Source organism: Schistocerca gregaria, chromosome 7 (genome assembly GCF_023897955.1).
Source record: "Schistocerca gregaria isolate iqSchGreg1 chromosome 7, iqSchGreg1.2, whole genome shotgun sequence".
In the NCBI taxonomy this organism is placed as follows: domain Eukaryota; kingdom Metazoa; phylum Arthropoda; class Insecta; order Orthoptera; family Acrididae; genus Schistocerca; species Schistocerca gregaria.
The window spans coordinates 136436067-136508155 of record NC_064926.1 but is presented as its reverse complement, the minus strand read 5'-3'; the positions used below and the strand labels follow the sequence as shown (position 1 = coordinate 136508155).

The following is a 72089-nucleotide window of genomic DNA, read 5'->3' as shown; positions in this document are numbered from 1 at the left end:
TAGATCAACGACCGAGCAGATGGGCAATGCTTCCAGGGAGAACAACGACGAGCGCATTTCACACATCAGTGGTCAGTGCCCCAGGAGCTGTCATCATACTGAACTCATTTGCGTGATGCATCTGGCGATGCAGAAGAGGACGACAGTGCAGTTCCCGACCACGCCAGCACAGAGGAAAAACTAGGAAAGGCGGTACGTGTGTCGATACTGTTCACGTTTCTGCCCAAAGTGAGAAGCTCTGTCCAACGTGAGAAACATAGATCAACGAGCGAAGAGGCAGTCGTCGCCCTAGAAACTTCGCAACATTTGCGGAAACCCTGAAGAAATTCCTCCGAGAAACGGGCATGATGGGAGTCCTTTGAGGGGAGAAAGAAGCGTCTCCTGGACGGACGGACCAATGGTTAGTTAACGGACGCCGTAGTTCGCTGTACCGACTTAGCCGCTACGCTGCTAGACAGAAAGAGATATCGGTATCACGCCAATAGGTCAACGCAGAAGATGCCATCCCATATTTAACCAGAAAAGTTCGTGTGGAACTTAGCCAGGTGGCTGTTGAAGTCGAAAGGAGTGGTAATGGAACCACCACTGTTTCGTTCACACCTCACCCACTGAGCCAGGGAAACAATCCTTTCCACCGCCAAGAAAGTGTCGCTTTCCCTCCCACAATCCCTGAAAAAATAACATTTGCTCCCCTCTGTCACTGACGCTCAATTTCTTGTGTCACTAAGCCTCGACCAGCTGCAGAAACCAAATTATCTGTTTTTCGTTTTTTTTTCCGTCGGTACATTTAGACCAAATGATACTGTATGAGCTTCCATTCACATTATGCCATGAGTGCATCTTGCAGAAGAGCGTCACCTGCACGTTTCTGATATACAGGTACTATGTTGACTACTTTGGCAGATTTCTGTGTGCCATGGCCCCTCATGCAGTCCTTATTACAAATATTTCTTCGACGTATATGTGATTCGAATGCAGCAACTCTTTTTGAAATTTAAGAGTAAACGCTACAACGATGTTAAATAGCCCTTATAATTATTTTGAAAAAAGCTGAAGTTTTAGAGTCGAGTTTCGCTTTAACTGCCTACACTCTCTACTGGAGTTATTGTTTACCAATTTTACATTTTACGCCAAAATCACGGTTCCTTAATGCTGGTCGTTGAAGACAAGTAATTGAAAATATTATGCTAGAGTTATTTGTGTGTTAACAGAATTAGGTATTTTCCCATCCAATACACCCCGAAACAGCATCAAGCCGCTACTAGCATAGCGGAGTGTGATGTACAGCATGGCTCTAGCGTGCTATTCTGAACAAACAGCACTCAGCGAAGAATAAAATGGGGTCATTTTAGCACTTTGGCAGGCTGTCCACGTCGACAGTCAGTGGTATTGCTTGTAAGTTCCACGTATTAGCAATAAAAATCATGATTTCCTAATGTTGGCAAGTTTTTTAGAAGTAAGTTTTAACATGATGATGTAAACATATTAGTAACTGACCAACCTAGATATTATCTGTCCCTGTATAGAATTTCGATGTGTGGTATCTCACTTTAATCGAAATCATTTGGGTGTTTGTGTAATTATACAACACTTTTCGCTAACTCTACCACAGGACCTCTAAGGTAGCGTGAACTGCATCAGTTATCCAAAACACATACTTATTTTCTGCGTCCGAAGTTTAAAATAAACTAATGTGCATGTAGGTGACATCTTTGAAACCATCCATTTTTCTGGAAGTACATCAACATATGATCACTCTCCTTTAGTAAACCCACACATCCTGTACCTATATTTGGTGTCTACATGTTTTGTATATTTTTTCAGTATCTCACAGATTTTCAGATATTCAGATGTTGACAGACTAGTAACAGTGCACGTAACTTGATGGTAGAAAGAGACTGAAACTGCTAAGTCTACGGAATAGTAGCAACACATACCATTTACCTGCAGAAGTTTCATAAGATGCTGCAACGGCCCACACGTGACTACTGCGTCTGTTTAGCATTCCGCCTCTGGTGAAACAGCCTTCATCTGTAAAAAGTATATACCCAAGGAAACAAGGATCAAGTGCAAAGAGCTGTGAGAAACATTGGATGAACGAAACACGACGTCAACAGTGAGCAGGAGTGAAATTAAACACTTCCTCTGGATGGTAGGGCTATAGCCGCATTTCCCGCTATACTCACCTCACAGTACTCTGTGAGACCCTCTTTTCACATGCAACGGATCAAGTGTTGCTGGCAGACGCCTCATACACTTGAGCAAGCACTGCATCTTCTACATAGGGAGTATATGTAGTTCATCATCCACCTCGGTCGTTATACTGCGGTACCAACTGTCCTACTTCTCTTAATTGTTGTAGCATTGTTGGAACCAAGGGTGAGCAGATGTCTTCTACATGATATGGTGTCCTGTATAACGCTTTTCGTTTCTTTGTTGCACCCATCTTGCCCATAAACGAAAATCACGCCTGCAAGTTCGACAATGGGCAGAACTCCATTTGGTTAAGGCTGATCGGCGTTATTACTTAAACTTGTAGACACAGACTGCAGTCCACTACAGCACACACATTGTAAACAAGTACTGCTTATGTCAGTACACAGTGCGCCATCTCCATTGATTTAGTTGAATTATGATCCCATCCCCTACACCTAAGTGCTTGTTGGGATTGCCTACCCAGCTTCTACTTTCGATGCTATCTTTCAGGACCAGCGTTCCTTACCTCAAGCGGATACAGTTACCCTTCTCCGTCACACCTGGAAGGTTTTATATTCTACATGGAGACAGATAAAATCTAGATAGGTCAGTTCTTAACACAATAATATCGTAGTCTTAATACATCCATCAGTGGAACAGGTCATCATTAAGGTATCGTAGCTTTACTGTTAGACCGTAGAACTGATAGATGATACCACCGTTTTCCATGAGGATAGTTTTCTGCTGGGTTAAGAAGACACCATTTCATTCATTGCAATGTGGTGTTGGTAAAACATTCAGGTCTGTATAGTCTATGCATAGGTAAAACGTGAGTTGAGAGGAGGTAAGATCTGTGGATGGAATGGTGGTGTGGAGAGCTACAATTTCGAAATTCCTGGATGTAGAGCCTGTTGTGAAAAATACTAGGACAAAAATTATCCTAAGGCCAAACACACACACCCATGCCCGAGGGAGGACTCCAACCTCCGCCGGGACCAGCCACACAGTCCATGACTGCAGCGCCTTAGGCCGCTCCGCTAATCCCGCGCGGCTACTAGGACATATATGTCCATTGGTGTGTAGTTCTGATATTCTTTGGTTGGCCTTCACACTCTGTACTGTAATCCAGCAACGCTATCAGCGTTGGAGAGTAACGCATTACAGCTATAGATATTGATATTAGCCTGTTTTGAAACGTCTCCTCTTAAACCTATACAACCGTTTTGTGTACTCTGAGATATACTCAATGTGAGACACTGCACGTCGACTCGTGGACTAATACCAAGATTCAAATGTCAACTCGAAATATATATCGCTTATTATCATTACACTTCCCTCCAGAAAGCGACTTTATTATGCACATCTGTGTCACCTTGTAACAAGTATACCTTTCGATTTTAGGGATAGTAATCCAGCGACAATATGGTACATTCAAATAAGCTAGTAGCGACTCGACATTGTATTGGAATGCTCTGTATGGAAAATATCTCATTCTTCTACCATCTCTAACATAACAACAATAATTCGTTACATACATCCATATGTTAGTTTACAGTGATTTATAGATACACTTAGAGAGAAGCTATCTACACAGAGAGTAATCGCGAATTATAACAGAAATTAGGGAGCTTAAATGTAACTACTACATGTAAGAGGGAATTTTTACCCCGTGTGTTTACTTTAATGATGAAGCATACTAAGCATTACATCAAATAACGTGTTACATAGGTCGAATAATCCATGTAAGCACATTCTCTCACGTAATGTTATCCAGCAATATTAGAGGGAGGGGACAGCACATAAGGGAGTGCAAGCATGGATTAGGGAGGGGCATATATGTCTAAGGATTCATGAGAAAACTTCACCAGTAAGTCGAGGATTCTTGTGTGGGATCAGAATCATCGACAAAGTTGATCGTCGATTGCAGCTTTTGCAGTGTGTATCATTTTATCGTAGAAGATTGTGTATTATGTGGCTTCGTATAAGAAGAAGGTTGCAGCACCCGAATGTTGTAATGAATTGCAGAGAATGGATGTTGGCCACTGGAACCTGGCTGCTGGTAAATATGAGTGCTGCACATAACTGGGAGAAGAGACTTACTACCATTATATTCCACTATTGGTGATAAACACTTGTGTCTCTAAAATACCTAGGAGTAAGCAGCTTTACAGATTAGTGTGTAATGACCACATAGGACAAATGTATTGCCATGCATCGGTGGGAATTGAGGTATTGTATTAGACCCCGGTTTATAACTAAAATTTCTGACTCTCGACACAAAGAAACAGTAATAAATTTGAAGAAAGAAACAGACACAAATCCTACGAACTTTTGTAAACTAAGATCTGATCAATAATCTAGCACACAAGTCAGCAACGCTTTGGCTGGGAATCATTAATAAGCACATATCAGTTTGATGTGTGTGCCAAGGTTGCATAATTAATATATGATGGTTCTACATCTTATATGGAACTGTAGTCACTGCAAGGTAATGTAGGTATAGTGCAGCAATATCAGTTGATCCCCATGGGTTGCTGAGTGTGTCAGTGATCAGTCTCAATGAACGCTGATGAAGCGGAAGGTTGGTGGAGGAAGGTTGGTTATCTTAATAAACATGCATGAAAGGCTTAGGAGATGTAAATAATCTCTCTTAACTATCTACCATGTATTGGAATCAGATTTTTGGTGTAGTCCACGTAAGTATTGTCTGTGGCCACTTCTTAGCATCCTGTAAAGTGCTGAACATCCGTCAACTCTGAGGGAGGAAGACGAGATGATCCGATGTGCGTTTTGGTTAATCTCGGCAATCTGCGTAATGATGCTGGTGGCATAAACTACACCGAAAGTCTTATGTTCCCAAGCCAGAATAATTTAATTGCGTCTACAGTTATGGCAGCGCTGTTATGTGACGACATTACAGTGATCAAACCGACTTGTTCAGAACAGTGTTACCTACTGAAAAACATCTGGGACTAACTGTCCTAATATGGATCCAAAATAACAAAGACTATGCAGATGTGCAGTACCCATATAGTAGAAGATACGCTAGAGTTGATAATTCAACAGGAATTTGATTCCCTTCTCGAATAGTGGATAGGAGAAAATTAATAATGAATGTGTTTCCACCTCAGTAGATGTATGGCTGGCTAAAGGATTAGATGATCTAGATGTGGACTTTAACAATAAGCTGAAAATTATGCAGAACGTTATCAAACCTACAATGAACAAATTGAAATATACAGCAGTTATCTGTATGTAAATGTAAATACAAAAATTAATTATGTTTTACTGTGAGAATATTTGTTTTCTGATTCGCTATCTTTCTAAAATTCCTGTTGATGATGACTTAAATGCTTTTTGTGTAAGGTGCTGTTGCAAAGTAGCTACAATTCTATAGTTGGAATGCCAGTTCATAGAGTCAAGCCTTCTAGGTATTCAGCACACTACGTTTCCCTGATTTTGAAATTAAGTTTGCTAATTGCCGTTAGTACTTTTATTTCTTCAGCTTTTAAGTAACAGTTGTGCAACTATTCAACATTGTACCCATGACACAGGTACTGATACCTCAAACCACCACACAGCCATAATATCTGGGTAACTACCACCAAGCATTCGTTAAGGGGAGCTGGAACGATCCATCTCTTCCATGTTAATTTTACAAATAGAAGGAACACTTTTTCTAAATCAATTAAACAAGTTGCTCTGAAATTTGGACTACATGTTCTGTGAATATTTCTCTACAAAGTTATAATGCCATGTTAAGAAAAATTTATTGGTTTTTGTTTTACAATTTTTTAAACAGATACTTATTTTTTCCCTAAAACTTAGCACGGTTTCTTCTATGTCTCTTGAATTATACAATTTTTTTACAATTTGTTATAAAAATGAAGGAAAAGAAGTAAATAATATCGTCTATAAATTTCATTGATATACTGTTAACAGTTTTTGAGAAAAGTTTCCTCAAAGATGAAAATTTTTAAGTTATGGGAAATGGCTTCCAAAGTTTTTCAATATATTCATGCCCCATATGATGGATTATCAGCATCCTCTTCTTTTTCCATTGTTAGTTTCCTTTTCACTGGACTTTTCTTCCCTTTTGCTGAATATTGTAGGCTTTTGTCTCTTCTTCCTGCACCTCTTAGCCTTTCTTCGTCAATTGGGTGCATTGTGGAAATGGTGTTGTGTCCTGGTTGGAAACCTAAACGTTTCAGCACATCACATTTGATAATGTTTCCTTTATTGTATGTTGCCACTGCATCATACACTCCAAAATGCAATGCTTTTATCTGTACAAACACTCTTTTGCGAATCCTAATCCAAATTAAATTATTTTGTTTGGATTTTGTGTTTTCCCATTTAAACACTTTTTCAATAATGTTAGCTGTGATAAATCTCTGAATATGGGCTTAATTACATCAATTACAGCATTTGGCAAACTGTTTTATGGACACATTACTTTTCCGATTGGTACTTACACCATGAGTCATCACCTTGTGGCACAGTGCATGTTGTGGGTACTCATTTATTGATGCAGTATGAAAAATAATGCCCATACTGCTCTCCTCAAATGCTCAATTCTTCTTGTATTTTGCCTAATTGCACACCCATAATACCTCTGCAATCTATCAATTGCTTCATCTGTCAATCTTCCTCTTCCTCCAAGGGTCTTACCATCACTAAGCTTCTGATATCCTAATGTCTGCTTTAGTTTGTCCAAGTGAGCCCCCATGTCTTTCTGCACATGTCCTGTTTTTTAATATGAATTTCATTGCCATAAGGTTTGAGTTCCTCTACAGCTTTATATCCCTTAGAATCACAGTCTCCTAGATAGTTATCTATCGTACATTATACCACTCCTGTGATCTGGAAAAAATGGCTTTTACTCCCTCTACTTCTATCGCTCCACTTTTGCCGTGAAAATTTGCTTCACAGGTTTCAGTGTGTTAGTCCTTGGTATTGCCCTTACATCTACAATGTTTTGAGAGAATAGCAACATCAATTCCTTTGCAGCTGTCTCTAATGGTAGCTGCCACAATTCCATTTAGAGATTTATGACCTCTACATTGCCATGATCTATCTAAAACAACAGTTAAATCTCTACAGTTCCCATTATCTGTCACAACTTCAACTGTTTTCTTCATTGTTGCTTGAGCAATGTCTTCAGCAGAATATTCCACCAATTCATTACAAAATCCAAACTTTGTTGGTGGTTTTGGCAAGTTCATAATTCCACATAACATTGTTCCTGCAGCACTACCCTTGCCAATGCAACGCAAGCCATACACTAGCCTAACATTTATATAATACACCTTCTTTTTCACTATTACCATTATGAGGAATACTGGTACAATTAGAAAACGAAGCTTCTCCAGCACATTCGTTACACTTCAATAACATTTTACATGCCAAACCAATCTGTGAAGTTATTGTGCATTCCAGTCCTATTTCTTTCCAAACTTGGCATAATACGTTATGTTTGAAAATATTAAAGAGCAAGGATATATTATATCATTCACATCATTACTGTCACTTTCATAGTTTTCAAATTTTTCTTTGCTGTCACAAAGTTTCTTGCTGGAAGACGTTCTATCACATTCATTTGGAGTAGTCGGTGAAGCAGTCTGAGCACCATCTACCTTCGAAACAACAAAAGATTTCTTCTTCCACTCATTGTGCTTTTTCTTAAACACTCGATAGCTGAAATGGGGCATATTGATATCCACAAACCAAATATGTAAAACAGGTACGAGCAAAATTCGTCAAATACGCAAAATTGAACAGCTAAACAACACAATGCAAACTCCACAGTTCATCACACACGGTATGGCGTTTATGTTTAACGATATGAACCGTCACTTGTCACAGAAATAAAGCCATACAACGTTTAAAAACAAAACTCTAATTCCGCAACGATACCCTGTTTACGCGGAGCGTCAACTTTGAAGAGATAAAAAACACACAATTCAAATAGAAGGGGGAAACTTGATTTGCTTATTCAGATAACTCTGATTTTATAATGAAGAATAAACAAAAAACGTTAATTTTGTCATTTTCATAGCTCCTGCTCCCCTTAAAGTAGTAGAGGGGCGCTGTACAATGAAGATCATATTGGTGTTCTGGAGCATTGGATACTCCTCCTCGTAACACATTATGAATAAAAGAATATTGAATAATCACATAAAATAATTGTATTCACAACACTAAATTACGAAATAAACTGAGCTTTCTGTTGCATCCAAGACATTACGAATCATGTTTGATTGTGCTGAGCGCTACTGGACATTGCAGGTAGCTGTCGAAAGGCCTGCTAAAATGCATATGATGGCTTTTACCGGCCGGAGTGGCCGAGCGGTTCTAGGCCCTCCAGTCTGGAACCTCGCGACCACTACGGTCGCAGGTTCGAATCCTGCGTTGGGCATGGATGTGTGTGATGTCCTTAGGTTAGTTAGGTTTAAGTAGTTCTAAGTTATAGGGGCTGATGTTCTCAGATGTTAAGTCCCATAGTGCTCAGAGCCATTTGAACCATATTGATATACTAGTGGTAGCGTTAATATTAGTTATCCGAATACTTTTGATCAGACTGCAGGTTTCACATCATTAAAAGTTAGACGAATTCGCTACAGTAATGAGTTTCGTGGTTTCAAGAGAATCTACTGCTGTCGTCTCCCTCTGCAGTCAGCTGTATATGGTTGGAAGCGTAAGCTGGAATGCATGACCTCTCATTATGTTGGTGCGTATCATGGCTTGTAATCGAGGACCACAAGACCACTTTCCCAACCCAGTGGTAACTATGATGTGTGTGCATGTGGCATGGCTGTAGAAAAATTCCTTAATCTCCCGATTATTTACTAGTGCACAACATCATCATGGTGTTGGATTTGTCTTAGGAGAGCAGATAATGTTTCTTTCAAGACACACCAATGCACCATGTTAGTTCATATCTAGTTGATGATAAGTTTTAATTTCAAAGGACTCAGTAGGTCGTTGAAATCTGGTTTCGCAGGATAGAATCAATCAGGTTATGGTTGTAGAGGGGAGCATAATCAGTTACTATTAGTTGAACAAAACACTTAACTTTATTTTCCTGAGAACCACTTAATTACACATTGCCTTAAGAGGACCAAATTAAAAGAATGCAACTGAAGCCATAGTTAATAAAACTTGCAATATCTCCTTGGCTGAAAGCCCAAAACCACACCAAAAACAAGAATGGCTGCAGTCCTGACCACTAGTTATAAAAATTACCTCAAAGAATACACGTGACTGAAGGTCTTACTAAAAAAAAAAATTTTACGTAAATACTCGGCTGAAGGTCATACAAGACACTGAAGAACTCAGGGCTTTTGGCCTGGATAACCAGAATTTCAGATAGAGCAATTTAAAAAAAATTAGTTTTAAACAAATCAGTTTTCAAAATTTTAATTTAAGACAGCTGAAGGCCTTATATTAAAAATATTTCATATAAGAGCTCGGCTGAAGGCCACACACTAGACATTGAACAACTCAGGATTTAGGGCCTGGATAATCAGAATTTCAGATAGAACAGACTTTCAAAATGTAGTTTCTAAGCAAATCAATCTTCAACTTTTAAGTCAGCTGAAGCCCTTATTTTAAATTAAAACAAACTTCATTAATAGGGGGCTGAAGGCCTCGCACAGTACATCAAACTAAACTGAAAATCACAATCTAAAACCAAGAGAACAGTGGTTCTCAGAAGTGTTCCAAGGGTCAGCCTGAGGAGGTAACTGTAACCTAAGGTGTAGTGAGACAGGCAGCCAAGGGTAAGATTAAATAATGGGATGGCAACCCGACCCACGGACGGCTGAAGGGCCGACCATCAACCTAATCAATTCCCTTCTGCCTGACCAACGGTACGACAACGGAAAATATCAGCTGAGGACGAAGATATCAGCCGTACTACGTCTTCAAAATTGGCATCTAAAAACAGCACAGGCACAGTAACCACTCTTAAGAAAAAAATACTAACAATCAACTAAAAGGCTGTCGAATTACACGCCATGCCAGACAGCATCAACACGGCGAGGAAAACACACTGCCGGGAAACTATGCTAATGAGCAGGGCAGGTAACTGGGGCGTTAACGGACACAAGGCAGAAAATATCGCTAGTGCACTTCGCAGATGAGTAACAAGTTAAAGACCGTACAGGAAGACTCCAACACACCAGACGTTGCTGCTAGCCGGAATGGCCCAGGAAGCAACAACTGACAATGATCAAAGAGATGTCCCAGAAGTTGAGGTTTCATAACAAGTTAACTGATTACTCAACTTCAGTGTACAGGTTCAGGGGGCAACGAACTTTGTAGCTCTTGCAGCTAGCTCCTCGCAATCCAACTGCGCGTGCACACCGCCAGAGGTCCCAGCCTCAACTCACGCTGCGGAGGCTTCCTCGCTGCTCTGTCCGAACTGACAGACACCATGAAGCATGCAGACAGAATTAACATAGCTGCTCAGTCAAAACCCCACAAGCTGCACACGGCTCCACCAATACACTTCCACAAACAACTCAAACAATACTGAAACCAGTGACTGTGGAACAACAAGGACGAATCACAAGTCGACACACAATGAGAACGCAGAAGCGGATGGCGACCAAATACGCGTCTTCCAGTAAGAGACCAACCGAACGACCCACCAAGGTCGTCCTCACTCAAGCCATGTGCGGCGGGAACGGTCGGGCGAGTCATGTCTGTCCGGACCTCACTGCTGCTCTGTTCGAAAATCAGCTCCCGACACATGACGACCCGGAAATACTAGAGGTCACTCCAAAGATAGTACGACAGTGCTCTTATCGATAAGCGCTGATGCTGCCACTCATGGACAAGCAAGCCAGCAACTTAAAGACGCCAGTAAATCGAATAAGAAACGGGACAGCAGTTCTGCCAAGCCAAGATGTCAAGCAATGACGGCACAAACACGAGCCGCACATGACTCAGTCGTCAGCTGTTTAAATGTGTAAATTGTTTAAATTATATTCGGTGGTAACTGTTAACACTTTAAAGTTACGTATTGATTTTATTTTTCAAAATGGCTCTAAGCACTATGGGACTCAATATCTCATGTCATCAGACACCTAGACTTAGAACAACTTAAGCCTAACTAACCTTAGAACATCACACATCCAAGCCAGAGGCAGGATTCGAAGCTGCGAGCGTAGCAGCAGCGCGGTTCCGGACTGAAGCGCCTGGAACCGCTCGCCACAACGGCCGGCATTGGTGTTCTGAAAAAGTGGATTGTTCTTCAATATAAAATCAGCAAAACTGTAATATAACTGTTGATAGTTATGGAAGAAGATGGTGACACAATGGAGTGCTTGCACAAATGGTATCGTGTTGTATCGCACATGTCGTCTGTGTGTGTTTGGAAATCGCGCCATCAAACATTTTACACGTCAGCTATCAGAGGCGCTGCAGTCGCGCCGTCAAATATTTCGTGCGCCAGCCACCAGAGGCGCTATGTTTTATATATGTGTGTTTTGTTTTTGTATCTTCCATGCCAGCAGTTCAGTTTGTACATAGTTACGAAAGAACGCTAATGTTTTTTGTTCCACGCCTGTGAAGTTGTTTTCAACTGTAAGTTTCTAATGAGTGAAGAAGCTATGTATTCTTTGATGTCTCTAGTGGCTGTGACCAATAAAGCTAACATTAATATTGTTTGAAAGGGTTTTTCTGTAATGTGGTTCTGTCAGTGAAGTGCTCGCCAGTTCTAAAAGTTGAACGACAGTGTGCCCAGGGGTTCGTACAAACAACCTTCAGATTCAAGACTCTATCATCTAATTACAAGGGGAACAAGACAATGGACATTTTAATTAATGAAATGGCGATAACTGTTTCTATGGATAGAGTTAAATTGGCTTACATCTTCCAAGAAGTAGCAATGCCAGAAATTCCAAGATTATTGCGTCACCCAACAGATGGCGCATCACCTTCTTCACAGTCGCCAGCGCAGATTACAACAGCAGCGGACCTAACAACATGTACAGTCGTGGACAAATTAGCGAGTTTCAGCGCCTTTTCGTTATGCTGATCTGCTCAGCTTTAAAGTCTGTTACACAGCGTAACAGGCACGAAATACTACCAACATACTACGCACACGCGTGAAATTGAAAGCTATCGGAACTTTGTCAGACTTTTCAATCATGTGTAAGACTATATTAGCGCTGATTAGTGTGTTAAGAACTGATAGTTTACCGTCAAACCTCGTTGCCTAGGGGCGCCCCATGAAAGTTAATGTCGTCAAGCCCTGAATGAAAATTGCGCAATGGATAAGGGGAGGGGGAGCTTGAGAGCGCTACCTAGAGAGCGTGCCTTTTCTGTATGATACTAGGCAAGAGGCTGGAGGGCTCACATGCTGATGTGTGGTTTCCTGCATTCTATATCTTTGATCTTAAACGAATTTCTTTAACGTGACTTCTTTGTGATTTTTCAAGGTATGTTAAAGATTGATGACAATTGATTACCTATTTATTCTAAACAATATCACTCGATTTTACAGCAATTGTTCCAGTTTACAGATATTACAGTTTTACAACTTACAGCTCTGGTATATTGTATACTAATCTGCACTCACATTTCTACGGGAAAGACGGAGTTACTTTGGCCAAATGTATACCGCCAAAGTCTCCCAATATTTTACATAGGAGTTCCACTCTATGAGGAGGATAACGGGCAAACTGGGGACCACATACATTAACACAGGGGGTCAAATTTCCGAAATTCAACGAGAACATTCATTTCCTTACCCAATCTGAAGCTGGAAATAAAAGAATTAGTACAAATGTTCAAATAGCCCTCTTCCATGCGTAAACATTGAGACAAACGCCCTGAGGGCACGTCTGCCCACTTACCCGTCTTCTATAACACCTCCACAGAATATGGCGGGCACCCAGAGGTCTTCTTGGGCCCTGGTGGAGGGGATGGTCGAACCACTTGGCCGTGACCAACTTCTCTACCCCAAATCTTGTGATAATGGAACGTCTTTGACTTTTACCTGCCTGTGATGTCTCTCTGATCCCCTACTCAGGAGTGAGGTTGGCACTACTATACTACAGAACTAACTCCCAACTAAGATTTGGCCACGCTTTACGGGAGGTGTGAGGAGGATTAGGAAAGTTCATTTGCAGATTCACAAGCACGTACAAGAAATGCATAATACACATCACATATAGATAGGGATTATGAAGCCTGACACATTCCTTTCCACCCGTCCACATGGGTTCTGTTGCACCCGCGGCTGGCCGAGTCGTGCAATAAAATTGGCGTCAGAGCCGCCTCTGTTTGTATTTCTCGGTGCGAGTGAGCAGCGGACCCTGCTGCTTAAAGAGCGGAAACTACTGTATCGTTTCAAAACAACACGTAAATATAAGATATAAATGAAAGAAGGAACACTTATTAGTATGAACTGTACTAATAAAAATAAATTTCAGCTTATCGAGATAACTGTTTTAGTAAGACAAAGTACCCCAGATCGTTACGAATTAACAAAATATTATGCTCATTCTGCCACGAAACGGTCTGTGTCAACGTTCAGACCCGTCATTCTGGATTACCGATGCTGACCTACCATGAACGTGTGCAGATTTAGCAATGTTCCATGCATGTGAAGTTATTTTCAACTGTAAGTTTCGAATGAGTGAAGAAGCCATGTATTCTTTGCTGTCTCCTGTGGCTGTGAAGATTCATAACGGATATCAGTTAAAAATCATTCAGTGCCACACTAAAGTCCATTCAATTATTGACAGAAGCGGAAGAAGTACACAGTAACAAGTACGAAATTCTACAAGAATTTCACACTGACATACACAAGGCGTCGGTACAGAATAAATAAAACGTACTGGGGGCGCGAGAATTTCTTAAAATTGCTTTACTGATAGTCTATCTACCTCCATCGAGATTAGAACCGAAAACAAACCGGACTTCCCTTGCAGTTACCGAGCGAGGTGGCGCAGTGGTTAGCACACTGGACTCGCATTCGGGAGGACGACGGTTCAATCCCGTCTCCGGCAATCCTGATTTAGATTTTCCGTGATTTCTCTAAAATCGCTTCAGGCAAATGCCGGGATGGTTCCTTTGAAAGGGCACGGCCGATTTCCTTCCCCATCCTTCTTTCACCCGAGCTTGCGCTCCGTCTCTGAAGACCTCGTTGTCGACGGGACGTTAAACAGTAATCTCCAACTCCTCCTTGCAGTAGCAAACACATTTCAAAAAAATTGCTCAAATGGCTCTGAGCACTATGGGACTTAACATCTATTATCATCAGTCCCCTAGAACTTAGAACTACTTAAACCTAACTAATTTAAGGACATCACACAACACCCAGCCACCACGAGGCAGAGAAAATCCCTGACGCCGCCGGGAATTAAACCCGGGAACCCGGGCGTGAGAAGCGGGAACGCTACCGCACGACCACTTGCTTGCAGGCATCCTAAGCAAACTGCCCTCTGTTATTACCCCAGACATGAATAAGCCGGCAATTTCGCAATGAAAATGGCAAACAGATATGCAGTTTCTGTTGCATAGAGCTTTCTCGACTCAAAAACATGAATTTTGTACCTTTATGTCACCGCTTATGTGACAATCATTCGGGATGCTTACCTAAATAACAAAACACTGTTATTAGCGAGTAAATTTAGTAGGACAACTCTGCACCACCCCAGGAAATAAATGGCCACATAGCTGCCAAACGTATTCTACAATGTTTCGAATTCTCCATTAGACTCGCCACAGCCAGAAAATGTTCATTAGCCGAAGTGTTTCTTGAGCTAAATAGGACTGGGAATGTTTGTACTTCTATAACGCCTAGGCATTAATACTGTGCTATGAATTACCACGTGTGTAGGGAAATGGATTTTATTTGCGTTCTTGTAAACGTGATTTGGATCGAAAGTGAAGCTATGATTAGTATGCTGATGTATCGACTGCAATAGAACATTTCGAATGAAGAGTAGGGGGAATTATTTATACGGCCCTCATCTTCAGGAACTATCTTAGCTATTTTCGTTGTTAGGATTTCATCACCTAAATCGGTAAAAATGGAACCCTACTAGTTTCACTTTCTTGACCGTCTGTCTGTGTACCCAGTCCATAAAACCCGTTTACCTCGAGCATAGGTAGACATAATGTATCGCACTTCCTGCGGTATACGGTCCCTTAGTGGTGTAAAAATGTGAGTTTTTATATCAACTGAATCTAAAGATTTGACCGTTTATGTAAAGAAAATTTACGCGAAAGGTCAAAAAAATGGCTGTAAGAACTCTGCAACCAAACTGCTTAGGTCATCAGTCCCCTGGACCTAGAACTACTTAAACCTACCTAACCTAAGGAAATTACACACATCCTGCCCGAGGTAGGATTCCAAACCGCGACTGAAGCAGCCGCGAGATTCGTGACTGAAGCGCGTGGAACCGCTCGGCCACTGCACTGTATAATGATAATATACACTGTCTAGTGAGGATAAACTGTATTCGCCAGCAACTCAGATCGTTTTATCAGAGAACTTTTACGAAGCTACATTCAGATTTTGCTCGTAGTCGTCTGCAATATCCTCTTATAAACACCCTAGGAACGACGAATGCCATATCCACTTCTGAAGACACTGGCAGCTACTGCAGTACCATAAAAAGTAGTTAAGAATTAATTTTTATTGGTCCATACTGTATCAATTTAACGCACCTAGGTGTTGGTCTATGGCTGAAAATAATGAACAAAAAATAAATAAACAGCAAACAACTCTGATGTTCAAATCAAATGTAACGCACATGTCGCAGTTACAACATAATTTAGTTGTTACATCTTCATGACTACATATAAAAGATTTCTTTGCAAACTAGACTTACGTGTCCGGCAGGATTCATCGAACCATCTTCGTACTATCTCTCTACCGTCCCATTCTAACAGCGTGTGTGAAAAGGACCACCTAAATCTTTTCTTACGAGCCCTGAATTACATTATTACTATGGTCATTTCTTCCTGTAAAAGTTCCCGAGGAAATAATGTTTTGGCATTCAGAACAGATGTTGGTGATTGAAATGTCGTGAAAAGATCTCGCGGCAACGAAAAACGGTTTTGTTTTCATGAATGTCACATCTCGCTTATCAAATCTGGGACTCTCTCTCCCCTTTTTCGTGACATTACAAATAGTGCTACCGTTCCTTGGACGTGTTTGGCGTGCACCGTCAATCACGTCTGTCAAGTATCCCATACCGCGCAGGAATACTACAGCAGTACACGGACAAACGTAGTGTAGTCATTGTTTTCAGTAGTTCTCTTGCGTATTCTTAGTGTGCGGCCAATAGAACGAGGTCTTTCGTTTGCTTCCTCCACAAAAGTTTGTTTGCAATCTTCCCAGTTTCAGTGAATTGACAGTATTTCGACTCGTGTTTTGTCATGTAACCGTAAGTTAATTATTGTTACTGGTCACAGCTTTCGTGTTTAATGTATTCCTCATTCAGCAGAGTACACTCCTCGACACCACGCCTAACTGTTTCAAAGTATTAAATTGTTACTGATGTTACCAAGTTGCAGTGGTCATCTAAACTTGCCGTTTTGAAACAAATGAAAATGTTATAGCGAAATATTGCAACTAAGAAGTGGACTATCCAAATAAACAAACATTTCCGGTTCAAGTCGTTGCAGTAGGTTTACTACACAGTAACGTAAATTAGGAGCAAAGTCCATTAGTAGATCGTTACCAGGAAAACCACCCGTCATAATGCAAACTGCCACTACAAGAACTAAAGTTTCCAAACATGGAAAGTGGGCGCATTCTGTCTACTGAATCGCAACGCACGCCACTTACGAGGGGACCCGCCAAGTATCATACCCCGATCTTGCTGAAACTACGCTTAGTGAAAGAAGTGACAAAATAAGCAAACACGTGTCTCGGCTTGTCTGCATACGCTCGATCGCTTCTGAGGAAACGATGGTCAAAGTTTTCAATGCGCTGTTGCTATAGTGTAGATATCTTTTAGCCTATAAGGATTCTATTGAAGCGGTGGCTCAGTGGCTACCGTCGCGACTTCAGAACTTTGCGCTGCGAGTGCGAAAGCCGGTTGTTCCTCCCCCCGCCCCCCCCCCAATCACTCTCTGAATTACCTACGAATATTTATTCTAATTTATGTTGAGAAAATGTTGTCGTTATTCGTCAATTAATTTACTGTGTAATGAAAAAAGTTTAAAAAATTAAACGAATGAGAAAATGTTGTGAAATATTTGTGAATGTCCTTGCAAGCTTACAGTTTGTAAGGAGTTTCAAAAATATTTCACATTATTTTCTCATTCGTTTATTATTTTTTGTAATTCATTAATTGCACAGAAAGTTAATTGACGAATAACGACAACATTATTTCAACATAAATTGAAAAAAAAGTTCGTAGATAATTCTGAAAAAGAGGGAAAAAAATAAAAAAAACAATATGTCTCAAACTCGTAAATCAAAGCTAAGAAGGAACGACGGTAGCCACTGAGCCACCGCTTCAGTTGCATTTCGGGCGCAAAATATATCTACACTATAGCAACAGCGCGTTGATAACTTCGACCATAGTTTTCTCGGAAACGGTCGAGTGTCTGCAGATATGCCGAAACACATGTTCGCTTAGCAAAGTTCACTGAGCAAAGTTTCCGAACAATCAGCATACGGCAACTGGCGAGTTCCCCATGTTGGTCGGGTCGCTTCTTACGACCGTCAAGAACTATGTATGCCTGAGAGAAAACTACGCTCGGCGAGCGAGGATAAACACGTTTTCCTTCTTATAAGGCAACCTTCTACAGCTAAAATTCACGGAGTGTGCTTCGGGTTGCCTCAGATATTTCAGAAATGTTTCTTCCGTTAGGCCTGCCGTATATGCAAACCATAAACATTTCATTTATTCTAATATTTATCAGGATAAGACATGACAAGAGCGGACCAGTGCGTTCTGAGAAAAATTATAGATTCAAAGTTGCTCAACTATGTAATGACACGGGTACGGGCTTGCGATTTCTCGTTTTTGCCATCGATTTCGGTGTTATAAATACTTGTCCACTGCGTTGTGGCTGGCGTCTTGGAGGAGGCAGTCTGTTTCCTACTAGCGCTGTTTTCGCAGCAGATATTAACCGCTACTAGTCATTCAGTCAACGCTAAATGGCCCATCTGGCTGAGGCAGACAAGTGCGTTATAATTGCACTCCATGCAGAGCGATTTTCAAATGCCTATATAGCAAGAACTATTGGTCTTCGGAAGTCCAATGTAACCAGGTGAATTAGACGAAAGGAAGAGGGTGGTAACGTGAATGGAAGGCCTCATGGCCGTCGCCGCAAAACAGCAGCAGCTCAGGATCGGCAGATACACCGTTTCAGTGAGAACCATCCATTTGTCAACAAAGGACAAATTCAGCAGACTTTGCGTCTCAATGTTATCAGCAAGGCCGGCACTCGTCGTGTAAGGGAAGGTGGACTGAGAGCAAGAAGCGCTGCTGTGAAAGAGACATTGACTGATTCCCACAGAGAAGCCTGCCGTGCTTTTGCTGCTGAAAATGTCGACAAACGTCTCCAGTTTTGGAGGCGGGTGATTTTCACGGCATCAACCGGAAAAGTCCTTATTTACTGGCCAAACGTTGCCAGGCATAATCCGAAATATATTTACAGTTGCCGAAGGTGTGGCAGGGAGTCGGTGACAGTATGGGCATGGATATCAGCCGAAGGGTGTGGGCTCCTGTGGGAAGTGGAAGGGAGACTCGATGCGCGCAATTACGTATCAGTTCTGGAGAACGTGATGTTGCCTTCTGTGACAGCAAGATTTAGCGATGATCAGATCATGGTCCAACAAGATCGCCAGCCTATTCACATGGCACGTGTGGTTAAGAGGTGATTCGACGACCATAGTAATATTACTGTAATGGAATGGGCACCTAAAGGAGCTGACATGAATCCAATTGAGAATATTTGGGCAGAAATATTCAGAGTAATAGGGGGAAAGTGACAGTCGACTCGCCGACAGCTTTCTGATTTGATTCATGATGCTTGGAATGAGTAACTTGAATCTCTTAGTTATGTGGCTAGAGTTGTGGCCTCAATGTCCAAAACACTTCGAGCCGCTGTGGAGGCTATACGCGACACTAAGCAGCATCAGCAGAGGTGTGCTTTTTTTTCAACTGCAGCAGAAGTTTCAGGTTATTTGTTTTACAGACGTATATTCCAGTAAGTGGAATTTCGAAGAACAAATTAATTCACAACAAGATATGTAATATTTAATTTGCTTAGGGATTTTCCTGACTAGCCACTTTAACTTCAAATTTCCCTCCTCATCACTAAATTGTCATCTGAGGCTATATCTGCTCCTGGACACGCCTTACGATCCAATCCCTGGCTAACCATGGTGTAATTTAGTTGTAACCTTTCCATATCTCACGACCTTTTAACGATATACCTCCTCCTCTTGTGATTGTTGGACAGAGTTTCCGCTAATTCTAGCTGAAACTATTTGCAGAAGTCGATTAGTTCAGATTTACAGTTCACTACAATTTTTTTCATGAAATTACTTTTAATCTCTGCGCCACACAAGTTTTTATACACTTTTGATTATTCGGTAGATAATATTTAGCCTGGCCATACACCTAACTGACGGAGCCCAAGAGAATACTGTTATTCATTGTTGTTGCTCTTGTCTTCGTAGGATTAGGTTTCAGTTAGTTGTAGTTTCAGTGTAAGGACATCGACAATTTTTAACAAGCATACTTCTTAATGGATTTCTTATGCCGGCCGGAGTAGCCGAGCGGTTCTAGGCGCTACAGTCTGGAACCGCGCGAACGCTACGGTCGCAAGTTCGAATCCTGCCTCGGGCATGGATGTGTGTGTTGTCCTTAGGTTAGTTAGGTATAAGTAGTTCCAAGTTCTAGGAGACTGATGACCTCAGCAGTTAAGTCCCATAGTTCTCAGAGCCATTTCAACGATTTTTATTGCTTATGTGCCCTTCAACTCCACAGACACCCTATGTGCTTTCTGGTTTTAGTAATAGCGCAGTATAGCATTCAATGAATTCATGTTATTAGGTAGGCCTTTCAGGGTTGTATTACCTTGTATTTAAAACGTTTTAATGATATTTAACTGCGAATGTCTTAAAAGAAAGCTCCTGATGACCACATAACACGTAGCAAGAAGCAATGTAAAGCCGACCCCCACATTTCTTATGATAGCGTCAGTTCGGCTCGAGACTCGCGCTAGCCCCACCTCGCACACGTGGCTCATAATACCAACTCAGCAGTACAATTTACACTGGCGCCGTGCACTCTTACACGCTGTCTACGGCGTGGTAAGACATTCTGGCTCTATTGTTTCAATGAAACTGAATCTGGTTTAGCCGGATTTCTATCACTCATAGGTGCTTCGTGGTCCCAATCAGTTTAATCATGGACCACTGCCTTTAGCCAGCTGCCTGTTTCCATCTTGATAATGAATGATGGGACTTGACTCTAACGTCTCTTGTCACGCCTTGACTGTTTAAAAACCCTTTGAATACACAGCTCTCACTAAAATATGGCGCTTTATTTTAGTACAAATCCATTCTCAACCACTGTAATTCGGTAATGAACTAATTTCTTGTACAGATACCCTCGAAATGCATGTCTATTGATGTGAAACTTGTAAAGCCTTTTCAATCCCTTCAACGTCTCTTCCAAGTCTTTAGCCGTCACGTGCATCGTTATTATGTGCTCTTGCCCTCATCGTCACTACTGTGAAACACAATCCTATTATGAAAAAGTACTCACAGCCCCAAAAAATCCTCCAGCTCTAATTATAGACATACTCGTGCCAGTCACGAGTTCCGTAATGTGGCGACGTTTACCATCTTTCTATGTGTTAATTCGACAGCAATTTCTATTTTGTTAATTCTCTTTGTTTGTGGTGTAAAATTATTAATTATTCACTTACAATTTTTGATAACAGAAACAAGCGAATAACGTAACCGAATGTGTGTTGGGAGTTAAGCTATCAGACCGTGCTCCGAAGTCCAATACAAAACCATTACGACAGCAAACTAATGTCGTCAGTATTCGAGAACCAACACTAACCTAAAATCGGCGCTGGACTTTACAAGTGCTCACTCGATGATTCTTTAAGAGGTCTCAAAGACATGCACCATAATTGTGATCTAGCTGTCAATTTTAAATATTAATCAGTAAATACATTGCATGTGAATATGTGTGTGCTGTATGTATGCCTTGTGGTAGTAATTATAGTTACTATTAATAATGTAAAGCCGGCCTCGGTGGCCGAGCGGTTCTAGGCGCTCAGTCCGGAACCGCACGACTGCTACGGTCGCAGGTTCGAATCCTGCCTCGGGCATGGATTTGTGAGTTGTCCTTAGGTTAGTTAGGTTTAAGTAGTTCTAAGTTCTAGGAGACTGATGACCACAGATGTTAAGTCCCATAGTACTCAGAGCCATTTGAACCATTTTTGAATAATGTAATATAATTATAACATCCTTAGTCATAATCCGAGACCTGAGCTTTTCCTCCTTTGTTTTTCCATTCACAGGCTAAACTTCCTAGCAGAATGACTGCATTTTGCCTTAAATCTGTTTTAATCCGACCACTTATCTCCTTTCTTCCTATTCGTAATGCTCATTCTTTGGTCTGTTACATATTGAATATTATTTCTCTTTTGCTGTGGCATTTACCAATGTTTGTGAGGATTTCAGACATCTTACATCAAATTACGTATACTCTGCTTTTGATAAATGATAAATTCTGTGAAAGCATCATCTCGATTTTTTTAAAGTGTTGATTACATTATGAAGCCAACGTAGGACTACCTGTCAGGCACCTTTAGCTTCTCAAAAGCCAAACGTATCGCCAAGTAACAGCTCATAAATTGTCTTCTCATTATTATTTGTCTCTTTGATACCATAGCAAAAGGACATATCGAGATACCAGCTGCTAAACTTCCACTATGGAAGATAAACGTATTTATTTCAATTCCTAATTTTTTGTGTATAAATTACTGCATTTATTGTAGAAGTGTTTGTCGTCAAAGAAACAGTGCGGAAGTGAGTGAGATGTGGTTGTGCCCATTGATTTATAGTTTCTAACCCATGATCACATGTTAGACTTTGTGATGTGTAATACATCTGTTCCTGCATTAACTGCCTGAAAACGACACATTGTGGCTTTGAGATGAATTACATTTACTGACACGTGGAACACACAGACGCATCGATATAAAAATACTGAAAGAATAATAAATGATTTTTACCTTTCACTGCGCATTTTTCTGGGTGCTTGGATGTTGACTAATGTGTCATTTGTTGCTTTTCTTGGATGCTGACGCGGCCAGTGTGTGTTGTGTTACAGCGCATTCTGCTAGAGCAGCCATGTGGCGGGGGCGAGTCGGTGACGGTGATCCTGCACGACGTCAGCCATGAGGATATGCGCCGCCTGCTGGACCTCATGTACACCGGAAGCACCGAAGTTCCGGGCGACGACCTGTCGCGCTTTCTGTGTACCGCTAAGGCGCTCGATGTCAGTCTACTACGATCGGCTGCACTGCAGATTTGTGAAGTCGCCACCTCAACTGCAGAACCCCACAGAGAACCGACTCCCGCCACCACACCCTCAGTTCCGCCACCGCTACCGAAAACGACGTCTGTAGTGCCGTCTCCAAAGGAGCCCTCCCTGGCACACACCCAGTGGCCACTAATGGCCCCACAACTTCGTGGCACTGACCGTGCGGTCCACTGGCAGCAGGCACCACATACAGGTCCGCCGATGCTGCCGCTGGCGTGTCGGAGCCCTCTGATGCCACCGTCTCCGCCGCCCACAATGGCCCAAAGCTCCAACCAGGCTGCAGGTGAGCTCTCGTTGCAGGAGCAGCTGTTGCGAGAGCGCCATGTCTGCACCCCGCCGCCCAATGTTACCTTCGTGAGCAAGTCGCCGGGGACCGCGAGCATGAGCCGACATGTCCAACCAAAACAGGTGTGCTCCTTCATCCCAATTCCACACTTTGACTATCAATGGTAATCTCATGGGTACAAAAAAGTGTTGGGATCATTGCAACTACTGAAAACAGCTCGCTAATGCACAATACTCGTTTATTCTTTTATCATGATGCCAATTTAACAGCTCCAGTTTCCAGAATGCTGTCTACAATTAGCTTCCATGTTTCCCTATTAACGCTATTTTGTCGAAAGTAGACATGTTGAGAAACGTGGCTGTTGTACTATAAGGTTTATAATTTATAAAAAAAAACAGCTACCAGCCACATGTATGGATTAAAAAGGATGAGCCGTACTTTTCATGACATCATCTCGTGATCCTGCTCTCATTTCGGTGTCCATCTTTATCTACATGTATATCTACTATTTCAAAACACTGCGAAAGTGATGACAGTGAGTAGTTCAAACTACACCAGTTATTATGGGTTCTTCCCAATCCATTCATGTATGGAGTGTGATAACAATGAATATTTATAAACATTTGTCCATGGGGTTGCAGAAAAATATTCGCTACCAGTCACAATAAAAGGTTGTTTATTCGTCACACGACCGGTTTCGGGCTTGTGCCCATCTTCAGGTGTTTATACATTCATTTACAAGTTTGTACCTTTGGAGATCACTGTATAAATACAAAAAAATTACTTGCTGGTGACTACACAAATACAAGTGGGGCAATTGTAAGTGGTAATGCAGCATTTGATGAAAATATATCTGTACTTACAAAAAGATGAAGAGCCATTATTAGAGTGCACATCATAATAGTGTATTATGGAGCTGTACCTGATATATGGACGTGAAAATGGCCATAAATGTGTAACTAAGTGGCAAAACTATCATCACATCATAACTGAAATAATGGTGCTTCATCTTTTTGTAAGTACAGATATATTTTCGTCAAATGCTGCCTCACCACTTACAAATGTCCTACTTGTATTTGTGTAGTCACCAGCAAATTTTTTTTTTTTTTTGAATTTATACAGTGATCTCCAAAAGTACAAACATGTAAATGAATGTATAAACACCTGAAGATGGGCGCAAGCCCGAAACCGATCGTGTGACGAATAAACAACTTTTTATTGTGACTGGTAGCGAATATTTTTCTACAACCCCATAAAGGAACAGTCACGGAGTTCGACAACATCCACTATGGATAAAATTCATTCAACTTTTGTGCATATACTACTCTTGTCCTCACGATGCCTATGGTAGCAATACATGTGTGACTAGTGTATTTCCACCTTCTTCACTTAAGACTGCATCTTGACACTCTGTAAGTAGGCTTTGTCAGAATAGTTTGCATCAGTCTTGAAGCTTCTGTCAGTCCACTTTCTTCAGCATCTCTGTGACGCTGTCCCGTAAGTCAAGCTAACCTGAGATCATTCTTGCTGCCCTTCTCAGCGTGCATTCAAAATCCCCTGCTCGTTCTATTTAGCATGCGTCTGACATGGAGTTTTTGTAGGCAGCTGCATGTGACCCTGATTACTGTCTAGCAACGTAAAGGAACTGTACTCTCTTGGACGAAATGAAACCTTTGACAGACGAAGCAAAGAGGTCATAGAAAGCGGACTATCATAGGCAAAGGGGTATTTCTGTCAAATGTAAGTCCGCTATTATCAAACATTGATCTTCATGTGAGGAAGATATTTCTGAAAATTTTGGTCAGGACCACAGCATTGTATGGAAGTAAATTATGGAATGTAGGAACACCGAAAAGAAGCGACTCAAGGCGTTTGATATGTGGTGCTACAGATAGATGCTGAGAATTAGACTGACGAAAGAAATCCTGCATCACCAGCAATGAATGAAATGTGTGGAAAATACTGAAAAGAAGAATAAGTGATAGGATTACAGGGACAGTGTAATTATGTGTACAATAAATTATATTTTGTGATGAAGAGTCTGGCACAGGAGGGGAAGTTATGGCTCGTCACATCAAACCATTCGGAGGACAGATGACCCAAAGGAACTATCAGGTGAATTCGAAGCTGCTACAAATGGTCGTTTTGGAGGGCTCCCCAGAGTCCTGTACCAGGGATTCCAAAGGTAATTCAAGTACTATCGTATATTATGGACAGTGTCTCTCCTACAGGAAGCATGGGTTCTGTTACTGCTCATCCACTTAACTGTGTGTGACGTATTAATGATAGGGTTAGGCACACTATGCAGAATAAACAGAACTCCGAGTATTGTTCTTATCCCCCAAAGCAAAAATTTAAAGTGTAGTCTACCAATGATATCGAAACTAAACCAATGAAATTTACCTCACCTGTCAGGAACTGTGCTGTGTCCTGTGCCAAGGGGAGGAAAATACAGAACAGTCAGCGTCTATTAATTGTCAACAGTACAATTGTGCATCGAATGCTGATATGCCTGTGGAGAAATGCCCACAGTGGATAGGAAAGGACATCAGATGCACTTGGTGTGGACGCCCCATCCAACATGTTGAAAACGCTATTCTGGCAATCACTGAGGGAACAGTTTACAGTCTACTGCGCATTTTGGCGGATGTTGGAAGAAACAATACCTATCCAAAGTCATACCCAGATTACTCCAGTGACTGGCTGGGGAGGCTGGGATGGGTGATAGTGTGGATTCCTTACTGGAGCAGGGAAAAATTAGATATGCATGATGACACCATTGGTGACACCATGCAACATTGCCAGATTTCTCACGACACTCCTCACGCCACACCATGACATAATAGGCCAACTGCTTCAAGTAAAATATGGGAAGAAATTGGAAAATTCAAGATGGCAAACTTACTCAGTTCCCCTAAGTATAAAATGAAATGGCGAACACAGTTAGTTAATCCTACTGGGTTTTCCCTATCAGTATGATATCAGAATTCAAGGGGCGATCCAAGATTGAAGACTCAACAGTGCAGCTGGCGTGGTTTTCCTGTCATTTGTGCTAAGATTAGATTCCACCATGGTTATCCGAGATGGTCACTTGTCCTAGTGGGTTTTCCCAGGCCCTATTACAGAATCTAACGTGCTGACCTGTTGATAAGAATGCAGCATGTGTGGTTGTCAGGTCACATGTGCTAAATATAGAATCCCAGATGGCTGACAAAGATTGCCACGTGTTCTTTTGAGTTTTCCCTAGACCTATGATGTCAGAATCAAAGATTGCCAATCTGGAGAAAATGGGTGACTCTGCATGGTTGCCACATCAATTGTACTAAGTATACAGTCAAGGACGGTGTACCTGTAGAATTTTGTGCAGCCTATATTGTTGGTAGATTTCATGTCTCCTTAGCAATAAAATTAAGGGCTTGTGTAAAAGTGACAGGAATTAAAAAAACTACAATTCTTGTAATTTTAAAATTTGTTGTGTCAAACAGTTTCCATTTTCAAACAGCTTCTCCCACCCAAGTTGATATCCCATTTGTTTTGTCTAAGCAATTGAAACGTACAACTTATAGTCACAAGAGCTGCCTTTCCCTAAGTTTATAACTGTGTTCTGTTAAAACATTTATGATGGGATGCGAGGAGAACAGTGGTGTCTTCATTTTGAAAATACAACAGAGTCTCTTCGCTGGCCATGAAGATTGCAATGTCAACATTACATCCTGATGCCAGAGATTCATCAGCTAATTGTGTACGGACCAGAACACTGTGCCTAGTTTGCAGCTGCTGAGCACCAGGTCGGTAGTGGCCCTCTCTACCCATGACTAACTCCACTAGTGTGCTCAAGAGAACTGCATCTCAACAGGTCAGCTGATCCTGCAGAACACCCCACAGCACCACAGATAATCGAAACAGAGTCTCAAGTTTAGAGTCCAAGAGTTCATCGGCTATAAATTAAAAAATTGCGAGGAATTCTATATCCAGCATAATACTTATGACTTCCACCGCTAACGTTTTTCTTTTTTTTCGGGAGTTAAAATGATGCAGATATTTGAAAATGCAAGAAGATCCCGTATGTCTTTGCCCACAGTGAAAAATACAATAGCCAACCCTTACATCAAACCGCCATAACGCTATACTATTTCGATTGTCCTTGGTGTAATTCAAAAATCACACAATCACATTCATTCTAATGAGAATTTTTGCAGTAGTATTGGAACCTAAGGATTTATGAATGCTGTTTTTAAAATATATTAGTAAGAAATTGATTTGTGGGAGGTGTGGCAGCTATTAAACATGCGGGTCTCATGAACATCCAACCCCCACCTCAGTCAAAAACGAATGAATCTTTACGCACCAGGAACGTAAAACCATTCTTGGGAGCTAAACAAGTTGATATGAAGTAACTAGACGGTTTTCAACCGTCAGAAAAGGTGGAGACGGATTTGGTGAATAATACAAACATACACACATCAAAAAATGTTTTGCATCACCTCAGGTCCGAGAGTTCCGGAACCTGCACACAACACTGGAATAGAGATCAACACAAACATATTTTCTGTCCTTTTTATTGCTCTTGAAAACCCCACATTGCGTGTTGTACCACCATACAGCGAGATCTTCAGAGGTGGCGGTCCAGATTGCTGTACACACCGGTACCTCTGATACCCAGTAACAGGTCCTCTTGCACTGATGCATGCCTGTGTTCGTCGCGGCATACTATCCACAAGTTCATCAAGGCACCGTTGATCAAGATTGTCCCACTCCACAACGGCGATTCGGCGTACATCCCTCACAGTGGTTGGTGGGTCACGTCGTGCGTAAACAGCTCTTTCCAATCGATCCCATGCAGGTTCGATAGGATTCATGTCTGGAGAACATGCTGGCCACATTAGTCAAAATTCATAACCTATCATTTTCGTCGCAGGAATATACACTTCACCGCATTCAACAGAAAAAATAAAACGTGTATTAAGACAAATTACACCTGATGATGGACCCAAAGAGTCCGAAATGCATCGTGTACTTGTTACTGAATGCGTTTTTTAATTCATACCTCAAGTGTTCGTGATATTTTTTATGCATTCAGACACGGAGTGTGATACGAGAAAACTTTTAACAATCGCTGTAACTTTGGCCATGGCTGTAGACTGCTCTTCGAGAAATTTGGAGTTAGGTTACATTATTGGCGGGATAAGGGTGTTCCGAGCCAAATTTTGAGATCAAATTGATTTGCACATTAATTGAACTGATTAATTAACTACCTCCGCCACCATCTCCACTGCCCGATGCCATCATGTGGTTTCCTCAGCCGATACGTGGATCACCGCGTCCCCAAACCTTCCCCTCTTCCGTGTTGTCGTGTATTTCGAATTTTGTCGCGAATTTCAAAAATGGTGGAAATTTCTTTGTCCTAGAGCTGTGGTGATGTTCCAGCCCCAACTTCTGCCACACAGACTGTGTGTGTGTGTGTGTGTGTGTGTGTGTGTGTGTGTGTGTCTGTCTTTTTTTTTGTTCTCTCATTTCGCCAGAATTGGTGGGAGAGGGCCAGTCTATACTGAGCTTTCGCTGTGAAAGCATCATAATGTGTTCGATCAGTGAGGTAAATGTAAAGGACAGAGTGGCTTTCAATAACTGTGATACATGTTGCCAAAGTTTACTAACACAGAGGATGGAAGATATGATAAGGGAGGAGTGTAAGAGAAAGAAGCAGAAGAATTCGGTTCAGCAGATCGTGTACATAAAGAGGGATGGAACCAATATGCACGTCGCAATCGATTCAACTGCATGCGCATGTGCAAACTGCTGAGATATTCGACAAGAAGCACTCATTTTTCCTAAAAGGAAGAGGCGAGCAGTTGATGGTAATTCGCTTCAGTGGACGCATATTCGTGTATGTGGGATACGCCATTGAAGAGCTTCAGCTGCCCATCTCTATCCTCTTCCCCCTCCACCAAACCTTCCTCTCATCCCATCATCAATCACTCGTCATCCTCACTGCTGTGCGAAATGTGTTCTATCTAAGAGCTGTTGATAACTGACCGTCCACAGCTCGTGGTCGTGCGGTAGCGTTCTCGCTTCCCGCGCCCGGGTTCCCGGGCTCGATTCCCGGCGGGGTCAGGGATTTTCTCTGCCCCGTGATGACTGGGTGTTGTGTGTTGTCCTTAGGTTAGTTAGGTTTAAGTAGTTCTAAGTTGTAGGGGACTGATGACCATAAATGTTAAGTCCCATAGTGCTTAGAGCCATTTGATAACTGACCAGAAGGAGTTAACAGCTTCGTAGCCTGTAAGCATGCAGCCCAGGATTGTGCCTATAACCTCCTACATGCTCAATGGAAAGGAGCTGTATTGGAAGAATGTCTGAAGAAGAAGAGGACTGTTGTCCAGCAGGTAAGGGCTATACAGCAGCATTGTATGAAGCTGCAATCTGCAAGTCAGGCAGACCAATGCTGTCACTGTAACAGCTTCCCATATTTTAAATTGATATATATACAAAAAGGGGATTACTATACTTTCAACTACCCACTTTCAACTACTTTCCAAGGTCACCCAACTACTTACTTTCCCCATTTGAATTACATGCATGTGGATCAATGTGTACAGCATATGTCTTAGGATTTTTGTTACAGTAGCGAATATATTATTTATTAACTTTATTATTAACTATATTATATATTAATTTTTGCATGTTCATTTACATACAGAAAACAACTTATTCCTTAATTTTGTTAGGTACAGTTTTAATAATGTCCAATTTAATTGTTAACTTATAACTTAAATCCACATGTGAATGAATTGTTTCTTTATCCAGCCAGTAACCTGACACTACAGAGAAGGTATGATCTCGAATTCCAGTATATATATCTCATCTCTTCTTGTAAACTACCTCTCTCATGGCATTCACAATTAGTTCAGTTCCTTCTGGCAGTTCTCCTAGACGACAGACAGCATTCAGGTGTATTAATTTTTTCTCTTATTTCCTGCATGACACTGTTGTTATAACATTCCACATCTTCTAGGATGTAGCCTACCAGTTCTTCTGTAGAACATTCTTGTGGCATTTCGGCATAGAACGTGAAGTTTACAACCTTTTCAAACGAAGTCATATTAAATGTTGTTATTTAGTTGATTTTAAGCTCTGCAAACTATTCTTCTCTTGCTAAATGTATGCTATCAAATACACCACGATTCGATATAATGCATCCATCCCTGAAAAGGATCCTTTTCAAGGATGGACGCAGGAATGGAGTTTGATAAACAGATTTTTCAAGTGTTCTTTAACACAGTAAAAATACTCCAATCCGCCGTTTCCTCCCAGGACTCCAATGTATAGCCACTTAGAAATGCTCTTTACAGTAAATGTTATTATCTTGTATTCCACAGTCGTTGCCAGATTTCTCCATACACTGTGTTTAAAGCCATACGTAAACCTGGCCTGCACATCCGCGTTCGCGTATCCCTTTTCCATTTGCAGCTTATGTTCTTCATTTATGGCAGTGTCTTCTGCGTATACTCTAGTTTTCTTTTCTTCACTTCGATGTCCTCCGTTTCCAATTTCCTTTCCCGTGGACATAACACATTAATTCTATTAATTCTACTTAAAAGTCTAATTTCTTTAATGGGGAATTCTTTAGGCCTATGTCATACATTTACCTTAGGACGTGAGGAATGACGGTGCTCGTACCAACCAGTCCAAATTCTGTAATATCTATATCAGACAGTATTGTGCAGAACAATATTCTAGACTGAGAAAAATAAGTTTTTCCTGCTGTAAGATAACACTTATGTGTAATACTTATATCTTATTTATTGGAGTTGGAGGTAATAATCTCCGCGTACTTTATCAGTACACAATTAAAACTGTATACAGACAGATCGTAGCTGATAAGCTTTTCTCGTTCTGGAGTATCTGGAAGACTTAGTTGCACACCTGTCAATTTTCGGATATTCATTACCTGAAGAGCCAAAGAAATTGGTACACCTAATATCGTGTAGGGCCCCCGCAAGCACGCAGAAGTGTCGCAACACGACGTGGCTTGCAGTCAACTAACTTGTGAAGTAGAGCTGGAGAGAACGGGCACGAGAATCCAGCAGGGCTGCCGATAAATTCGTAAGAGTACGAGGGCATGGAGATGTCTTCATGTTGCTGGGCATCCCAGATACACTCATTAATGCTCACGTGCTGGATTCTGGTTGCCAGCACCCGTGTTTGAAGTCAGAAACGTGTTTGTTCAGCCACTTTGCAGAAATTCTGATCGTGTGTTTACACCCAGCAAGACGTGGAACGTTACATCAATAGTGTCACGCAGGATATAAGAGAAAAAGTTAAAACCCCCAAGTGCTGTCGTCTAGGAGAACTGCCAGAAGGAACACAACTAATTGTTAAAGCCGTAAAAGAGGTAGCTTACAGGGAAAAAAATTAGATGTATACTGGAATTCGAGAACATACTTTCTCTGTATTTGTCGAATTGCTGGCTGGAGAAAGAAACAGTTGATTCTGATGTGGATTTAAGTTATAAGTCAAAAGTCAATTTGCATATTATTAAAATTATACCTAACAAAATTATGGAGTGATTTGTATGCTGTATGTAAATGTATGTGCAAAAGTTAATAAATATGTTGTACTAAAATACTTGCTTTTCTTCGCTACTCTGTTGAAAATCTTAAGACATATCCTATACAGAATGATCCATATCCACATATTTCCGATGGGGAAACTGTGTACACTGGTGATCTTGAGAAGTATTTGAAACTAGGTAGATGTAATACCTATAACACTTTATGCTAAGTCGACAGCTAGTTATATAGTAATTGGACTTCTGAGCAGTGTGAGGTTATGTATATCCGCTCTTCTTCTTGTCATGATTCTCCCCCTTCTCGGTAATAGCTGTTTTTCCTTCAGTTAAGTTGCTTGTTTTCTTTTCAGTGTCCCCTTGTAAGTAACAGCTATTTCCCTTTCAATAAAGTAGTTTACTTTCTTTTCCGTTGAATTAACCCGACCATTTAGTTTATCGTTCAGCCTCAGAAGGGCATGACAATATATCTCTGGTTCCTTGCGTATGCCTCCAACTTAACGTTCCAGAGTTTGAATTTTCGCGTCGATGTACAAGCGGATGATTTGCTTATGGACACCCATCCCATCAGTCGGAGCACCCAACATGCACGTGACTTTATCTCTGGTGATGTGTATATTTTTTGTGGCTATATAAGCCGGCCGGTGTGGCCGAGCAGTTCTAGGCGCTACAGTCTGGAACTGCGCGACCGCTACGGTCGCGGGTTCGAATCCTGCCTCGGGCATCGATGTGTGTGATGTCCTTAGGTTAGTTAGGTTTAAGTATTTCTAAGTTCTAGGAGACTGATGACCTCAGATATTAAGTCCCATAGTGCTCAGAGCCATTTGAACCATATGGCTGTATACAGGGTGATTATAATTAAAGTTACACTCTCAAAACGCTGTAGAAATAATATCACTGGTCAGAATGACGTCAAAGTGCAACGAAATATTCTCTGGATTGATTCGGTGCAACAAGGGAAGGGAGCATTTCAGCCATGCAGTTAGCCCAAGACGTAGAGCAGTTCAGAAAAGGACAACGATGTGTGACGGTGATTTTTAGTGCTTCAGTACGAAATGCCAAAGTGTCCCTAACTCTGCTGTGTATACCTTTAATCCATTTGTGTCGGAGGGCTGATAGCATAAATTACCAATGGTCCAGATTGCAGTAGATTTGATTTCTTGAACATAAGAGAGTGTGTGTAACCTTGTAGAACGAATACAGAACAGATGTAAATTTACCGTTGAACAAAAAGGAAGCAATGGAGAAACTGAAGGTTTACATCACCAAGAGGGCAGAATTGGTGTTATAAATATAGTAAGCAAGTAGCAACAAGCAGCATGGAAAGTAGGTTTGGATGTAATATCTAACCTATGTGGGAAAGTTATTAGTTGATTTAGTCATAAATTTTTCTTCCTGTTTTCTGCGTGTGTGTAGTATTATACTAAACTGGTTACAAGGTATACGTGAGGGACTGGGTCTTGTTGATTGCAGGAGGGATAATGTAGAGTAAGGACCATATATGGGCACGTTAACGTGATCATGACTAGTGCTTTGCAGAAAAGTGTGAGAAGTTACCACGGTAATAATTCAATGAGGCCTAATTAATGCAATGAGGCAGGTAATCGTGTTGAGAAGTGAACTCAGGAGTACTGCGCTGACTAGTGCAGCAAGCGGCAAGGCAGCTGACTTCCACGCTGACAGTGGTAACGGTGTTTCCAGAGAAGTGACTGGTAGTGGCGCACATGCAGAACAAGAATGCCACGGCCGATTATAAGTACTAGTTACTTTTGTAATTGAATCCTGCTGAATATCGTAACCCAACCAGGACGACGCAACTGTTCCCGATGAGGACATAGCATGGGTCCGCCAACGGAACTCTCTGATTTGAGGCCACAGCTAGGGCACTCCTTTATGCACTAAGCCTCTCCCCGGACATAGCGCCACTGTGCAGTGGCCCACGATAGGTCATCTCCATCCTTGGGGCAGTGGGCCAGCCCCGGTGCACACCAGCCGTTTACACGGTGCTGGCACAGGTTCTGCATGGCTGGCTTACATAACAAGGCCGCTGATGTACAGTGCTGGAACTGTCACCAGTATCGTGGGATGGACGGGGGTAGGCAGCCCAACTGAATTCAGTGGCTTGTGGGCTGATGATCCAGTATCACAAATAGGTCAGATGTGTTCTCGGATTAGATGCAAAGACATTAACTGTACTGATAGTGGAATTAACAGACCCCTTATGCTTCGAACTCAGTTGCCACATTACAGACTCCAATGATCCACTAAATGCCAAGAGTTTGTGCAAAGTATCTACTGTAGAGCCGTGGCGCCCTCATATTCCAGGCACTCAAGCCATTCATACGTAAGCGGGCTTTACCATACATTACTTGGAAGCGAGGCCACAATTCAAAAGCCTGATGATACAAACATACCTTTCCAGCTTGCCATTTCTATAGACAATTTCCTTTCTCCTGAAATGACAGCTGGAGGTGACACTAAACTCCAGCCAGTTGGGTACCGTCTAGTATGCTACTTATCGGACCCATTAAACGTCACCCAACAATGTATTTTCTTTGTCTCTCTGGTCCCTTACGACTGGAATACACTACTGGCTATTAAAAATGCTACACCACGAAGATGACGTGCTACTGACGCGAACTTTAACCAACAGGAAGAAGATGCTGTGATATGCAAATGATAAACTTTTCAGAGCATTCACACAAGGTTGGCACCGGTGGCGACACCTACAACGTGCTGGCATGAGGAACGTTTTCAACAGATTTCTCATACACAAACAGCAGGTGACCGGCGTGCCTGGTGAAACGTTGTTGTGATGCCTCGTGCAAGGAGGAGAGATGCGTACCATCACGTTTACGATTTTGATAAAGATCGGATTGTAGCCTATCGCGATTGCGGTTTATCGTATGGCGAAATTGCTGCTCGCGTTGGTCGAGGTCCAATGACTATCAGTAGAATATGGAATCGCTGGTTTCAGGAGGGTAATACGGAACGCCGTGCTGGATCCCAACGGCCTCATATCACTAGCAGTCGAGATGACAGGCATCTTACCCGCATGGCTGTAACGGATCGTGCAGCCACGTTTCGATCCCTGAGTCAACAGATGGGGACGTTTGCAAGACATCAACCATCTGCACGAACAGTTCGACGACGTTTGCAGCAGCATGGACTATCAGCTCGGAGACCATGTCTGCGGTTAGCGTTGACGCTGTATCACCGACAGGAGCGCCTCAACGACGAGCCTGTGAGCACGAATGCCAATACGTCATTTTTCGGATGAATCCAGGTTCTGTTTACAGCATCATGAAGGTCGCATCTTTGTTTGGCGACATTGCGGTGAACGCACATTGGAAGCGTGTATTCGTCATCGCTTTACTGGCGTATCACCCGGTGTGATGGTATGGGGTGCCATTGGTTACATGTCTCGGTCACTTTTTGTTAGCATTGACGGCACTTTGAACAGTGGACGTTACATTTCAGATGTGTTACAATCCGTGGCTCTACCCTTCATTCGGTCCCTGCGAAACCCTACATTTTAGCAGGATAATGCACGACCGCATGTTGTAGGTCCTGTACAGGTCTTTCTAGATACAGAAAATGTTTGACTGCTGCCCTGGCCAGCACATTCTCCAGACCTCTCACCAATTGAAAACGACTGGTCAATGGTGGCCGAGCAACCGGCTCGTCACAATAATCCAGTTACTTCTCTTGATGAACTGTGGTATCGTGTTGAAGCTGCATGGGCAACTGTACCTGTACACGTCATCCAAGTTCTGTTTGACTCAATGTCCAGGTGTATCAATGTCGTTATTGCGGCCAGAGGTGGTTGCTTCTGGGGACTCATTTCTCAGGATCTATGCACCCAAATTGCGTTAAAATGCAATCACATTTCAGTTTTAGTTCAATATATTTGTCCAATGAGTACCCGTTTATCATCTGCATTTCTTCTTGATGTAACAATTTTAATTGCCATTAGTGTACTTTGTGCCAAACGCACACGACACGCTGTTATAACCACTGTTCCCAGGACACCGGTCACTTTATCGGCAACAGGCACATGTGGAGATTGACATTGGCTTGCGATTAACTTGTCATGCCTCTGCGCGTTGTTTTGATGCAGCTTAAGTCCTTGAAGGAATGAATTCACGTGGATGTGCAATATCCCTCAAATTTTCGAAGACAGTATACATCCAGAATGATATTTTCACTCTGCAGCGAAGTGTGCACTTATACGAAACTTCCTGGCAGATTAAAACTGTGTGTAGCTCAGATGGCAGAGCACTTGCCCGCGGAAGGCAAAGATCCCGAGATCGAGTCTCGGTCCCTCACACAGATTTAATCGGCCAGGAAGTTACAGTCTACATCCGTTCTACTTTAAAGTATATTGTCCATGTAATAACACAGCAACTTCTGGTAGCTGAATGGCCAATTCCAATTCTCTCAATTTAACACTACTTTGGATACTTGTATATCGCTAACCTGCCCCAATAATTGTACTGCATAATGGATACCTACAGTTTAATGTGGAATTCTACCACGTGTCATTCCTAGCAAATTTCCATAACGAGGAGTTGAGGCTAGATAAATCCACACCAAAAATTTCTGTTCTCCAATCACACTTCGATCCCGCGACCTCTCGCTTTCCAGATTTAACCGCTAGCTTCCCCACTGCTTCACCAGGCTTGACTCTGACTTAGGGTTCGCATTTTCCAACATCTGACTAACAATCTTTGCAGTGTCGTTCTCTCACTGTGGTAGGCCTACTGTTAGTGCTGCAGCTCATGTAGGACTTCCCATGTACAGCAGCATGAGGGATACTGGACACCGCCAACGTACCAGCACGTGCAGGAGGACAGATTTCGCACTAATCGGCTGATGGGCGTAGTACCTGCAGATAAGAAGACACGCCCAGAAACCAATAACATCAACAGCAGCGGTAGCGGCAAAACCTGTGGGGCGAAGGCCGTGTCGTCTCTTCAACAGCAGCAACAGCACCAGTGTGTTTCCTCTGTTGAGCAACAGCCACCACCATCTCCACCACCTCTCTGTCATCCTCCACAGCAGAGGGATCATCTCACTACCGTGGTGCCGCCTCTCCGGCAATCACAACCGCTCCCGACGACACCATTACACCCATTATCACCACCAAAGCTTCCAGCGCCCTTCCAGGAACTCAAGCAGGCAAATCCGCAACAGATGCAGCTTCCGCGCCGTCGACGACAGCACCCTCGAGACTTGCCAGAATCTTCCCGGAGACCTGAAGATCTGCCAGCAAATCCAACTTTATCCTGTGAAGCAGTCACCGTCCAGCAGAGGAAATACGAGTGTGAAGACTGCAGCAAGCTCTTTGTCACCAAGGCGTCTCTCAAGGTGTGCAGACGTTTTTGCTGGACTTCGCCATTTTGCGAGTAACTCTCATAAAGGCTTATGCCTGTATCTCTTTTTTCCCATTATTTTTATTTACTTCCTTACGATTGGATTTTCATTGCTTAACTCTATTTTGTTACCGATTTGCACTCATAAAGCACATATAAAATTTTCTGTGTATAGATAAGACCAGAAATCTGTAAAATTTTTATAATTTTGAACAGTTACTGCTTGTAGAATTGATATGCTGCATATTGTACAAGAGTTTATTACTGGTTCGTTCCCTCTAGTTACAAGACATCTTGAAAGTTATGCGTTTTGGTCATCACTTTTTAAACTACTCGGCTCCATCATCACCGTATAAATATATCAGATGTGTATCTAATTTCTCCTTCATTTTGATTTTATTTTTTTTTCCTCTGGAAGATATAGATTTCTTTAAACTTCACTTTGGTTCCTGACACGTAAACACAACTATGTCTATTTTCCTGTTACTGTTTTTCGATGCGCAAATGCATTTTTAAGTAAGTCTCACCTACCTCGTGGCATATGAAGACGGCGAATGATGCTGCAGTCTCTGTTAGTTTTGCTAAGTTCACGTGGATCCTTTCTTGATTTAACCCGAATATTCACTAACATTGTTAGAGAGGCTCTTCGGAAAGACACAGGCTTGAATCTAACGGCTTTTCAGAAAAGCACTATTACATTGGGACCGGTATAGGAAGGAATAGCCAGGTGGGATTTGTAGTGCCCGTGAATGAATAAAATGGTACACACTCCATTATTTATTAGGTGGTTAAGGAATGAACATATTTATTTACACTATTTACAGTACTGATAGCTTTACAAATAACTTCGTTATCCTTGTATGTAACTGTTCCACATTTTTAATAAATTGTGGATCACTGTCTGGAGCCCAAATATCAGTTACTTTTTGACTATTAGGAGATTAGTAGCGTCACGGTAAATGCATCTAGTCTCATGGCAGGTCTTCCAAGACGTGGGACGGAGCTCACTGTGTCGCGACTTAAAAGGTCTAGCATTTCAAATTTACTCACCATCGCTCAGTTTTAGTTGTAACCTATCACATCGTCCGAGATACTGTTGTTTTGGTGTTCCTTTATTAAACAGAATATCTACGTAAGGAAACTAAATGTGGTATACTAGCACAATTGTGTTCTTTAGTAATTAATCATTCCTAGCCGTAATTCAATAAAATGCCACGTTCTTCCGTCATTTCTAGCTCACACGGCAGCTCCTCTACCCTCTTTCAGAATCTGTACGAAATTAATCACCTTTATACACCATCTCTATCAGTCAGTCCTTGAGTAGTTCAGATCCTCATTTTCATACAGTCCATGTCCAGAAAATCTCACTTCAGCGCTCCCTTTCTCTCTTCCGTCAACCGTTCATTTCTCGGATTTTATGCAGTTTTTTAATCTCTTTGGTCTCATCACCTATGCAAAAGAAAATTTATGAGAACAACAGAAGGTATAAAATAACAAAATCACAGCTTCCAGAAGACTCAAGTCATAGTTGACATTGGTGGTAATAGGGAAAATTAGAATTTCACCATTTCTACAACATCAAATGAACACTAAGGTCCTTCGCTTTTTATTAGCAGAGATAAAAGTAGGGAAAACATCGATTTTGTGTTTGATACGTATAGAAGGTACCTTTACCTCTTACTTAAAATAAACAATGTAATGTAGCTCATAGTATGTAACGAAAACAACAGAATTTCATTGTTATGAAAAGGTACAGTACTGCATCAAAATGTTACTTATTGATTTACAAAACAAGAGATTTTCAACATGTATTAAAGCATCATATGCGTCACGGATGTTGTTACCCAGTCGGTACCGACATCATCACCTGCATGTGTACCAGGTTATAAGATTTCACCGGTCTTCGTTTCGTGGGAAAGGCTTCGATAGAACTGATGATGTATAGGTGGCACAAATTGCAGAAACTCCATCAGTTCTCCCTGTTTTTTGTATTTTGGCATTGGCTTTTAAACTATGGGTCGAAAGGCGGATAGTTGCCAAGGCAATATGCCTGTTTCTTGTATTGTCATTGGCACTTCCTGTTGATGCAAAATACCTTCAGGTGATGTTGTATTATGAAAAAGAGTATTTGAGTAGGACTTTTCATAATGACGCACATGCGTTCCTCGTACCTCAGGCACAGTTTTCTTGTAGTACTGGTTTAGTGGTTGAAAATCTATGAAGCCTTCATCGGACATTTTAATAACAAAAAAATTACGACTTCCTGCGGCAGCCAGATTAATTAGGCCTTCTGTTACACACAAGTCACGTTTATTTTTTTTTTTAAGTCATTGATCGCAAAATACTGATCACATTCATTGTGTGACGGTACAGAAATTAGGAAAGGGGGATAAACAGTTCCAATTTAAATGTTATAAACACTACATCACCAAAATTTTATTGTTAGGTGGCTTTAGTTCTGCCTCCCATAGTTTTCACTGGGGGCTGAGATGTGCTTTACAGTGTGAAGAGGACTCTGGATATAGTTCAAACAGACAAGATGCTGTCTCCTGGCCACCGTTGCTAACATGTCCTTCCTGTCATACAAATATATAGGCAGTATCACTGCTTGCACACCTGTTGCCAGTGGTAGTCTTAAGAGTTCATTACAAGGAGTTGCATCATCATCTTTTGAACACCAAAGCATATTGCAACATGGATTCCTCCTTTAATTTCTTGCATTTCTTTTGGCTTCTTTTGCTGCGTCTGCATTCCTTAAAAGAATGTATTTTTCTAATTTGAACTGCAATATTTTCATCAGGCGTGCAATGTTTCATTTATAATTTGCAACCTTTCTATAGGTATGAGGCCTTTAGAACCTTACGTTAAACTCTGTCTTATATATACGTCTATGAAAACTTTGTCTTTCAGGTTTCACTTTTTTCTTCTTGATAAAATGTTTTACACATTTGATACATTGTTGGCACCCCTAAGTTTGAGTTTAAGTACCTAGGGGTTGTTTGCTGGGATGTTATTTGGAGGCTTCTTCTTTCTTCGTCTGTCATTTGGTGAATTCCGAGATGGATTTTATTTTTTAAATGAAAACATTTCTCATCTTTTTGTTCAATATTTCAAGAGTTTTTCCAGTAAGTTTTGCACGCTCTGAAACCATTCAGTTTACAAGTAGCTGATACGTCTTTGGGAGTGATAGCTGTGGTTTTCTGCCTCAACACAGGCTGTACGTCGGAGGTCCAAAATGGTCCAAATGGCTCTGAGCACTATGGGACTTAACATCTGTGGTCATCAGTCCCCTAGAACTTAGAACTACTTAAACCTAACTAACCTAAGGACATCACACACATACATGCCCGAGGCAGGATTCGAACCTGCGACAGTAGCGTACGTCGGAGGCACAATTTAAGAACGATGTCTGATTTTCCCACCTACCTAGTTCCGAATACACTTTAAATATAACTTTCCTCTGCTCATGGGAAATATTTTCATTACATTTGTCCCCACGCATGTGACTGTATTCACGTAACCTTTTAACTTCATGCAACTTCATATTACGATCTCTATAAACGTGCCCTATGTTCTTCAATTTCATTTTCTTGTGACAGTTCCAGGTTTGTTCTGTCCTTGGCCTTTTCCCCGGGGTTCAGGTTAAGGGGGAACAGTGTTGGCTGAGAAGTATTCGATTTGACCAGATCCTTCGTCTTTTGTGTTATCAAGTTTCTTGTAAATATAACATAAAAATCTGTTTTTTTAAACATTAAGTGTTAATAATTTAAGCGCAAAAAACCTACGTTACCCAGCTACATATTTATAAAACATTAAAAATAGAATTTACTTTAAGAACGCATATAGATTTGATCACTGTCATCACAATTATTGTAATCTCCTCTTGATTAGAATCATGCCCAACTCCAAATAGTGGTGCATCACTGCAACTACTCATAAAACTGTCGCTGTCATTGTTGGTATCTTCTGGATTGTTTCAATTATCCTCCTTAGTCATAGGATCTGGAAACAATTACTTTTTAAAAAATTATTTGTACACTATTTGATTGTTTGTTACTACAGTACTGATAGGTCTATATCAGATACATAATAGTACTATTACTAAATAAATAAATTGCTAATCTACATCTATGTCTGTGTGATTACCCTGCTATTCACAGTAAAGTGTCTGGCAGGGGGTTCAATGAACCACCTTCAAGCTGTCTCTCTACCGTTACACTCACAAACGGCGCGCGGGAAAATCGAACACCTAATTTTTTTTTCTACGAGCCCTGATTTCTCTTCTTTTATCGTTATGATCATCTCCTCCTATTTAGCTGGACGCCAACAGAATGTTCCCGCAATCGGAGGAGAAAACTGGTGATTGCAATTTCATGAGAAGATCCCGTCACAACGGAAAACGCCTTTGTTTTAATGCTTGTCACTCCAAATCACGTATCATGTCTGTGGCACTATCTCCCCTATCTCGCAATAACATAAAACGAGCTGCCCTTCTTTGTACTTTTTCGATATCACCCGTCAGTCCCACCTGATAAGGATCACAAACAGGCAGCAATACTCCAGAATAGGGCGGACAAGCCCGGTGTAAGCAGCCCCATTAGTAGACCTTTGCACCTTCTAAGTGTTCTGCCAACGAATCGCAGTCTTTGGTTTGCTCTACCCACAACATTATCTATGTGATCGTTCCAATTTAGGTTATTTTTAATTGTAATCCATAAGTATTTAGTTGAATTTATAGCCTTCAGAATTGTGTGACTTGTCGCGTAATCCAAATCAAATAATATAAGAAAACAAGTATAAAAAATTAGTATTGTACTTATAAAGTTACCAGTAATTTGGATGTTACGTTGAACTTCTTTCTCGCATACGTTCATTTTACACAAATGACGTTTTTACCTTCAACAAGTGACATTTATGAAACACTAAAATATGACTAAAGCCAGCATTAACGGATTTCTGGTCTTCTAGTCTCATAACGATGACAGCATGGTGAAAAGCTTTTTAAGTAGCAATGATGTCTACTTCCAGTAACGGAATGATTTGCACTGTTTTGAGTAAAGGGTGTCTTAGTGATATTGGGCCTCTAGTGCTCCAATGTTGAATTACAACCAACTAAATAATTAAGACGTATCACGCTAGGTAACAGAGGCTGTCAAGAAAATCACTTGGGCTTCTTTATCACCTAAAATAAATATTATCACATCCCATTCTGGTATATAGCTCATTTGTTTAAATGTCGCTAAGACCTCTTGAATTCCGGGGTTCACATAAAGGTGCAGCACTTACATACATACAAATTTACGGGTCAGGTAACATTAAAAATATTATATTTATATAAACACGACAGGAAAATTTTGTTTGCGGCTTGTTTTCATTATCATGAGAATTAAATAATTAGACCTGTTCAAAGAAAACGATACAGGATTATTGTTACGTAAGACTAACTTCACTACTGACAGGAAGAATAACAAAAATGTTCATATCGACGTACGTCCAGAAACTGACGGTGAATCTGAAGCCAAGCAATTACATCGTATTAATTTCATACGTACTACTAAAGATGTTCGAAGTCGCCGCCATTGGATTCACTGGAAGCGTACAAACGTCTCACACTTTCCACGTCTTATACTTTTCAGTGTTTCAGGTGTCAGTCAAACGGCATCACAGGCTGTTCAAGGATCTGCACATCAGAAACTGGTTCAGAATACGCAATACGTTTCAGAGACCACACACGCAAAAGACGTTGGCAGTTTAAGCCGAATCATCGTGATGGCCAGGCACAATGACCTTTTCGTCGCATACAACCCCTGGGGAAGACGATATTGAGGAGATTATGAAAAATGGTACGGAAGTGGGTTGTTGCTCTATTTTGCAAGAGCCACATTACTAGCTGTATTGGTAAATGCACAGAAAACGAGAAAAAGTCTTTCGTAGGAACGCCACATACGTCGTAGCAAAACAGACAGTTCCCAGTAGGTGGCCACTAACGATCCCTGCTTATACACAGGTGCTAAACGGTTGCTAAGGATCGTCTGTGGCTCACCAATGTCGACTGTGTTATCTTATGTCGGCAACTCGCTTCATCAGTGAGAAGTGCTGATGAAGTGATTTCCGCAGTGATGGTGGTCTGTTGCAACGGCCAGCTACCAAACTTCTCTCGTGGAGGAATAACCACTGGTGATAACCTCTACACATGTTGCCAAACATGCTGTAATTAAGTAAAACGACTGTATCACTTAATGTCTAATGTAATGCACCAGTGTTGTTTATACTACTACAGACTCAGCGTCCATTTCCGGATGTTGATGTGCACTATTTTGTACATTTTCCTGTTAGGAATAACCTTCTAAAGTTTATCCACAAACATTGTATTCACTCTGTGTAGCCTGGGCTCCATGCAGTAAAGTGGGATGTATACGATGGGGTATTATCAATACCTCACCTCCGTATCCAGTGGTACACCACTCATCTGGTGTGGACTCTTACGGATCGACTGTTTAATCCGTTGTAGTAACGATCCGAGAGCTGAATTTGTTACCAATTGGAAAGTGGCCATGTCAGATATATGGACCAGCACAGTTACAATCGAGGAGTTGAGAAAACCGGTGATAATACTGTGCTTCTAGAGAAGGAATGCAACAGAAAGAGTAAAGTATCATATTATAATTTTATATAACAGTTGATTTCTTAGTCCCTCAGATGTGTAGAAGAGCATGAAGGAATAACAGTGTCTTCACAGATATCTCTAAAATGAGTTTTGGTACACTGGAACATAGCCCATACTTTTCCTAACCATAGACTAAACATTTCAACATTTTAATGTAAAAGTGTTAGTATGGATTCTTAATGGAAAATTTCATGATACGCAAATTTTAGTTTCAGTTAAATCTTTTGGAATAATCCTTTCTAATATACCTGAAACCTCGAATACGCTTCATAGAGACTGGACATTTAAAGTGATATTTCTCCACGTGGATAATCTCAGGAAGATTATTTAGATTTCATTTAGATAGGCTGAAAGAGTATGTATGAACGGTAATAACAGGGCAGGCTGCTAACCTGATTATTATTACTTCTGCTCTGATATCTGCTTATGCCTACATTGAAGTAAATGGAAGAAATTAATATCAAATGGTGTATGATCAAAGCAAAGGAATCCCTCACTCAGCGTGCAATAGTGTCTTCCTGTATAAACATTATTAATTTTTCTCTATGTTATCCATTGTGAGAGTCAATTGCCATATAACCTGCCTTGGGAAAGGAGTGAGGGAAGCGAACTCATACTATTTATTGATCATTAATACCCAAAGATTACAGTGATACCTTTCCTTGTGATAGGGTACACTACGTCAGCAAACAGGTAGCGAATGGAGGAACAACTAACAAGTAAACAGTCAAAAAATGCAGAAATATAGATCAGAGGGATCAGAAGGATTAGGTTCATCAGATAAAGCTTACAAAAATGTTATGTTTCGTGACTATCTCTGCGATATTATATTAGTTCCAAATATTTTCTAAAGAAAATTATGTTTCTTTCACCGTGCCCCCTAGTTTATAACACTTATTATTGTTGGATCAGACCAGTGAATTAGGGACCAACCTTCAGTTTGTTTTAAAAAAAAATCATAGATCAAATACTTGAGTAAAATTATTCCTGGTATCAAAACTGATCAAAATAAATTTACAATATACACACACAGTGTCTTAAAGTTCAAGCAGCTTATAGAACTAGCACAGAAAAGGTGTAATGGAGTCAAGAGACAATGCGTGAGTCACTAGAATATTACAAGAAAACTACAGTAAAGTAATCGTATTAAAAAATCTAAATGACAAAATAAAACTATATTAAATATGCAAAAACGCAATAACCATAGATACAAATGCATAGACATTTAAAAAACACAGACCATAGTGTAACAGCATATATGTCTCCAGTGTCACATACAAAGCCACAGAATAACAAAAAATATCTATTGTGGGATAAAAATTCCAATCAGTGAGGTGCCGACCGAAATGCACAAAACAGAGCTGAACTTATACAACAATGCGGGCCACAAGCGTACACCAGAAAAACGAAATAAAACTAATTAGAGTTCGTAATGTGAGAGGACAATAAATGTCAAACATGTGCACTGATCAGCTAGAACATTATGACTACAGATCTAATATCGGCATAAACCGGTCCAGTCACCTAGCGAGGAATGACTGTTAGTCACACACAAGCGCGGTGGTGGTCAATCAGTGTGCGTGCTGTCCATGTGTATAATCGGGAAGATGTGCGATCTACCTGTTTGACCGAGGATAGACTGGCACGAGCATTATGGGAACTGCACGACTTGTTGCGTGTTTGACGAGTGCTGTGGTGATAGTCTTCAACACGTGGCGAAGTCAAGGTGAAACCACGTCCAGACGTCTGGGGGTTGGACGGCTACCCTTCGCGTCAGATGTGACCTGGCCATACTGGTAAAACAGGACAGGCGGTGAACAGTCGCGGAACTAATATCCGACTTTAATGCTAGACAGAGTACGAGTATGTCTGAACAAACAGAGCACGAAGCACTCCTGACAATGCCCCTTTGCGGCCTATGACCCATGAATGTGCCAACGTTCACACCAACTATACGTAACTATAACTTAAATTGACACTTGAACATCGACAGTAAACGTTGGCGCAGTGGCTGAGCGTTCCATGGTCTGATGAACCCCAATGCCTTCTTCATCATGCCAATTCGAGGGCGCGAATCCGTCGTCTTCCAGGGGAACAGCCCGTTGACACCAGTACTGCAGCCCAGAGTGAGTTCGATGGCGGCTCCAGCATGCTTTGGGAAACATTCACGTGGGCATCCACGGGTCCTGTGGAGCTCGTGAAAGACACCAAGGTGGCCAAGGAGACCACGTACATCCCTTAATGACGATCGTCTTTCCTGACGGCAGTGTAATTATTCGACAAGACAATTCGCTATGTCACACGACCAGGAGTGTGATGGAGTTCGAGGAATTTAGTGTCGATTTCCAGTAGATGTGCTGTATCAGGTCTTACACTTGAAACAGCTCAGTATTATACATCCGCATAAACACTCTCTTTGAACACTCTAGCACAGCTGTTATTTCATCTTTAATTATTATAGCCACTGCCATGGCCTAATACCAGCGTATTAATAACTGTTTCAACAAGTGGACCTAAACCAGCTGCTTATATAGTTCCATCTGCATTGCACAGTAGTATTTAAAAATAGGTTCTGAGCAGAGGTAGGTCTCTAAAATAAAGCTACACAATACAGAACATCAATTTTAATCAGAATGATCAGTAGCAAGAAATGGATGCAGCTGAGCGGCAGTACTTGTTGAAAATATCACATCGACACGATAGTTGAATTTCACTTTACGTGTCTTTCCTTCAGAGACACGTTATATGCAGGCCACTGTGTCTCCCATACACATCGGACGATCCGCTAACCACTCTGTCCGGCGTAACCTTCACAAAAACGAACAGCAGCGCTGAGAAACCTCCTCCCCACTTATGACAACCATCGTACCGCTCTTCAGTGTCTGTCGACAGAACTGTTACGTATTTTGCCGTCAGCTTCCTTCTTTCCCCAAAGCCCACTCGTTCACACAGATAAATTCATTTGAAGCAGAGAGGTTCCACTAAAAATGGATAAGAAAGTGCCGGTAACCTATTCCAGCTGTTGCCAACCTAGTTCAAAACGCCATGCACGACACAAAATAAAACTGACAAGAAAAACACATTTGTCACACAGTTCAACGACAACCATACAATTACAGTCATACGCACTCTAACATAAGAAACCAGATGCACAGACTGTCATGAATTCCCAGTGAGATACACCCATCTTAATGTGAAGCGTAAGTCGTACTATATTCATCCTTCACGACGCTATTACACCAGGTAAAGGGGTGTGGTGCTCGGGCAACTGAAGGGCAACTGCTTAATTAGGAGACTTGGAGAAGAAATCGAGAGGATTTAGTCACACCGGTTTGGTGAAGATGTGCCGTAGGTATGCAAAGACATCAATCAGTTCGTTCTCTCGCGTTTATGCCATCTCCACGATGTGGCTCACTTCATGTGCCATCGAGGAAGGGACAGCAGTGTGTCGAAATGGAGTTTATGTCAACAGACACATGTGACATATAAGCCTCCTAGTTTTCTGGTGAATAAAGTCGTAACAGACTTTAGGAAAATGTCTTCTCCATGTCATCAGCTTAATTTTGCCCATTATGACGAAGCAAGGGGAAACTACAGAAGTAATTTTTCCCGAGGGCATGCAGCTTTACTGTATGATTAGATGATGATGGCGTCCTCTTGGGTAAAATATTCCGGACGTAAAATAGTCCCCCGTTCGGATCTCCAGGTGGGGACTACTCAAAAAAAACGGGCGTTCTACGGATCGGAGCGTGGAATGTCAGATCCCTTAATCGGGCAGGTAGGTTAGAAAATTTAAAAAGGGACATGGATATGTTAAAGTTAGATATGGTGGGAATTAGTGAAGTTCAGTAACAGGAGGAACACGACTTCTGGTGAGGTGAATACAGGGCTATAAATACAAAATCAAATAGGGGTAATGCAGCAGTGGATCTAGTAACGAATAGGAAAATAGGAGTGCGGGTAAGCTACTACAAACAGCATAGTGAACGCATTATTGCGGCCAAGATAGACACGAAGCCCACGCCTACTACACTAGTAGAAGTTTATATGCCAACTAGCTCTGCATATGATGAAGAAATTGATGAAATGTATGATGAGATAAATGAAATTATTCAGATAGTAAAGGGAAACGAAAATTTACTAATCATGGGTGACTGAAATTCGACAGTAAGAAAAGGAAGAGAAGGAAACGTAATAGATAAATAAGGATTGGGGCTAAGAAATGAAAGAGGAAACCGTTTGGTAGAATTTTGCACAGAGCACAACTTAATCACAGCTAACACTTGGTTCAAGAATCGTGAAAGAAGGCTGTAAGTATGGAAGAACCCTGGAGATACTAGAAGGTTTCAGATAGATTATATAATGGTAAGTCAGAGATTTAGGAACCTGGTTTTAAATTGTAAGAGATTTCTAGGGGCAGATGTGGACTCTGACCACAATCTGTTGGTTATGAAATGTAGGTTGAAACTGAAGAAACTGCAAAAAGTTGGGACTTTAAGGAGATCGGACCAGGATACACTGAAAGAACCAGAGGTTGTAAGGAGTTTCAGGGACATCATAAGGGAACAGTTTACAGGAATGGAGGAAAGAAATACAGTAGAAGAAGAATGAGTAGTTTTGCGGGATGAAATAGTGAAGGCAGTAGAGGATCAAGTAGGTAAACAGATGAGGGCTAGTAGACATCCTTGGGTAACGGAAGAGATACTCAATTTGATTGCTGAAAGGAGAAAATACAAAAATGCAGTAAATAAAGCAGGCAAAAAGGAATACAAACGTCTCAAAAATGAGATCGACAGGAAGTTCAAAATTGGCCAAGCAGGGATAGCTAGACGACAAACGCAAGGATGTATAGGGTTATCTCACGAGGGGTAAGATAAATACTGCCTACAGAAAAATTAAAGAGACCTTTGGAGAAAAGAGAACCAACTGCATGAATATCAAGAGCTCAGATGGAAACCCAGTTCTAACCAAAGAAGGGAAAGCAGAAAGGTGGAGTATATAGAGGGTATATACAGGAACGAAGTTCTAGAGGACAATATTATGGAAATGGGAGAGGATGTAGATGAAATGGGAGATAAGATACTGTGTGAAGGATTTGACAGAGCACTGAAAGATCTAAGTCGAAACAAGGCCCCGGGAGTAGACAACATTCCATTAGAACTACTGACAGCCTTGGGAGAGAAAAAAACTCTACCATCTGGTGAGCAAGATGTATGAGACAGGCGAAATACCCACAGACTTCAAGAAGAATTTAATAATAATTCCTATCCCAAAGAAAGCAGGTGTTGACAGATTTGAAAATTGCCGAACTATCAGTTTAATAAATCACAGCTGCAAAATACTAACGCGATTTCTTTACAGACGAATCGAAAAACTGTTACAAGGCGACCTCGGGGAAAATCAGTTTGGATTCCGTAGAAATTTTGGAACACATGTGGCAATACTGACCCTACGACTTATCTTCGAAGAAAGATTAAGGAAAGGCAAACCTACGTTTCTAGCATTTGTACACTCCTGGAAATGGAAAAAAGAACACATTGACACCGGTGTGTCAGACCCACCAAACTTGCTCCGGACACTGCGAGAGGGCTGTACAAGCAATGATCACACGCACGGCACAGCGGACACACCACGAACCACGGTGTTGGCCGTCGAATGGCGCTAGCTGCGCAGCATTTGTGCACCGGCGCCGTCAGTGTCAGCCAGTTTGCCGTGGCATACGGAGCTCCATCGCAGTCTTTAACACTGGTAGCATGCCGCGACAGCGTGGACGTGAACCGTATGTGCAGTTGACGGACTTTGAGCGAGGGCGTATAGTGGGCATGCGGGAGGCCGGGTGGACGTACCGCCGAATTGCTCAACACGTGGGGCGTGAGGTCTCCACAGTACATCGATGTTGTCGCCAGTGGTCGGCGGAAGTTGCTCGTGCCCGTCGACCTGGGGCCGGACCGCAGCGACGCACGGATGCACGCCAAGACCGTAGGATCCTACGCAGTGCCGTAGGGGACCGCACCGCCACTTCCCAGCAAATTAGGGACACTGTTGCTCCTGGGGTACCGGCGAGGACCATTCGCAACCGTCTCCATGAAGCTGGGCTACGGTCCCGCACACCGTTAGGCCGTCTTCCGCTCACGCCCCAACATCGTGCAGCCCGCCCCCAGTGGTGCCGCGACAGGCGTGAATGGAGGGACGAATGGAGACGTGTCGTCTTCAGCGATGAGAGTCGCTTGTGCCTTGGTGCCAATGATGGTCGTATGCATGTTTGGCGCCGTGCAGGTGAGCGCCACAATCAGGACTGCATACGACCGAGGCACACAGGGCCAACACCCGGCATCATGGTGTGGGGAGCGATCTCCTACACTGGCCGTACACCTCTGGTGATCGTCGAGGGGACACTGAATAGTGCATGGTACATCCAAACCGTCATCGAACCCATCGTTCTACCATTCCTAGACCGGCAAGGGAAACTGCTGTTCCAACAGGACAATGCACGTCCGCATGTACCCCCTGCCACCCAACGTGCTCTAGAAGGTGTAAGTCAAATACCCTGGCCAGCAAGATCTCCGGATCTGTACCCCATTGAGCATGTTTGGGACTGGATGAAGCGTCGTCTCACGCGGTCTGCACGTCCAGCACGAACGCTGGTCCAACTGAGGCGCCAGGTGGAAATGGCATGGCAAGCCGTTCCACAGGACTACATCCAGCATCTGTACGATCGTCTCCATGGGGGAATAGGAGCCTGCATTGCTGCGAAAGGTGGATATACACTGTACTAGTGCCGACATTGTGCATGCTCTGTTGCCTGTGTCTATGTGCCTGTGATTCTGTCAGTGTGATCATGTGATGTATCTGACCCCAGGAATGTGTCAATTAAGTTTCCCCTTCCTGGGACAATGAATTCACGGTGTTCTTATTTCAATTTCCAGGAGTGTAGATTTAGAGAAAGCATTTGACAATGTTGACTGGAATACTCTGTTTCAAATTCTGAGGGTGGCAAGAGTAAAATACAGGGAGCGAAAGGCTATTTACAATCTGTACAGAAACCAGATGGTAGTTGTAAGAGTCGAGGGACATGAAAGGGAAGCAGTGTTTGGGAGGAGAGTGAGAAAGGGTTGTAGCCTCTCCCTGATGCTATTCAATCTCTATACTGGGAAGCAGTAAAGGAAACAAAAGAAAAGTTCGGAGTAGGTATTAAAACCCATAACGAAGAATAAAAACTTTGAGGTTCGCCGATGACATTGTAATTCTCTCAGAGACAGGACTTGGCAGAGCAGTGTCATGAAAGGAGGATATAAGATGAACATCAACAAAAGCAAAACGAGGATAATAGAATGTAGTCGAATTAAGTCGGGTGATGCTGAGGGAATTATATTAGGAAATGAGACACTGAAAGTAGTAAAGGAGTTTTGCTATTTGGAGAGCAAAATAACTGATGATGGTTGAAGTAGAGAGGATATAAAATCTAGACTGGCAGTGGCAAGGAAAGCGTTTCCGAAGAAGAGAAATTTGTTAACATTCAGTATTGATTTAAGTGTCACGAAGTCTTTTCTGAAAGGATTTGTATGGAGTGTAACCATGTATGGAAATGAAACATGGACAAGAAATAGTTTAGACACGAAGAGAATAGAAGCTTTTGAAATGTGGTGCTACAGAAGAATGCTGAAGATTAGATGGGTAGATCACATAACTAATGAGGAGGTATGGAATAGAATTGGGGAGAAGAGGAGTTTGTAGCACAACTTGACTAGAAGAAGGGATCGGTTGTTAGGACATGTTCTGAGGCATCAAGGGATCACCAACTTAGTACTGGAGGGCAGTGTGGAGGGTAAAAATCGTAGAGGGAGACCAAGAGATGAATACACTAAGCAGATTCAGAAGGATGTAGGCTGCAGTAGGTACTGGGAGATGAAGAAGCTTGTACAGAATGGAGTAGCATGGAGAGCTGCATCAAACCAGTCTCAGGACGGAAGACCACAACAATTGTCGATTCTTAGTCTTCAATGTTTATGTCATAATTCAAGCGCAGCATCTTTCTATGATTTGTCGTGTATTACTACAGTTTTGTACAGAGTTCAGAGGCCATCAATTTACCATCTCTTTGATATGTATGCCGAGGTTTCATGATAAGCATCCCCATGAAGCAATAATTTTGATTTGAACGTCTGTTTCGGTGACACGCTCTTATGGTTGTGATGTGCCACATGTGCGTCGATAGGGTAGTGTCTATCCAAGGTTAGAGGAATACAGTTGAAAGCAAGAGTCAGCCAAAGGTACCTGCAACGAAAGAGTGAAGGCAGCGATGATGGTGTTCATCTATGCCCATTCAGACTCTAGTAGTTGGGTAAAGGGACTACTGGTGCTGTCAGCATTGTTGCCAAATATATTTAAGATGACAGGCCCTCCCACAACCTCTGCTCTGGCGTAGAAGTGGCAACATAGCACTGATAACTTGAGCAGATGACATCATCGGTTTTTCCTGCACCTTCACCTCCTTTAACTTCCCTCAAATCCCCTCCCATACCCCTGTTACAAATTAGTGGGAAAAGTCAAACAGGGTATCCTGAGCTGTTCATGTGGGAGAAAATAGGATAGTTTCTTTTCTTCATTTTGCGTCTTATCTTTTTGGAAGAAATTTCAGTACCATGGGGGGGAGGGGGGGGGGGAGAGGGGGTATGTGCAGGGAAGTGCAAGTATTATGTTGTCCAGCAGTTACTTGATAACCTAACTGCACTGCTCCAGATCATATTTCATAATTTTTGGGATGTGCATGTGGTACCCTGTCGGAAAACACTTCATAAAAATTTCCTCTGTGTTTATTATAGTTCAAGATAACATTGTGCTGGAAAAAGAAGCTTCACCCCCACCCCTATCCCCCGCCCCCCATACAAAAAATTTGTGGGAAAATCTTTCCCCTCCCCATCCCACTTACATATTGGGGGGAGTAATGCTCAGTCTGTGCTGAGCTGCTGCCTGGAAAGACATAACATAGTCTTTATTTTCAATAATTTTAGGGAGTATCCTGTGTGTTTTATTTTCTCTGCCGAAAACTATGCTATGAATGAAAACGTTACGTATGTATTATTTGAATTCTTCTGAGTGAGTTCACCAAGTACCCATCTCTCCCGACAAACAGTGTAGCTGCAGAACAGTTTCAAAGTGGAATCTGTGGGTGATGTACGTTACTAGGATGTGCAGTCATAGAATTTCTCACTGCAGGGAAAGAAACTGTGGGGAATATTCTCAAACGCTTGTGCAACTTCTACAGAGCATCTGCTGTCGATAGAAGTACAGCTAGTCACTGGGCACGGAAGGTGAGATTATCAGTAGTTGGTTCGGTTGAGATCCACGATTTGCAGCGGTCGTGGAGACCACCACAGCTGTCACACCTGACATGTTGCAGCGAGCTAATGTCGTTCGAGAGGGGCCATGAAAGGATATCTCTCGTGGAAGACGTTTTGAGGATGATGAGGAGCTGTCACAAAGTGAAGCACAGCCACCAGGACTAAATTTGGTACCAACAGGGCATCCACACTCTTATTTCGCGTTGGAGGAAAGCCATAGAATGAGAGATTACGTGGAAAAATGGGATGTGCAGATAAAACACCACTCTTTTGAGCGTGTAATTCCCATTATCTTCAGTAAAGAGTTGTTGAAGAAAACAATGTGGTGCAGTACTTTCTCGGCAACACTTGTATATTTGTCAACAACCTTCAGAAGAAGCATTGTAAAGCTCACCTCTCTACTTCCCTTTTGTCAGAGATTCATTTACCCGCCATATTCTCTCAAATCTTCCAGTCTTTGAGGTATAACATTTGAATGCACCTGATTTTGAGGAGCAAGAGGTGCCCCCGCCAATTCACAGACTCTTGTTAATTCTGACGAAATCCTATGGTGTTCCAACGGCAATGCTCCGTTAGTCAGAAGGCTCTCAAGGCTACACCCATCACTGGCTAGGTAGAGAGATTTCACAACGAGAAAAATGGCGCAGTTGGATTGTAAGCGACTTACTTACAGCAGCATGACAAGAAAATCTACAGACAGAATGTAATTAGTGCAGAATATCTTCACTATATGACGACGGTTGCCACCCATTTGGATATCGGTGGGAGTGACTACCTAGGCTGTAGGAAACCCACAAAGATATGACAGAAGCGTCTGTAACAGGTGCCTGAAAAGTTTAACCTGACTGCAGGAAAAAAAGACGCACCTTACAAAGCGACTCTCAAGAACAATTTAATTAATTATTCAGTCGGTTTGACATCAATGATGCTCTGCCAGGCTGATGGACCGTATGGCGAGAGTATCACAGATATGATTCGCAAGTTGGGGCAGGGATTAGGCGCATTTTTGTTGTGGCGAGATCTTTTAACGAAGTTGCAATCTACCATCTACACAGAAAGAAATTGCTACCATAATTAAATGATGTGTGTAACCTAATTTATGATGTGATACGTACTATTAACATCATACTTACGATTCCCCTGCAAAGCTATTTGACTAACTTAAGAGACTTCGTTGGTGACGATGCATTTGACAACCTTCACAGAGTTGGAAATCGAGAAGGCATCCTGTGACAGAGGTAGAGAGAACACGCTCTTACCGCTCCATCATGCGCCAAAAATAATTTTAATTTTCTAGTCCTATGATGCAGGATGTAACACATATTAAGCTGACAAGAATAAATTTCGTTACCGAAGAGAGATTACTTAGAGGAAATGTAGCCTATGGTATATATTGTACATCATTTTCATGCTAAGGACAGCACTTAAGCGATGTAAAACTAGTTTATACCCTGACTTCTCCTGTCTTGAAAAATAACGTGTATGAAAGACTGGAATCTATGTTTCGTGTGACAAATTATGGTATATGGACAACCTACATCCCCATTTGGGTTGGGTAAGGATTCTATTCTGGATGAAACTGCAGTTAGAACTCTATTCCAAGGCCAGGCCATACTGCTTGTCTTTCAGCGTGCTAGTAGTTAGCGACTCCGGTCAGCAGCAGGCATGGCAAGGAGGACTCGATTGAATGGAAGCAGTGGCTTAGCTTGTTGTGACTGGTAGGTGCAAAGGAAGGTTCCACATCCTCACCTTTTTCGGTACACAATACAATTGGTAGATTGCACGGAACTAGAGTGGAGGTGACTGGCCAGTATTATTGTCTTGAGGTGCTGTGTTGAAACGCTAATAAACACTACACTCACAAAAATATTCTATGGCATTTTTGTCACGTTTCTGTTGCTAGGACGTGACTTGTGACTCGTCAATAGGTATAAGTGTGTTTCATTTCCCATTAGTTCAAATGGTCCAAATGGCTCTGAGCACTATGGGACTTAACATCTGAGGTCATCAGTCCACTAGAACTTAGAACTACTTAAACCTAACTAATCTAAGGACATCACACACATCCATGCCCACGGCAGGATTCGAACCTGCGACCGTAGCGGTCGCGCGGTTCCAGACTGAAGCGCCTAGAACCGCTCGGCCACAGCGGCCGGCATTTCCCAGTAGTATTGATGCATGGCTCCTGTATATAGGAAGAAGTGAATCGCAGCAGCATTGGCACATCCAGAGGGTAGGAACCACTGCTTCCACATGGAAGAAATTGGTCTGGGCTACCCTCAGAACATATTCGCCAATTGGAAGAGCTCTCAGTGGCCTTATCCTGTGGCGTCTCACCGCCCATCGACATCAGTGTTGCCCATCACCACACCCTACCACCACTGCGCGTTGCTTCTGATTGCTGTCACTGCCCATTGACACTGCACACAACTGCTGCACGCCACTATCACCTGTAGGCTCTGCCCACTGCTGCCCATCATTTGGGGTCAGCTGCTGGCTGCTCTCTTCTGCTGCCTGTTACCATCGCCATCACTGTTGTGACACTATCCTTCAACGCTGTCGCCGTCATAGTCCCTGTCACTACCCTTTGTCACTGTGTTTGTCCATTGTCTCCATCACACTCCTCACGTTGTTCTTCTGTCCTTGTGTGCTGTTTTGTCTTCTCGTTCACTGTTTCCCATTGCCCGTTACACTGCCTGCCGTCACTGTGCATCACCTCTTCCCACTGTCGCCTACCACCACTGCACACTGCTGCTGTGTGCCAGTTACCACCAGTTGTCACTCCGTGCTACTGCCCATTGTTGGGTCAGATACTGGCTACTTGCCTCTGGTGCCTGCTGACATTGCCATCGCTGTTGCGACGCTGTCCTTCATCACTGTCGCCACCACTATCCCTGTCAATATTCTTCATTGCTCTCCCTCCCACAGTCTCCATCAACTTACTCATGCTGTTTCTCTGTCTTTATCTGCTGTTTTATCTCCTCATTCATTGTTTCGCATCCTGCCATGGTGACACTTGTAACAAGTAAGCTCATCTGCCTTTTGTCATGAATGCCCCAACTGCCACCATCACATACACTTCCCCTGTCTCCACCATAACTTCATGGAGTTTCTCCTCCATCCCCCTCCCTATAAGCAGCCTCCCCTCATTACAGTCTCCACCCCCACATTATATCCCCACATCTACCTGTCCACTCCCACTACCACTCCTGCTCCCACCTTTGCAACCTGTCCTAAAGTGTTTCTCCTCTCCCAAGTCATCCTGCAGCCCCCACACCTTGTTCACCTGCCCATATCGTAGCCTGCCAGGCCATATTAACCATCCTAGAAGAATCACTCTCACCAACTCTTTTTGGCACTTCCACCTCCCTGCCTCCTGTCATCTTCCATTCCAGCCTGTCTCTCACCGATCTTCACAGGCCACTCTCATAAAAAAAAACTGCCCAATGTCGAACCTGCTCCTGCACCTTCCACCAAAAAACCATTGTATGCTCCCACTCTTTATGTCCTCCTGATCTTTCTGTAGATACCATCCCTATACCTGCATCCCACTGCCCCTCCATGCACACCTTTCTCCATTCCCACCCTGACCACAAATTCCTTGATACTCACAGTCTCACCTTATAAATCCGTAAATACCTCCCCAATGCCCTTACTTCCAAACTCATCCCCTGCAAGGGGTCCATTCTCATAAAATCCCCCACACCCTCCCTCCATCCTCACATTCTCAAAAAGATCTATCATATCACTTTTGGCCCCCATGCCAGGTTTGCATCCTTCTCCCCCCACAGCCCAGCCCCCTCACTGTCCTCCAATCATTGTGTTCACATAGCTCAGCCTGAGGCAGAGGTGTTGCCAAAACTGGATGCACACCCTGTCTTCGCAATCCATCCCCCCTGTGGCAATTATAATGACCTCAGACTCATCTCCCTCATTCATGTCTTCGGAGAATCCACTTCTTCCAATGACCATCTACTCACCGACAGACACCTTATCTATAACTACCACTCCCCTCTCTAGTCCTACAAGTCCCAAAAGTGCCTGGTTTACAATGATCACCTCAGCTCCACCTGTAAAAATCCTCCCACCTAGCCCTACTGCATAGCTCCTCACTCCCTATAACAATGTCCCAATCTTGCCTTCCCTTCTTCATATAATACCTGTAATGAAACCCACCCATCCTATTCCTATAAATGTACAGCAAAACCCCCTCCCAGCAAACCCAAGTTCATCATCCCTGTTCATCCCAGTGATCAACACCTCCACCACAACAATTTTCTCCATCCACCCCCTACTGCCCAACATCATCCTGTTCCTTACAATAGTCCTTCAGAACATTCACGCCTTCCAACACCCACACACACTCCAGCAGATCTACATAGCCACCTGCTCCGTTTTTCACCTGAAAATGTACGCCACTTACTCCCACAACCAGACACACTTTGTCTTTACCCTCATCCAAGCCTCACTTCTGCCCTCTTCTTATCCTTCTTCCCTCTCTGTCCTGATGCAACGACAGTGTCACCTTCTTTATCAAAACATCCGCTCCTTCCCTGCTAATAACCTTTTATTCATGCATACCCTGTCCCAGCACCAGTTTAACACCTCCATCCTCAATGAAACCTTACTCGAAACGTCATCACATTGTCCAGACCTCTCCTATGTCCTCCACTACCAATAATCCCAGCCACTTAGTGTGACATGGGATCACAATAAGCCACCTGGCATATCCCTGCCTGGCCACAACCCCTGCTCAATGTCCCTACTAAACACTTTACGCACAGCATCTTTTTCCCCATCTTTGCTGTCACCTGTTCCACCATCTACATCTAGCCTGCTGCTCCCATCCTTTATGGCTTCCATACTGACCATACCTTCTCCACCTATGTCATTATCATAGACCTCAACATCCACAGCTGCAACCCTGCCACCATCTGGTGGTGGCATCTTCCTTTCCACCCTTCCAGGTGACCCTGCCTCCACCCTCAATGTCATCCCTGCTTCCCCCACCCTCCTTGGGTATATCAATGTACAGTCATAGATCCCATGGGCAATGACCTTCTCCCAACTACTTTAGCCCTCGGCCTCCTCCACATATCCACCCTGTATCCCCTATTAAGGTCGTTCATGACTACTTCAGTGTCCACTGGGATGCATACTGGGACTCCATCAGTTCACCCTCATCATCCTACCCTTCCTCCACAGGCTGTACTCCTTCTCCATGAATCCCACAGGCTCTGCCATTTCTTTCTGTGCACTCATGATCAGGACTCAGCCCTCCATCTCTGGCAACTACAGAAACATATTCTAAACCTTCTGACAGCAAAGAAACCCTGGATCTGGCGCCAAACATGCACATGACTCAATGCCAACATCTCCGTCTACTCCTCCAAGTACTGGTCCACCTTCCAATGCCTTATTGGTAGCCATCTCATCCTGCATTACCCACTCCTCCATGACAACTCCTTCCCTGACTACCTCAGTAGAGCTAACAATTTTGCTAACCACCTCTCCAACCTGATGATGCACTCTTTGAATACACCCTCTTCTCCACTGTCCTTGACCACACTGATGCCACTGTGCCGCCTCTCGCTCCTAGCTCCCAGTATTTGGACCAGTTACTGCCCTCAGAGTTAAACACTCCAATTAAAGAATATGACATTAAACTCATCCTTTGCTAGAAATGCAACTCTGGCCCTGACCACAATATCATCACCTACTGCCACCTCAAGGAATGTCCTCTCTCCTTCCTCATCACCCTTGTCACCTTTCAAAACACCATCCTCTTCATTGGCTTTTTTACCCTGACCTGTGGAATACCTTCTGCATCCTGTTGTTCCTTAAACCTAACATACACCTTTCCAACACCTCCACCTATCGTCCCATATGCCTCATTCCTATGTTCAGTAAGGCCTTTGAGTCCATCCCCTTCCTCAATATTCATCACAACCTAACTCAACACCACTTCCTCCCTCTTACATAGTGTGCTTTCTTGCCCTCCTTCTCCACCAATAACCAGCTCCTTATTTTTATTTCTTTCAGCCTCAAGAATGCCTGTGACCATGTATGGCATTCCAGGCTGCTTTTCAAGCTCCAGACCTATACCCTTCCCGTCATGAGTCTAATTGCACCCTCTCTTTTCTAGTTTTCTTCCTATGTCACCATCCATAATGCCTTCTACCATACTGCAGGTGTGCCTGGAGGCTCCATCCTTTCTCCTCTCCTGTATCTCCTGTACACTGCAGATTTGCCCATTCCACCCATCCATGTACTTCAATATGCTGATAACACCGCCTTATTTGCCGTCTGTCCTACACTGCAGCAGTCCCAGCCATCCCTTCCAACGCACCTAGACTATTTCACCACTTAGTGCAACCAGTGGCCCCTTTGGATCCATGCTGACAATCATCCATGACTTCTACCTCTTGATCTATAAACATCCTATCCAACTTATTTACACCTCACAATACATTGCCCTCACTCTTGCCCATCGCCTCATCAGATTCACCATATCCTTACCATACAACACAGCCTGCAATAGACTATGCTATCTGAAACTCATATCTGGTTGGACATGGGGACTGCATCGTTCCACCATCCTTCATACCAACAAATCCCTGATCTGTCCCATCCTTTATTATGCAATATTGGCTGGATCTCCGCCGTCCCCCTCCAGAGAGGAAAACTTTATAAACCATTTCTAACAGAATAACGTCTGCATGTCCCAAAACTGACGAAAGAAAATCTGCAGCAGGGTAGTTATGAAATTCGAGCATGTAGTTGCAGGACAGGTAACACTGGCACCTTCCTGAACTTCTCCCATCTATTTCAATCAGTACTGGAAAATTCTTCCAACACAGCAACTCCCAAACTAAAGAAAATAAACTACCCCATATCTTACTAAGCTATATTAGGCACAAATTTCCAGATGTGGGAGGGTAGAGGAGGATATTGGGGAGTGTAGGAGAGGATAGGGGAAGAGAAGAGTGTGGAGGGAAGGGGAGGTGAAGAGAAGGAGGGGATGTGATTGGATGGGATTGGACACATTTATGTGAGCAGTGGCGCCATTAAGTTAGTAGACTGTTCAATATCGCGCCACTAGGTCAAAGGTAGTATCGACTATCCCTCTTTCCGGTCCCACTGCCAATATCTGTCTATCCTGGAACTGGTGGGGTTGAAGTTGATGCAGATTAGGTTGATTCTGACACAACAGCAGTATATGTTGCTGGTGCAGGTCCCATTGCCAATATCTACCTATCCTGGAGATGTGGTTGATGCAGTCACAAGAGCAGTATAAGTTGCTGGTGCAACTCTGGTTGTTTCTGGAGTAGGTTTGGCTGGTGCTTCTGCTACAGATATAGTGATGATGACGATGGCAATGAAACAGCTGTTGTTGTTGTTGTGGTCTTCAGTCCTGAGACTGGTTTGATGCAGCTCTCCATGCTACTCTATCCTGTGCAAGCTTCTTCATCTCCCAGTACCTACTGCAACTATCATCCTTCTGAATCTGTTTAGTGTATTCATCTCTTGGTATCCCTCTACGATTTTTACCGTCCAAGCTGCCCTGCAGTACTAAATTGGTGATCTCTTGATGCCTCAGAACATGTCCTACCAACCGATCCCTTCTTCTAGTCAAGTTGTGCCACAAAATTCTCTTCTCCCCCAATCCTATTCAGTTATGTGATCTACCCATCTAATCTTGAGCATTCTTCTGCAGCACCACATTTCTAAAGCTTCTGTTCTCTTCTTGTCCAAACTAGTGATCGTCCATGTTTCACTTCCATACATGCCTACGCTCCACACAAACACTTTCAGAAACGACTTCCTGTCACTTAAATCTATTCTCGATGTTAACAAATTTCTCTTCTTCAGAAACGCTTTCCTTGCCATTGCCAGTGTACATTTTATATCCTCTCTACTTCGACCATCATCAGTTATTTTGCTCTTTACTACTTTGGGTGTCTCATATCCTAATATAACTTCCTCAGTATCACCCGACTTAATTCGACTGCATTCTATTATACTCGTTTTGCTTTTGTTGATGTTCATCTTATACCCTCCTTTCATGACACTGCTCTTCCAAGTCCTTTGCTGTCTCTGACAGAATTACAATGTCATCGGCGAACCTCAAAGTTTTTATTTCTTCTCCATGGATTTTAATACCTACTCCGAATGTCTGTTTTGTTTCCTTCACTTCTTGCTAAACATACAGATTGAATAACATCGGGGATAGGCTACAACCCTGTCTCACTCCCTTCCCAGACCACTGCTTCTCTTTCATGTCCATCGACTCTTATAACTGCCATCTGGTTCCTGTAAAAATTGTAAATAGCCTTTCGCTCCATGTATTTTACCCCTGCCACCTTCAGAATTTGAAATAGAGTTTTTCAGCCAACATTGTCAAAAGCTTTCTCTAAGTCTACAAATGCTAGAAAAGTAGGTTTGTCTTTCCTTAATCTAGCTTCTAAGATAAGTCTTAGGGTCAGTATTGCTTCACGCGTTCCCATATTTCTACGGAATCTAAACAGAGCTACCACGAGGTCGGCTTCTACCAGTTTTTCCATTAGTCTGTAAAGAATTCGCGTTAGTATTTTGCATCCGTAACTTATGAAACTGATACTTCAGTAACTTTCACGTCTGTCTACACCTGCTTTCTTTGGGATTGGAATTATTATATTCTTCTTGAAGTCTGTGGGTATTTCGCCTGTCTCATACATCTTACTCACCAAATGGTAGAGTTTTGGCAGGACTGGTTCTCCCAAGGCCGTCAAGAGTTCTAATGGAATGTTGTCTACTCCGGGGCATTGTTTCGACTCAGGTCTTCCAGTGCTAACAGCAATAGGAGCAGAAGGCGCTGCTGGCTGGTGCCAGTTCTGACACTGGCGGCAGGGGTGGCAGTGGTGGCATCAGCATTGATCGCAAAGGAGCTGCAGTGCTTGCTTGAGCAAAGATATCTGCGCATGAGGAGTTAATAAAGTCAGGGGATACAGTGTGTGAGTGGAGGAAGATAGATGGTCTGTTCGAAATAGTGGGGAATGAGGGAAAGGAGAGAAGAGCAGAAGAGAAGAAGAGAAGAAGAGGATGTAAATATATTAAAGGAATAAGTGGAGATGGTGGAGTACAAACGAGAGTAGATGATTATGTGACTGAGGATGGTGTAGTTATAGGTTGATACACTGGTGAATGAGGGTAGCTACAGCGGTGGCTTGCATATGGAGGCGAAGATTGAAAGCAAATATTTGGACTCGCAATCACTGGCAGTGACCAAGTCTGGTTGTGAAGTGATGCCTTGCAGCAAGAAGTGGCAGCAAAGGTAGCAAATGGCAGCAAGAACTAGCAGCAAAGATGATGACTGGGGGCACAGACGATGACAATGGTGGGTAACACATCCTGCTGGCACTGGTGATGACGTAGGGCATGAAGACCACAGCTGAAAATTTGTCCCTATCGAGATTCCATCTCTGAGATCAAACTGGGCAATTCTTAGTCCATATGGAAAGAGGTGTAACAACCCTCATACCGTCATTCAGAAGTTTTTCTCGCCTATTATTTCATCCCCCTCACTCCATATGGGCAGATCTCGGACTGTCAGGGGATACAATTTTCAGCTCTTCGGCCACATGAGAGCAGAAATTTTAAGAACTTAGTAGAAAAACTGGACACTGCACTTGACAAAAGAGAATAAAATTATGCACATTAAAAATACATCGTCGGTTGTATACGTTAAAAACAAAAGACTGATTTGTTGATTACTTAAAATATAGACACAGATGAATGGAACATGAGTGCAGCACGCAGATATAAAGAGACCAGTTGACAATAGCATAAGGTAAAACATAGAAAGACGATGTGTTATCTGATTAAAGTAGACTACAGAATTGATGATTGGAAGTACACTCCTGGAAATGGAAAAAAGAACACATTGACACCGGTGTGTCAGAACCTCCATACTTGCTCCGGACACTGCGAGAGGGCTGTACAAGCAATGATCACACGCACGGCACAGCGGACACACCAGGAACCGCGGTGTTGGCCGTCGAATGGCGCTAGCTGCGCAGCATTTGTGCACCGCCGCCGTCAGTGTCAGCCAGTTTGCCGTGGCATACGGAGCTCCATCGCAGTCTTTAACACTGGTAGCATGCCGCGACAGCGTGGACGTGAACCGTATGTGCAGTTGACGGACTTTGAGCGAGGGCGTATAGTGGGCATGCGGGAGGCCGGGTGGACGTACCGCCGAATTGCTCAACACGTGGGGCGTGAGGTCTCCACAGTACATCGATGTTGTCGCCAGTGGTCGGCGGAAGGTGCACGTGCCCGTCGACCTGGGACCGGACCGCAGCGACGCACGGATGCACGCCAAGACCGTAGGATCCTACGCAGTGCCGTAGGGGACCGCTCCGCCACTTCCCAGCAAATTAGGGACACTGTTGCTCCTGGGGTATCGGCGAGGACCATTCGCAACCGTCTCCATGAAGCTGGGCTATGGTCCCGCACACCGTTAGGCCGTCTTCCGCTCACGCCCCAACATCGTGCAGCCCGCCTCCAGTGGTGTCGCGACAGGCGTGAATGGAGGGACGAATGGAGACGTGTCGTCTTTAGCGATGAGAGTCGCTTGTTCCTTGGTGCCAATGATGGTCGTATGCGTGTTTGGCGCCGTGCAGGTGAGCGCCACAATCAGGACTGCATACGACCGAGGCACACAGGGCCAACACCCGGCATCATGGTGTGGGGAGCGATCTCCTACGCTGGCCGTACACCTCTGGTGATCGTCGAGGGGACACTGAATAGTGCACGGTACATCCAAACCGTCATCGAACCCATCGTTCTACCATTCCTAGACCGGCAAGGGAACTTGCTGTTCCAACAGGACAATGCACGTCCGCATGTATCCCGTGCCACCCAACGTGCTCTAGAAGGTGTAAGTCAACTACCCTGGCCAGCAAGATCTCCGGATCTGTCCCCCATAGAGCATGTTTGGGACTGGATGAAGCGTCGTCTCACGCGGTCTGCACGTCCAGCACGAACGCTGGTCCAACTGAGGCGCCAGGTGGAAATGGCATGGCAAGCCGTTCCACAGGACTACATCCAGCATCTGTACGATCGTCTCAATGGGAGAATAGCAGCCTGCATTGCTGCGAAAGGTGGATATACACTGTACTAGTGCCGACATTGTGCATGCTCTGTTGCCTGTGTCTGTGTGCCTGTGGTTTCTGTCAGTGTGATCATGTGATGTATCTGACCCCAGGAATGTGTCAATAAAGTTTCCCCTTCCGTGGACAATGAATTCACGGTGTTCTTATTTCAATTTCCATCAGTGTAGATTGTCAGGGATTTGGGTGGCACAGAACCACAGCACGTAAGGATAATATGTATGAGGTACCCTGTGTCTATGGTTGTTAGGAGAAAGGATTTGGGAAGAATGAGGATGAACGCGGTTCTGAACTAAGATTTAGGAACTAGATGGAAGGGGGTGAAGGCAGTCCTCCATGTTCGTCCAGTTAGTAGTTCTAATGATTTTAGTTTATTGTGGGCTTTGTGCTGAATGGTTGGTAGAAGGTACTTCCATGTGACTCGGTGTTAAGTGTTAGTCGGAGGTATTTTAGAGTGTTAGTTGATAGAATGGTCGCAAATGGTAATGCTTAAGTTGTTGGGGTTACTCTGCTTGTATTTTTTATTTTTTAATTAATTAATTAATTAATTATTTTTGTGAGGAGTCCCTGTTTGTAGCAGGAGGTGAAATGATTGAGTTGGTTGGATCGTTGGGATTGCTGGACAGAAGGGTAGACAACGAGAAAGTTTGTGTCATTGGCATACTGGAGGAGATGAACAGGAGGAGGGGTCTTTCGCATATTGGCTGTGTAAAGGTCATGCAGGACAGGAGAGGACACAACCATGGGACACAATGGCAGTGGGATGGCATGGAAGATGAGGGTGTTGTTCATGATGACATAAGAAAGAATTTGATGAGGTGGACATAATTTATAGAAAGTACATAGGTCTAGAATTTAAAGAGGTGATCAGAATTCCATACATGGGCGTATGGCTTGGTCATCGGAGTTGAAACTGGGAGGGAAGCTACATTGATAAAGAGGAATGGCTAAGGTGTTTATGGATATGTCAGAATTGAAAGGACTTAAAACCCTTACTTAAACACCGAGGTGAGGCTGATGGAACGGTAGGAGGATGTATCAGGGGCAGGTTCATTAGGTTTAAAGAAGAGGAGGATTCGACAGGTTTTCCACCGCTCAAAACAGAAATTCCTGTATAGAGTGTGGTTAGTATTTCTAGGAAAGAGAGGGGGTATTCTTTCAGGTGTGTATAGGCTATGCAGTCATTACTGGGAGTAGTGTTAGGGGCATTTGTTGAATGAATTGTGTTGACATCGGAGTATCGAGTTCTGTCTGTGGGATTCTGTTGAGGTTTTGGAAGGTAGGAGCGAGGTTTTGAGGGCGGTATTGGTATACTCATAGACTGTTGGGAATAAGAAGTAATAAAAGTGGGGGTTATCTAAAATGATGAAGATATCAGAGGGATAGGATGTAAAACTGTTGGCTCTACTTGAGGTCAGGGAGAGGATGATTATCGTGCAGGTGTGTCTCAGTGTGTCTCAGTCACAGGTCTGCAGGAAAGTCGCCAAGGTGACGACATTCACGGATGAGTAAGAGAGCATGCGTAAAGAGAATAAAACAGTATGGATATATTGGTTTTGTCGGAATGTGGTGAATTATGACGCTTGAGAATATCTGTTGTAGGAAGGCGAGAGAATGGTGGATATTGTTGGGCTGTTGGAAGGATACGGAATGGTTTCCGAATTGGGTAGCACTGACTTCTCGAAGGCGTCACACTTGATACTGGAATAGTCCTGGATGCGTTTGGGAGAGGCTTGAGGAGTGGGTGCCCAGGTGCATCGGCTGGGTGTCATAAGGACAACATGGGAGTGTTCTTCCAGTGGGATCAACATCTGCTGAAGTATTGGGTACAAGGACATTTGGAAAGGTGAGGATAACATCAGGAGTGGAATTGATTTCAGGAGAGGTATGCAGCGGGAGAGAGCATATATCAGCATGGAATTAGTCAGTAAACCGACACAACCAATAGAGTTCAGAATACTACTGGCTTTGGACGTTAAGGTGAGCAGCAGTAGTGTAGGTCGAAAAGGTATGGTCTAAATGGGTAAGAAAGCCGTACGCGATGGGATGATGTGGTCGGATATAGGTAAAGGCATAGGTAACAGTCATGGTTATGAGGAAGAGAGCGTGAATAAGATGTTCAAAAGGAGAATTGTGTAGGGATTGAGGCCGATGTTCTTGCGGCACCCAATAGCAGCTCCACCACGGCCCATGGGTAGCAGGTTACTTGTTCGGTGGAGAATGTATGGAAAAGTGCTGGTAGTATGAAGGGGTTTTGGGAAGGAGTCATTGACAATGAACTTCAATATGATGTTAGGGTAGGGTGTCCAGGATGAGATATTTGTTGGCTAGACAAGGAGCAGATATTTTATTTTATTTGTTTATTTATTCATTATTTAGTGTGGCCAGGTTAGGGCCTTAAGGCCCTTTCTTACATCTGGTCCGGAACAACACAAACTGAAAATATTATTAATATTTATTCGTTTGGGACATCTAAGACCACGTCAAGTCTTTTTGCATCTAGCACGAACCTTGCCCTTCTTCTAAGCGCAGATTTCCCTGCTTTCTCTCTTTTGCCCAAAGGATGCTGTGTCTTCTTTTCGGTTGCTCCTGTCGGGTTATTTTGTTTCTCACTATGGTCTTTCAGAAAAGATCTTCGGTTTTGGTATGTAGAATCTGGAGGTCTTCTTTGGTCTTTTTAAACCATTACATTATAGATTTAGCTTTTGAATCAAAACATAGAGATATATATGCTTCATTAACCTAATTGCGTCCATTTGTTTGAGATGACCATAAAATCGTAATCGTCTTTACGGATTATGTCTGTAATTTCTTCTATATTACTGTAGACTTCCTCACTGGATCTCTTTTGATGGAAGCCATTCTTGTACTTGGATCCTAGGATTCTTCTAATGATTTTGCACCATTTTTTCTCCTGTTCTTCGAGGAGTGTTTTATCAGCGTTTAGGAATAAGGTTTCGGTTGCATACAAAACTACAGTCTTCGAAACTGTTTCTTAGAGACGATCGTTAGTGTTCTGGTAAAAGTATTTTTTATTGTAGATTGTGCGGGATGTTTGGTAAGATGTTTCTAGTTTGCATATCCGTTCCCTAAGCGCTTACCTGTCCAGTCCATTTTTCATGACGAACACACCCAGGAACTTAGATTTGTCTGCCAGGGCGATTCCATAATTAGTACTGAGTTTTGGTGGGGCGTTTTTAATGTTAGTCTTCACTTATGTTTTCTCAAATGATACCTGCAGACCAGTTTCTTCAGCGATTTTCTTTAACAATTCGATTTGAACTCTAACGGTATCTACGTCGTTTGACAGAACGGCGTTGTTATTGGCAAAAGCCAAGTAGTCTACCTATATCACCTTCGATTTGGTTCCAGTTTGCAACGGTTACCATTTTACAGTGTAGGTATTGATGGGACACAGGAAAAACAGCACTATTGCGAAGAACACACGAGTTCCTTGTTTGGTATTAGAATAAGCCGAAGGGACAGTGAAAGAGGAGAGAATTGAAATGGAATGTACAATGGATACTAGGAAAAAAGAGATATTTAGTAGAGGACTCAGTAGACAATTGGAGGGAAAAGTCATGGGAGAGGAAGGGTTGACGATAGTGAGCTGCAAGTAGAGATAGCTACTTTGATATAAGGTGGGCCATTAGCTGTCTCTCGAAGTTTGTGAATATTTTAATTTATGTAATATTTTGACGAAGATTTTTCCAAAGTCGTGTTCACGATACAGAAAATGATTTAGACAACATGGCAGTACTGTATAGTGGTTCAGAGAGGTTTTTACTTTGTTGAGCATGTGTACCTCTGCTGTGTTCTTCAGACAGAAGTGTGTTGAAAATAAGTAGGAAGGAGTGCAATAATTGAGAAGACGATACAACAAACACAGGGTATGATAATCTCTATGTTAATTGCTATTTAGCCAAGATAATTGTTCATAGGCAGGAGTGATATAGCCACAACAGCGTATATCACAAATGCATTGCACATAGGGGTTCACCGCCAGTTCCAGCCAACTTGAGTGGTCACACGAAAATCCTTGGCGAATAGTATCGCTGTAATCAAGGATCTGTAGTATTAGTGATCTTCAAGTTCCTTTTTATGCTAGAGAGGAAATATTTTTTTATATTTCTGTGATGAATGAAGTTATGCTGACACCTTCTAACAGACTGCAGTTGTGACTTCAGTCCAGTCTAGGAAATGATCCAGAATTATCTCCATTTCTTTCCAGAAGAAGGAAGGTTATTTCTGTTCTGTTTAGGATTCAGGGTGAAAGAGATTCTCTGAACTGAGAGGTAATAAGTATTTTGTGATGCGGTTAATATTCTTTGTTTTTCAGATGGTTTAAGTTAAAAACCTATGTTCTCCATCCGTTCTAATAAAGCATCTACATCATCATTTACGTTATGAATGGATGTGAGCAGATTTGTTGGGCTTGCACTTAGGTATTACCGGAATTAGTCAGCATATAAATGATACATGTAGTGGGAGGTGATAGCCGACACAGCATTAACATATAACGAGAAAAGTAATGTGACCAATACTGATCCTTGTGGAACACATGAAACAATCCTTTCATTGTGACCTCTTTGTTCCGACCATTACTGTTGGAATTATGTAAGATATGGATAGATCCCTTGCACAGCACTCAAAGGAAACTTTTGACATTTGAGTTTAGCAAGCAGAATATCAAGGCTTTGCTGAGTTCCAAAATGCATTTAGTAGTCACCTCTTGATTGTCTATTTTCGTCGGGGAGATGTTAAAAAGTTCGCTAGCACTGATTGAAGCAAGCTGCAAATTAATGTACACCTACCTCAGTACAGCGTTCGTTCACCATCCGTTGCTCTGCATTCGTAGGTACTACGTAGACGATTTTAAAAGCAGAGTTGAAGAAAATCATCGTCGATACTTACGACTGGGTAGTCAGCGTAACTCAGGTAACAAAATAAACCTGTAAATCTGTAGTAATAATGGGCACAAGTGGATGCTTCGTCCTTCATCAACAAGCCCACATTTACGTCGGTAGCACATCTACTACTAGTTCAGGCAGCTTATACCACACCCAAAACAGCCAGAAATGTACTGAGTCCAACCCAAAATATTACGAGATTAATACAGTCAACACTCTGCTACGAAATGAGTTTCACACTCGGTCCTTTTCTGTGTATTCCTCAAAGGAAAGATGCTCGCCAAAAAATGTTCTGTAAATGCATATTGAACACGCCACACAGAATTCTTCACAAAGGCCGATAGTTTCACACACAGTTTTCTCTATAACAAACATTCCAAAATGTCACAAACTTCACCGAATTGTCCGAAAATGCATCTGCTTGCACGGCGATATAAACAGAACGCGAAATGACAGTCACTTCTTCATTAAACAAATAACTTTTTCGGACACGTCTAACATGACCTTCTCGCCTGGAAACTAGTCCACGACTGTCCGAATGCCGTTGCTTTCAGTGCACGTAACTTATTGCAATGCGCGGGAAAGACTGTACTCTGGTTGGTTGATCAAAGCGAACAGCCGATCACAACAATCTTCCAAGATCATTTTCGCGCTTAATATGTTTTACTCCAGTCAACATTCGCAGATGCATTTAAGTCATTCGATGCTGATAATATTAACAAAATGTTCCACCAAACCAGACCGAACGAAAACTAAGAGAAAACTATGCTTGAAATGTAGTTTAGAACTAATTATCTTGTTGTTACTTTCCTGGCTGCCTTATTACAAAAACAAACACTCGTAGGCATACATCGTCCGCCAGTTAGGGAGATTTACAGTTTTCATGACACCCTGGTGGCATAACACTTGCTAGGTACGTAAGGTGTAATAAAATACAGAATTTATATTTGACGTATGTCCCATATACACACTCACATTCACTCTGATTTACTCTCACCCTAACACAACATGTAAGTATTAACTTTTAAACTGTTATTTTCATTACGAAAGAAAAATTATCGAAAGTTTAGAATTGAAAATCTTTATAAAATAAACCAGCACAATGAGAGTGCTATTACTGTTTTCAGATAAGGAAAGAAATATAAACTGTTATTGGCCCTATCTGAATTTACTTTGTTAAGTGCCAGTTAAATACTTTTTAATGGCTTTTTTATATCTCCAAAACTATTATAGGTAGTGGTGTCAAATTTTGACATTAAAATCGTCTGAATAACAACAGGTCATGTACCAAATTTGGAATAAAACAGATAATATCTAACATAGTTATTTAGTTCCTTAGCTGAGGTGAATAAGTGATTTTAGTACGCACCACAGTGAGCATTCTCACTGTCCACTTTAGTGACAGCTGTGGCTATGGCGCATACGGCAGGCCTCAAGTCGTCCGTCGCCGAATGCTACTGTACTGCAGGCCTCCAAAACAGCTTGCCATAACATAAAAAAAACTTACTGCAAAAATCTGCAGTCGCGTAATAGCTGCGACGCTACACATTGTTTGTCTTAGTTCGTCATCCACTTTTATAAACGTCGTCCTCGTGTTTCGATCTTTCCGGAAACCAGACTGGTTTTCATCCAAAGCTATTGTTAACTACTGGTAAGCTGATAGCGAACAATGTGCTCTAAAGACTTAGATTATGCTGATATAATGTAAATGGGCCTATAATCAGGTTCCTCGGCAGATTCCGTTATGGACAGAGGTTTTATGACTGTCTTTTTCCACCCAATGGGAAGATGCTGGACGTCACGGAATGGTTAGAAATATACGCTATTATCGGTAGTAATGGATCGACAAGCAAACTGGTCTTTTGTATTGTAACATTTTCGCGTCCTGCAGTTGCAGAATGAGTTCGCGAAATTGACTTCTTGACTGTGTTAAGGCTAACAGGAAGCAGAAAAATTTGTTTTGTACCGACAGCAGATGCTTAGATTGTTAGCGCCCTTGTTCGTTGGTCGATTAGAGCTGTTGACATGGTGAAGTACTCATTTAGACCCTCAATAGGAACTAGATGTTCAGCTGCAGATTCTTTGCCTGTTCCTAGCCGTCGTACATTTTTCCACATGACAGAGGACCTGTGAAAGTTGTACTCGGCGTACTTGTGTGTTACATTTCTACCGACTGACTATCTCTGTTGCGTAGTGCGTAGTCGTTTGTAATCGACGTGATTCTCGGGAGTCGCGTGTCGTTTATATTTTCTGTGTGCTGCGTCTCTGACACTCTTAAGGTGTCTGAGTTGATCAGTAAGCCTCAGTGCAGGTTTTCTCCTCACTCTTACAGTTTTTATCGCAGCATGTTTATCGTATAAACAGTTGAGTCAATGAAATTAGGAGCAGCAGCACAGCTAGTGGTGGAATGTGAGGTCACAGTACCCGGTGTAGCCGAACTGGTCAGCTCCGAGGTACGGGCAGTGCTTTACGAGAAAGATCATCTCGATATCATCGCTGACACTATATCAGACGCAGTAACGGCAGCCGTTCTAACGAAAAACTGTGACACTGTTGAAGAAATACGGCTGAGTCCAAGTATGAGAAAGAGACACATTTTAGACAAAAACCGTCTGCTGCTATGGACGAGATAGTTCAGAACAATACCTGAAATAGTCCATGGCTATTTGGCGTGGCCGAAGAAGTCACGGAAGATACGTTAAACCTGATTGTACAAGTTTCACATGAGGAATTCGGCATGGAATCCAGTAAGGGGGATACTGACAGGAGCCTCCATCTTCTTATTATTGTTATTAGTGTTATTACCATTATTGTACATTATTAATTTTTATTGTTATTGATTTTGTGAAGTAATAAGTAATTATTATAATTTTAATTTTTCCATTATTTTACTGTAATTAGTAATGTTAGTATTATTATTGTGACTGCGTGGACCAAAACTAGCGGCTGCTGCCTTGTAGTGTGATATTGGCTTAGCAAAGGCTAAAGGAAGAAAACCTAGAGAAGAGATAACCGCACAGAAGCCAGAAAATATCTTGAGGCA

At 42.5% G+C, this 72089-nt stretch overlaps 1 protein-coding gene across 1 annotated transcript; it reads left to right on the top strand.

Annotated features, from left to right (window-relative positions):
* Positions 1-22886: 22886 nt before the first annotated feature.
* LOC126282332 (ras-associated and pleckstrin homology domains-containing protein 1-like) lies at positions 22887-37015 on the top strand. Its single transcript, XM_049981989.1, has 2 exons — positions 22887-23162; positions 36407-37015. The coding sequence occupies exons 1-2, from the start codon at positions 22887-22889 to the stop codon at positions 37013-37015; spliced, it is 885 nt and encodes a 294-aa protein (XP_049837946.1).
* The last annotated feature ends 35074 nt before the right edge of the window (positions 37016-72089 follow it).

Coding starts and splice junctions, on each gene's coding strand:
- LOC126282332 (XM_049981989.1), top strand. CDS start 22,887: ATGGCCCCACAACTTCGTGGCACTGACCGTGCGGTCCACTGGCAGCAG. Junction 23,163..36,406: donor GACATGTCCAACCAAAACAG/GTGTGCTCCTTC, acceptor TCCCATGTACAG/CAGCATGAGGGATACTGGAC.